Consider the following 68,997-nt stretch of genomic DNA (forward strand, 5'->3'; position numbering starts at 1 on the left):
CCCTTGGCCATTTGGGGGTGGCTCGGCCACCCCCTTGGGCTCCAAGGGGGTGGCCAAAACCACCCCTTGTACCCACTGGGGGTGGCTCGGCCACTCCCATGGAGCCTAGGGGGTGGCTTCGGCCACCCCCAATCACTATTGGGGGTGGTTTCGGTCACCCCCAAGGCTCCATGGGGGTGGTCGAGCCACCCCCTAGAGCCCAAGGGGTGGCCGAGCCACCCCCAAATGGCCAAGGGGGTGGCCGAGCCATCCCCAATTTTTTTATTTTTTTTTAATTTTAAAAAAAAAATTAAATAGGTGTCACGTGTCAACATCTGATTGGTTCACGTGTCAGTTATAATGGTCAACTAATAGATGAACTAATTTGGTCCTTTATCAAAACCACAGGAGGGTCCTGTGATAAAAATGAAACCTCAGGAGGGTAAAAATAAAGTTACCAAACTCCAGGGGGGTATTTGGTATTTAACCCTAAAAATTAAGGTGTGGTTTCAATGGATTAAGCTATTTTTTAAAGACGGGAACCGTAATTCTTAAATGTTGGATTTCCGACATCCTAAACTTTAGTTAAACTGTTATCTTAATACTTTGATTCGTGAAATAAAAATATAATATATAACATTATTCATTTTCATTAGCTAATACTTAAGCATTTATAAATAAGCAGAATTCAGAAATTTGGTCTAGAGGGCAAAACTATAAAAATAATGTTTTTTGGGGAGGGAAAGGGAAAGGGAAATAATTAATTTTTGAGAGTCAACCTTATAAAAAAAAAAATTATAAAATTTAAAGAAATTATTAAAACTATGGGGTTGAACTTTGAAGACTCTAGGGCCCAGCTAATACCTGTCCAGGCTGTCCTCATTTGTGTATAGATGTTATGGTTACTTATTCATATATCCATAATCCCTTCACGCATGCCACCAATTATTAGGATCGTGAAACATATTACATATTTAATATAGAGAGAGTCTTGGGTGCATTTGTTGCACAAAAGGTGTATTTTGTGCCACCAATTAGAAGGTGACACCTAAGCCAATTTTATGAGTCTTATGTTTAGAAAAAAAAAAACCTTATCCTCAAGAGGTAGTTCAATCGGCTGGGACCACACTTAATGAAGTGGAGGTCACTAGTTCGAATTCCCCTCCCCCTCTTGTACGGACATGTCAAAAAAAAAACCTTGCTGCACCAGATTATACCAGGTTTGCACCAGACTTCAAAAATTAATTTTTTTAAAAAACAAATTAGAACAAGTGGGGGGTGAGGGTGGCCACCCCTTGGGTGGGGGATGGCTTGCGCAGCCACCCCCTGAGGTTGGAAAAACCCTAGGTTTTTCCCCCTCCTCCCTCCCCATTTTCGTCCTTTTTGGTTTCTCCAATCCCCTGTTCTTTGGTTTTTTTGGTCTATGGTTTTTCTTGACAAGTTGCTGCTCATCTCCGTCGCCGATCTCTGGGTTCCTCTTCATCGCCACCGTTCAACCTCGCCTCCTGCCGTCCCCCCCAGCCTGTCACCTAGCCCCAGACCGTTTTCCCAAGCCGTCGCACCGTCCTAGCCCGTCACCCAGCCACAACCCGTTCGTCTACCCAGATCCATCATTTGCCGCCACCTGGGCTTTAGATCGAGATTCCTCTTATCTGATCTTCTCCCCCCGTCGTTCCAACAGCCAGTCACGCCTCCCCACCCTCCCCTGGGCTGCGCAAGCCATCTCCCGCCCAAGGGGTAGCTGCGCTCCCACCCCCTGCCCAAAACCCGCTTGAAACTGTCGTGACCCGTCTCAAAACTCGATTCTAATGCGTGAAAATCCGTTTCTAATGCCTCAAAATTTGTTTTTAGATTCAAAACTAAACCTTAAAGGTGGAAAGTGAACCCTTTAGGGATTTTATAACACTAAAAGCAGAAAAAAAAAAATGAGCTCCGACACCAAAGGTCGTGACCCGCCACCTAGCCAACCTCTCTCTCATTAATTAATTGTTATATTTTTTTTTTTTTATCTCAATAATATAATCTGGTGCGGTTGTATTTATCTTCTTATTATGTGTTATGCTTATGTGCCAAATGATGAATGGCGGCACAAAAGAGCATTTTTGTGCCACCTTCTTATTTAAGTTATTCTCTTTAATATATTATCGAATCATTTAATATTTTAAATGCTATAACACTTTATACATTTAAACCAATATCTCGACTATAAAATTTTAAAATAGATTATCTCTATCTCGCCTAACATGAAAATGATCTTATTTCGAATTTTAGATTCTCATGTTTATCCATAATAAATTAGACATATGGGACTTACTGAGATTTCTAAAACTTATTGCCAAGGTCTTATTATCAGACGTGACATTTCATCAATATTTGAATTTTTTAACTTGGGTGGGTTGATTCAATAATTAATTGACACTGAAGACACTGTCTTATCATCATTATTGAGGTAATTATAAATTAAAAATGCTTACTCTAAAAAATAAAATAAAAAACTATTATTGATTTTTTTAGTAATTTTTTTAATAAATTCATTCTCCACACGTAATTCACATGATGAAATATGAGTTGAATGAGCATTTAAAATATATATATATATATATATATATATATATATATATATATATATATATATATTTTCCTTCATTCAACTCATATTTCGTGAAATTAGTATGATAAAATTGATGTGAAGTATAGGAGTAGGACTACTCAACTTAACATATTATATCTTTCGTATAAACTAACATATTTCTTTGCAAACAAAAAAAACTGGAACATATTTCTTTCGTATAAACTACGGACCAAAGAAAGTCAGACAAAGAAACGTTCTTATCGCATGGAATCAATGCAGCAAAATGTCGCTGTCGGGAAGAGAGAGAGTTGGGGTCCCCGGACCCAGACGTGAGCAGTGAGCACTCAGCAATTTCCGATCAGACCAACCAACCCAAAAAAAAAAATGTTGTACGGTATTTTAGTAAGCAGAGGTTTTATGAACACCTGTGCTTATCCCTTTTGACATGTGGTTCGGAGAAGCCACTTCGCTTGTACTGTAATACACTCTACGTTACATGCTCCTCCACCTGCACAAATCGCTACTCTCTACTGATATTTCCAACTTTCCCAAAGTCTTTTGTCTACACCATTACTCCGCCTTTTGCTGATACGGTGAAGACCTGGAAAGAGTAGAGGAAGAACAGAACCCCCCCATTTCCATGAAAATTTCCAGATTTGAAGCTCGGTATCTCTCTCTCTCTTGCTGTGTATCAGTGTGTGTTCTGGGGGGAGGGGGTGTGTTTGTTTTTGTTCTGCTGCAATATATGAAAGTTAGGAGATTGTTTGAGTAAATGTTCTCGGGAACGTGTAATGAACTGTGTGACAATGCGGAATTGTTCAGACAAAGCTGTAAATAAGTTAGCATCTCGTGTTTAGCATTTGTTTAGATTCTTAGAAGATAAAACTTTGAAAAGAAAAATAACTACTTGCCTGTATACAAATTTCTAAGGAAGTTCCTTTTTATTTTATTTTTTCTTTCAAAAAACTATCTTCATTTTTTAAGTTTTGGGTTCTTTTATTCTGTTCGTTAAGTCAATTGATCTTACACCTTAGCATAAGGATTTAATGGAAGCATTCTTCCTTCACTTGGAAATTAAAGATTTATCTTTTTTTCTTTCATTTGGAAAATATATATATATATTTGCTATTAACTAACTCTTAATTTTCTTGTACTAATTGATGGTAGAGTATATTTTTTTAGAGTTGTAAGCTAATTCCCCTAAAATTGAACATTTCCAAAAGTTCACTTAATGAATACACGGCTAAACAGTATTGCTTGATGCTCTGTTTTATTCGTATAATTTTTTTTAACATTCCAGTGCTGTTTATTATCTTAATGCTCTATTAACTCCAATTTTTTTTTTTTTTTTGGGTGCTAGCTATCTTGATTCTTGCCAGAAGCATGAGGTGCTACCCAACTCTGCAGTGCTATCCTTGTTTTCTAAGGTTCTTTTTTAAATAAAACTCGTACTTCCTTTAAATTGCCATTGATCGTGTGAATGTTTCATGGCTTTCTTATCTTAATTTTCTGCTTGTTATACTTTTTGTATATGCATATGTGACTGTGTGATGTACCACTGCTCCATAACAAGATAGATTACCTTGATCGTACACCAGTTCGAATGGGCATCAAATGCGCCTTTTTGAAATCGAGGCAGAATGCCCCGATTGCAACCAGGTTTGAATGGGTTTCAAACTCATCACAATCAAGTTTGAACTGGGTTGCAAACTTGACAATTTGAGCCAAGGCAGAATGCCCCGTTTGCAATGAGGTTTGAACAGGTTGCAAACGTAACAATCTGAATCGAGGTAGAATGCCCCCATCGCAATCAGGTTCGAACTGGGTTGTAGACGCCAGATTCGATATGCAGCAGATGTTTCAAAAGGAAAGGACTACCAATTTCCATCCAAATTTCAAAAGCTTAGACTTGTCATTTCTGTTTAGACTTTCCAACTTTAGACGACATTTGAGATTTAAACTTTGTAATGTTTCCTTCTTAGATGATTTACTTGCTTCGGAAGTTTTAGTTTTCATCTTTAGGTGATCTCGGTTAATGTTATAAGAAGATAATGGATGTATTGAAATGACAACTTGGAGAATGAAATATTGAATAATAGTGAAAGTTTCAGATTCTTTTGAGTTTCTAAGCTATTTGTTAGCTTGTTAAGTTTCTAGAATTGAAGTCGTTGAACTTCTTTTCTTTTTCTATAGCTTCCACTACGTCAGTGTGTGTGTAAAAAATCTGTAAAGCTTCTTTGCAAATACCCAACCCTTTCTTAGCTTGCAGCAGGATAGTGTGCTATAAGGATAACCTCTTGTTTCATTATCATTCAGGGCAATATCCAAAACTCACACCATGAGAAGTGTACCATTGTGGTTTCATTAGAACAACTAAAGGGTGCTGATATCTCCCCACTGATCGATGTATTTATGGCAAGTGACTCCTCTGATATTGATGCAGTTGACATACTTCATGAATCACATTGTGTCTTGAGTAAAGAAAACGTTACAGCTTTGTTGCGTGCGATCAATCTAAAGCTTCGTATCGTTGATCTCCTGGATATGTCATTGAAGAAGGACGTGCTATGGTCTGTATTAGTAACATTCTATGAATTCAGTAGTGTTCTATTTACTCACCCCGACTCTAAGAAAGCTTAATGGTCAAGGCTGTGCAGCTCTCTGTCCATTGAAAAATTGATAAATAAGGTCTTACATATTTAATGAAGCTTTTTACTTATTTATCCATTTGGGTTTTCTCCAGGGACGTTTGCGAGGATGGCTTGGCTTGTGAAGTCTTGAATTTGAGGTCTCTCCACATCCAAAAACTCAACATGGTTGGAATATTTATGCGGCTACACACCCTTAATCTGGATTTTTGTACTTCACTCACCGGGTTACAGAAGGACTGTTTTTCTTGCATGCCAAATTTGATGCGACTCTCAATGTGTGAGACAAGAGTTGCTAATCTCTGGACAACTACTGCTGCCCTATCAAAACTCCCCTCTTTGGTGGAATTACGGTTCCAAAATTGTTTATGTTGCAAGGACACTGGGCCATGTCCTGCGTCATCTGGTGAGAAAACTAATTTTCGTTTTTGTGAGACAACTGGTTCAGCTCAGTTGAATATGAGTTATTACAGAGAGACACCATCTACTGATAGTGGAGATGCTACATGTGTTTTTAGGACAAAAGAAGCAGTCAGGAACTTACTTTCTCTTGATGATTCAGAAACAACCTGTGAGACTCAGAGCGGAATTGATAATTTTTCAGAGAATAGTGAAGTAAATATTTCAAGTTACTTAAAAGAAATGTGTTTGTTGGAGCTATCACCTACTACTCTTCCTGATTTGAATGGACAGGCCAAAATGCAAAATAAGGTAAGAGTCGGATATACTTTTGGATTGACATAATTGACGATTCAAAAAGGGAAAGTTTCCTAATGTAATTTATTCTTGATGAAAATATTAGCCTATCTAACAGGTTTCTTTTGGCAAATTGTAGATTCAAGACAAAGATGAGTTTACTATGAGTTTTCATAAGCAGCTCTTGACAAATGGCACCATATCATTAACCATGTATACTTCTCATCATCCTTCACCCATATGCTTTGAGAAACATTATAGGGACTACATGATTGCTTCATTGCCTCGTTTAGAAGTTTTAGATAATATCCCTATCAGAAAGATGGACAGGGAAATGGCTAAGTCAATCTCTTCAAAATACTATGAATACTTACCTTATGCACGAAAGCTCAAGGAAAGTGTTGTTCATGTTTTGGGTAAGCGTGAATTGGGAACAAGTGGTATTTACTTTCAAAAACCTTTCAAGCCAAAACAGCTATATCCTTATAGAAATGGTCAACATTTTTTCTCAAGATCCCTTAGCGCTGCCAAACTTGGGTCTGCTGCTTGGCCACTCCTACACCCGGTGTCTAACTTTAGCCACACATTTAAAGAAGAAAGCAAGAGGCTTCGTCCAAGACAGTTTGAGTATCATCCGTCAGACTCTAGGCTTATGGCTTTTGGAACTCTGGATGGTGAAGTAGTTGTTATCAACCATGAAAGTGGAAAAAATGTAAGCTATATCCCATCCATAGGAGCAATGAACAGCGTTTTGGGGCTGTCTTGGCTCAAGAAGCATCCATCCAAGGTATGCACTTTCCGTACAGCACTATATGCTCTTAAGTTGACTATGAGTTAGCGGTATTAATGAAAACAGAATCTTGCTTTTTAGATATAATTTGTTTATGTTGATGACATTGTCTAGTGTATAATCGGATACTAACATATGAGAATGCATAATGCTTTCTCTCTATATTTTCCGTAGAGTTTGTCACAAAGACCTTTCTAATTTATGAGCTAATTTGAGATACCGAGATATTACACGGCACCGTGTTGTGTAGTATGTGGGCATGCTTATCCTGGAAGATTGTCAAATGGGACTGATCAGAGATTAGTCCATGGCCAACCAATGTGCTTGGTTGGCATGCTTATATATGTATATAACTGAAATATTAGTAGCCAGTAAGAGTACACAGGGTTCTATACTTTTCAGTTACTTAAAACATCTGCCTTTTCTCTGACTTCTTTTCCATTTGTGATGAACAATCAGCTTCTTGCCGGTTCTGATAATGGCTCCTTGAGGTTGTTTGACATCAATCACATGCCACCAGAAGTTGCAGATTTCTGTTTCTATTCTGCTACCGTAACTTTTGATGATTTTGAGCAATTGACTTCTCTTCATGTCAACTCGACAGATGATCTGTTTCTTGCTAGTGGGTACTCAAAAGATGTTGCTCTATATGACATCAGCAGTGGAAAACGTTTACAACTATTTACTAATATGCACCAAGAGCCGATTAATGTTGTTAAGTTTGCACACCATTCCCCTTTTCTATTTGCTACTTCATCATTTGACAAGGATGTCAAGATGTGGGATTTGAGACAGAACCCAGTTCGGCCTTGCTATACAACTTCAAGCTCCAGAGGAAACGTGATGGTTTGCTTTTCTCCTGATGACCTCTATTTGCTTGTTTCAGCTGTTGACAATGAGGTAAATCTTCCTCGGAGTATACACTTTACTCTGGTATTGCGGAAGACATTTAGTGGATAAATTTTTAAGACTCATGTGCATATGGTCTCTCCACTATCCTGATTAAAAGGGTCTACTCAAATCAAAATAGTCATCCCATTAGTTTAGCAATTCTATTAGGTCAAAATTTGACCTAGATGACCTTAGAGATGAGGATGTTCTCAACATATTGCCATGTGCCATGTCGTAGTTTAGGGTCTTCTACTTTGGCAGTTAGGCTGTCAGCTTGCCTTTTAGAGATTACAAATTTATTTTGTTTCTTTGTGGGTTGAAAATGGAGGCTAACAGTTTAAGGGATGCCAGGTTAAACAACTTCTGGCTGTGGACGGGAGGCTATGCATAAATTTTGAGATAGCTTCAACAGGAAGTCCTCATAATTATACACGTTCCTATTACATGAATGGAAGGGACTATATTATCAGTGGGAGTTGTGATGAACATGTTGTTCGCATCTGCTGTACTCAAACTGGAAGGCGACTTAGGGATGTCTATTTAGAGGTACAATGAGATTTGTTATTTTCACTCATGGAGCATTTCCACATTTTCTTCATAACTTTCTTTATGACCTAGGTATTTGACATGTCTGGCGCTTCCCTTTGCAGGATAAGGAGTCAGGAAATTCTCTGTTTGTGCAGTCCTTAAGGGGCGATCCTTTTAGGGTAAGTCTATTTGAGAAATGGTGCATAATAACTTTTCTACTTAATGTTTCCCATCAGTAGTTGTTCTCTTTAGCATATCCAGAGGACCAAATTCAGTTGGCAGCTGTATATTATAGTTGTGGATCTGATCCTGACAATATCGTCTGGAAGTTCTCCCTCATTCTTCCTCTTCTTGATCTCCATACTAGTATGGCTTATGAGCTCTCACAAAAATGAGAGAAAGTAGTTGTCAGAAAAGTTTGAGTTTCATTAAGTTTATTCACAACGTATATGCTCTAATTAAGCTATACATGTTTACTTGTGTTCTCCACAACAGGAATTTCACATGAGTATCTTAGCAGCCTCTATGCGTCCAAGTTCAAAGTGCGAGATCATCAAGGTAATATCTGTGTGCACTGGTTCTTCATGTTGTTGATGGTGTATGTGAAAACCCTACAAGTGGAGTGGCTAAAACCAGTGAGATCGATTCATGCAGGTCAATATGCTTGCTTCTAGTCGCTATGCCGAAGAATATTCTTATGGCCAACGTTGCGGTCCTTTCTACGGTCTAGGAGGATGATGTATATATATTTTTCATATGCCATTCAAATAAGAATGCATGTATATATGTCTATATACACGAGGAGCTATGGGTTACTGCTTGACAAAAAGTATGACTGAAGTCTGGTTTTCTACAATTGTTGGTGTGGCCATGCTTCCTTATGTGCTTCTTACTCATAGCCTAATTCACATTGTGTAAATCTCATAACTTCTTGGTTAATTACCAAGTTTTCACACTTGTAAATAAACACTGATTGAATTGAATGGTTCCCCTTCAAGCTTTATGCAGACCATACTGGACTCAAAATGAGTCCATATTATTTATTGTAGGGGTGCAAATTCGCCATTTCCTTGGATTTTCTGCACACCCACTTGACCTTATTATGCAGGGAGGCATATACAGGTCCCTCTGTCCCTGCCCCTCTCTCTCTATAACATGTGCATGCACGTGCGGGTGCACAAAGGTGATTAACAAACTCTTTAATATTCTGAAGATTCCCTGTCTCTGTCCCTCTCTACTCTCTAGTATTCATATCTTTTTTTTTCTCTTTAATATTCTGAAGATTCCCTGTCTCTGTCCCTCTCTACTCTCTAGTATTCATATCTTTTTTTTTCTCTTTAATATTCTGAAGATTCCCTGTCTCTGTCCCTCTCTACTCTCTTGTATTCGTATTTTTTTTTTTTTGGTTAAGATAGTATTCATATCTTTGTTTCTTCACGTTTCATATTTTTCCGTTTCTTTTCTTGTCTTTATTTATTTACTTTTGATATTTAAACGAATCTTAGTCTTGTCACTAGATCTTGCCGAGCTGGAAAGGTTAAAATTCGAGTGCTTATGGGTGAGACCGAGGAAGCTAGAGTTTACAAACCTTGTGACACCTCATAACAGTTTAAAAATCCCCCATTAATCTCTTCAAAAAATAATTAAAAAATAAAAACCACCCTTGACCTGCCGGTAAAATCCTCGTCATAAAGAAGCTTCAATTAAGCTTCTGCGCAGCATAAACCTGGCTGGACAGCATAAACTGACAATGAGGCAAGTAGACGGTAGACCGCATGTTCCCCAAACTCATCAAGTCTGTGTTAACGCTGTAAATCATTCTCAATTTTTCTTTCATGGATTCCCCCGTGCTCTGTCTCTCTGAATTTTCATGTAAACCTCCACTTCCAAAAGACTAATATAAATACCCAGTAACCCATGTAAATTTTACGATGCTATAGCCTCCCTAGCCTTTTCGACGCTCCATTTTGATCTCTCTTCCCTACAATACTATCAACAGAAAGTGAAAAAATGAAGCCTGCCCTTCAAACTTTGTTACTCGTTTCAATGCTTCTGAGCTCCTCTTTCCTTCAATTCACCATGGCTGATCCCCCCACCATGGCTGCTCCAATTCCAAGTAAGTTCCTTTTGTATTGTGCGTATAATTGCGCTGATTGGTTTTGTAGGCTGATTGGTCTTTTTGCATATTTGTCTTTCGCAAGGTTTTTGCGACTCCAAATGCGGCGCTAGGTGCGCAAATGCGGGAGTGAAAGACCGGTGCTTAAGATATTGTGGAATCTGCTGTCTACAGTGCAAGTGTGTTCCTTCAGGGACATATGGAAACAAGTCTGAATGCCCTTGCTACAGAGACATGTTGAACTCCAAGGGAAAGGCTAAATGCCCTTGATTTTTGTGTTTACCAGTCAATCTTCTTCATCACTTCTACATTGGTTTTTGTACTACTTGGTAGCTTTGGTTGGCATTTTATGGATCTACTTTTCTTGCTTCTAGGCAATTCACATTTATTAAAATTCAATTGGGTGCCCGTCCTTGCATCTCAACAGGGACATGAAGAAATAGAGGAATTTTGAAATGGAGAGGATCCTTTCTCTCAACAGAACTTGAAAGAATAACTCCCCCAACCAATTTTATTTGAATTATTAGATGGTTTCTCTCAATATCAAATAAAGTCTCAATAGAACTTGAAAGAATAACTCATTCGACCAATTTTATCTGGATTATTAAATGATTTCTCTCAATGTCAAATGAAGTGGGAAGAATAATGACCCAACAAATTTAATCTCGATTATTAAATGGTTCCTCTCCATTTCAAGTAAAATGGGAAGAATTATCATCCATCATTAACTTTCGTGCATCATTATAAGTAATTGCATTGGCGCTCATGCACACTACAAATGCAATTTTTTTACGTGTCAGATGAAAGGCTGATCATTTATCTTAGGACTAATTGTATTAATGCTCTTCTAGACTGCAATTATAAGTGAAATCTTGGCATCGGCTCCAAAGTGAAACAGCACCGTCTCTTTTGAGCAGGTTTAGCAGCCAAGAAACAAGCAAAAGAGTGTTGATTTTTCCATTGAAATGCACCTAAACTGAGCTACTAAATAGGGTAGAAAACAGGCACTAATTTGACAATCAAGCTGTTTTACAAAACAAACGGTTATTCATCTGTAAAGATAACTAATGTGCGAAGAATAACCAAAAGCCTATACAGTAAACAACATTTTCAAATTCTTTGAAACAACACTGAAAAGAAAAATAAAAAATATGCATAAGAGAGAAAGATGCAAATGAGGAAACGAAATTAATTAATAAAACTGATTATTTGTCTCTCACCGTCTTGCCCAGGCTTACTGCAACTTGACTCTCAACCTGTATAAAATTTTCTTCCCACATTCACATGTTTCACATGTAGATGTATTTCACAAGAGGACCCAAATAAAATCCTCTATAAATCATAAAAAATTTTCCTTTTTTTTTTTTTTTTTGTTTTCCTTTTCCCTCTACAATACAAGTAAAATCCAAGCAACACCACCTTCACATGCATTATTTGCACCAAGAAATGTACACACACTATCTTTAAAACTTGACACAAGAACTTGGTATGAAACCGATGGGTGTGCCTCCAAAATCAGCCCCTCCCAGCATTACCATGTCTGTGGTTTCTAAAGTAGCTAAGAAGCGCCTGTGCCTGCAAGTAACAAAAAACTCGTCAATTGGTCTCCTAAATAAAATTAACAGAAACTGCAACATAATTAGCAGGTATATACCTTTTCTTTGGCCCTTGGGGTGCCTGATTGTGACAATGCCACCAGTGGTGGGACAGCTCCTTCTTGGAGCACCATAGTGCAAAATCTACTACTGTTAGTACAAAGATGTAAAAGAGCAGCAGCTGCGTTCTCCCTTCCTCTTGCAGAACCCAACTCAACAACCTCTACCAGAACAGGGATCCCACCCTCCTGACCAATAGCAACTCGTCCCTCGGGAATTGTAGCCAGATTTGCCAAAACAGCTACTGCCTTGTCAACCATTCCAGCAGCTGGGTCCATCAGCTCCACAAGGTGCTTTACGGCACCAGCTTGCACGATACGTGCCTTGTTTTCATGAAATATTGATAAATTAAACAAAGCTGTGGCTGCATCTTTCTTTCCCCTAGGGGTCCCGTTCCCTAATAAATCAACCAGAGGCCCAATTGCACCAGACCTTCCAATCCTGATTTTGTTATCTTCAATCACTGACAGGCTAAAGAGAGTGGCAGCTGAGTTCTCCCTCGCCTCAGGGCTCCCTGTCTCAAGAACATGAATCAGAGGTTCAATTGCATTAGCATTGGCAATTGCAGTTTTGTTGTTATCATTGATTGATAAGTTAAGAAGCGCCGTAACAGCATTTTCCTGAATCCCTGTGTCTTCAGAGAGGAGCAAATTGACCAACACGACAATGGCCCCACAGTTAGCAATTACAATCCGATTATCCATGTTGTGTTTGGCAAGTAACCGTAGGTCAGCTGTTGCCTCTCTTTGAGTATCCAGTGAAGTGCTTTTCAAGTCATCAACCAGCTTCCGCACTTGAGTTTCGAGGCCAGAAAGATCAGCTCTTGTTTCTATAACAGGAGAAGAAGCCAACCTTGGAACAAACCTCTCTGACGGTCGCCGCCATATTGTTTGGCTTCGAGACCTCGTTTCCAACAATCTGGGAGAGAACTCAGGTTCTCTCTGTGGTGAGGTCAAGGCGGCAGCATGTGGCTCTGCTTTCACCTCTCCTGACGCATCACTGCTGTAGCCAGTCATATTGGCTGATATATGTGAAGCCTCATCAGCATCTCCTGGTGTTCCTTGAGAAAAATTTGCACCAGAAAGCACGCTGGAGGCGGAGGCAGTTCTATTATGGCTCTGTGATGACTCTTCAGCCCCAATAGCGCTAGAAAATTCAGTTCCAGATGGTGATGCAGTGGGTTGGCCACCTGAATCCATACTCCTTTCTTCAGAGTTAGCAGACCTGTCTTCAGAACTTGTTAGTGATATTCTTGCAATATCCAAATCTTGCCCATTCTCGGCTACAGCAGACATGGAACCCTCTGAAGAAGAGCGAGGGTGCAATGGAGAAGTTCCCTCTCGACGGATTCCACCAGAAGAATTCAAGTTCGTACCAGGTGAACCCATAGAGCGACTTGACTCAATTGATATTGGTTGGTTGCCCCTGGAATGAGGAAAAGCAGCAGACTCCCTGGTTGCACCAGGCTCTGTGTGCCCAAGAAGGGGCAATGGTTGGTTTAAGCTTGTAGACCTCATGGGATCGGGCAACTTCACATTGTTTGACTCACACCAGTTTGCAATTAGTGCCTTTACAGTGTAATTAGTTATTAGATTGGTGTGAGCCAGTGTCTGCCGCGTCTTAGGACAGACTGTGAGCCCCAGATCAATCCATTTCTTGATGAATGCCCGCTCATAGGTTTGCCCTGAAGACACAATCACCGGATCTGTCATCAGCTCGAGAGAGAGAGGACAGCAGAAATCAGCAGGTATCTGAACTGGGCTACAGCTCTGAGACTGCCTTGTCATTATAAGGCGATCATGCATGCGATTTACAACTGCAATCATTTGATCAATATATTCAGCTTCCCCCGTCTTTTCGGCTTGTTCAGCATTCTCCTTCAACTTTTCAAGGGCTACAGCTTCAATGAGGATCTCCTGGTTTGACTTCAAGCTCAGGCTCTCGGAAATTTTCACCAGGATCTCTGAGCTGGGTCCAACACCCTCCACTTGATCCCTTATAGCTTCTTTAATAACAGATGACATTTGTTCGTATCCCTTGGGCTTAATTTTCTGTACACAGTGCTGCAATTGAACAAGTTGAGTATTAACAATCATAAAAGAATTTAGTTCACACAAGTTCCCAACTCTGGCAACGTAACTTAGTGGGTCAACCACAAAAACTGTGGGCTATGTCTATCTGTAACACAATGAAAAACAGCTAAAAACAGCTGATGACTGTTACCTCAAGAGATGCTGAACTCAATTCATCAGGGAGCTGTTCATGTGAAGCTTTCAACAGCTGGAAAATGTCAAGACCAGAAGTCCTAGTCTTTGATATCAATGATTCAATTTGCAGAACCTAGAGATCATGCAAAAGAAAAAGACGGTTACAGAAGTTGTACCAATCACCAAAACATATATAACAGATTTTATGCCTGAAGCATTCAATGCCACATGAAAAGATCAGAAGTGCACAATTTTATGGAACTTCTATTTTCATTTTTATTCAGTACTAGATCATACGGTAGAATTACAGGTGAAGCTGGACTGCCCATAATTTCAATTATTTTCCTTATGGAGAGACCCTTTAAAACCGAGTTAAATTCCTCTAGAAATTCCAAAATGAAAGTAAAATGCATCAGAGAACCCTGACAAGGCCTTAAGAAACAGAAGATTAAAAGGAAGTTTTATAAACTAGAAGATTGAACATAGGCATGTGCTGACTCTCATTCTTCCCCTCTCTGCGTCACGCATTAACATGCACTAAAAGCAACCCAATCCACCACCACATCTTTCACCACCATCATTATTGCTGTCATCATCAAAAACCCACAAAACTGCCCATCGAATGCATCTGCCCGCACCGTCACCTCCAGAAACATTAATGCCCCACCACTATCAAAGACCACCTTCACCAGCTTTACTATCACAGGCTGCAGCACCTTCTCAGAAGCATCAATTCACTTTCTCCAACCAATCTACTAAACCTTCTCCTGAGATTATTGAGAGAATGGACAACTGGACTGACAAATAGAGATAAAGAAAAAGAGAAAGAGAAGGATTACAGCACAAGAAATTACATACTTCCATGGCCAGAATAGCTGTATACCGTTATAACAACGTTACCCCTAAAAGCATATTGAGGAAATATATCAATTTTAACAGAAACTAAGGGTATAATAAACAAATTTGTGTAGGTCAATGTATACTAATCACGAATAAGACAACTTTTCTGAATTTGTGGATTTATGCTCTTCTTTTAGTTATTAATGAGGACTCTCCTTGTATACATCCTGTGTATTAAGGTTGCGCCCCTCTGCACTTATTCATGATATGAATTGCTTATCAAAAGAACTGATAACGAATAAGACAACTCACACATGGCCAGAATAGTAAGTTTTCTCTTAACTGGTGATCAAGATAGTGTCATCTAAGTCATAAACTACACCTGATTATATTGCTGCAATTGGAACTTACAAAATAAACTTTGCTCGATAATGATTGCCAGTTTTCAAAGAGCTCTCTCAATTCTTCAACAGAATGACTTAGTTCTTCAAATGCCTTGATAAGCACTTCATCAGAAGCTATTTCAGAATCAACAATCACATCAAGTATTGGCTTCAACAACTTCAATATTTCTTCTGCCTTTTGATAATACTTCAGAACTGGTTCCGAGTTTATATTGTCACAAGATGATAAATGGAAAAATGAGGAGATGTTATTAAGAAGGGCTTTTAACAATGATATCTCCATCACACCTGTATCAATAACAGAATTAGAAATGGTCACTCAACAGAGGAAAGGAATAATAACAGTTCTTTAAAAAAAATGGTTGCTTGACGTAATTTTTACAAATTTTACACCCCAATAATGCCATTACTTCATAAGCTATTGAAAATAAAAGTAATTGATTGATACATAACAAAAACAAATGCAGCATATCACCAACCCAACAATTGTTCTCCACTTTACCTTGTCAGCACGACATGCAATAAAAGTTGTACTAGAATAAATTGCGTACACATATTAAGAAGGAAAAATATAATTTTGGTCAACATGTAATAAAAGCCCTTCCTTTCAGTTAATCTGTAGAGACAAAAGGAAAAAAAAGAGTGCCACAATATGAGCATATTTTATTGCCTTAGACATTGAGGCACGTGGTTATGGAATTTAAGTTGAAAGTGTAATCCTTGAGCACTACATCAACGTAATAGGATACGGTGAGTGGGAAGGAGGTAGAACTAATTAATGTCATTTATTTAGAGCAAGCATTCTTCTAAGTCATCAATGTCTACATTTTTCTTTTTTGTGGGGGGGGTGAAATGATCCCGTCACAGGGAAGACAAAATATATTTAACTTAATAACAACAATGGTAAATAATATTTTACTTAGTTATTTATTTTTCTCAATAAGCACATCTAACCATCCATCCATATGGGATTACCTCATGAACCTCACACTTCACCATTTGTTCATGGGGGAAGGTGATGCCATTAGGTCCGAAGACCACAAGCACACAAACAAAGATGAATTTTTTTATAAGTAAAGAAATTATATGTAATTTTTTTTAAAAACAAAAAAAACAAAAACAAAAATCCAAAAGAGGCATAACCCAATTACACAGAAAGTAAACCAAAGGGATCATCCCCATAAAAATTTAAACAACAAATAAAAGATGGCAGTTCAAGATCTGAAGGTGAGAACATCTATAAAATCATAGAAAAGAAACTGAGGAGACAAATGAAGAGTTGACTGAGACCCATCTGAAGAAAACTTTTAAGAGCATTCCACTTAATTTTCCCCCATGGATTTCTCCACACAGTCAAAAGCCATCCTGTTTCTTGCAACCAAATGCCCCACATATGGCATGAAGGGATTGCTCTCCATGCCACTAGGCTGCTCTCAACCCCAACTTCAAGCCCCATGAAGCTAATAATTCAGTGACTGTTTTGGGCATGACTCAATGTACTCCAAACAACAAAAAAGCCACATACTATAGATCATGAGCAACAGTACAATGGAGGATGATTTTTGGTGCAGTGAGAGGGGGGCTGTTATCTGGATTCTCTCTGGAGATAGGGATTGATATTTCTCTAACCCAGAGCCACATACTATAGATCATGAGCAACAGTACAATGGAGGATGATTTTTTGGTGCAGTGAGAGGGGGGCTGTTATCTGGATTCTCTCTGGATAAAGGGATTGATATTTCTCTAACCCAGATCATCTACGTTGTCTGCAGTACTTGTTTTTATGTTTTGAAACTGTCTCGGGCTTGAAGGTTAATTTGGTTAAGTCGGAATTGGTTCTTGTGGGTGATGTTGCTGCCGTAGAAGGGATGACGGGTATTATGGGTTGTGGGGTTTCTTCTTTGCCTTTGAAGTAAGACAAAGGCCTCTGCTTCTCAGCCACATCTAGACCTTGTGGTTCATCAAGAAGAGCCCTTATTCTCTTCTCAACATTACCAAACTCCAATTCATTCCACTTCTTTAAGTCGGCTTTCAAAGCTTTTAACTTCTGAGTTTAAGACAAAATTGGGGCACCCTTGAAAGCAATAAGAGTTCCACCAATGTCTCACCTTCTCAACAAATCAATCAATTTTCAACCACATGTTTTCAAATTTAAAGTAACTTTTACCCCTCTAAAAATCACCACTGTCAAGAAGTATAGAGAAATGATATGAAACAAGTCTAGGTAACTTGCTCTAAACAATGTTCAGAAAGTGAGCCTCCCAATTAGAAGAAATGAGAAACTTGTCAATTTTGGACCACACAAAAAAGGCCACCCTCAATGGAATTGAGTCTGCCAAATACTCTTCCATGAAAAACGGAAACTATCATAACAACCCATGACATTGTAGAAGGATTTAAGACCAAGCAACCCTCTTTTCGAAGGGACCCACCACAACTTGTCCTCCCCTTCCCGTCTCATTTTTGCTTAAGTAAAACATCCTGAAGAACGAGGCAAAGGAATCCACCTCCCAATCATGAGCCGCTCTAGTAAAGTTCATGTTCCATTAAATGACACCACCAAAAAATTCCACATGAGCTACAATAGAAGCGTCCTTTGGGAAAGCAATATCAAATAAAACTAGAAAGGCATATTTAAGGATTATATCCCCACACCAAAGATCAAGCCATAATCTAATCTTAGGGCCATCTCCCACCTCAAATATGGTGTGACTACAAAACTCCCTCCGACCCTTGCTAATATTCTTTAATAAACCCACCCTATATATGCCCCAGTAGGCTCACTAAAACACTACCCTCACCATGAACTTCCATATTTAGAGTCCACCACCATTCTCCACTAAGCCTCTCTCTCAAACACATAGCACCAGAGCCATTTACCTAAGAGAGCATGATTGAACCTTAGCAAGTTTATAATCCCTAACCTTCACTCAAAGATCGGCGTACAAACTTTGGGCCAACCCACCAGGTGATATTTGAATTCTTCACCTAACCCACCCCATAAGAAGTCACGTTAGAACTTCTCAATATGGTTTGCAACACTCGAAGGAAGGGACATGAAGTACGTAGGTAAGTTGGATATGGTGCTCTTAATAAGGGTAATCCTACCACCCTTAGACAAATACAAAAGATAATAGTGGAATTAAATCAACTCGATCAATAAAAGATATGGTTAACAAAGCCTTTGGACCTTCCAATGGCCCTTGGAATCTCCTGCCCCATAAGTAAAGGCTGGAGAGTGAAGTCATAAGACCTATCCTGTGTGGCATGTGTATTTACCTACAGATCAAAAAAAAAAATCTTTAAATACATCCACCAGTTGGAAGAAATACCAACAGACTCAAGCTTAGCATGCCTCTGATCCACCAGTCTGAAGAATTAATAGTAGCCATATATGCCAGGCAAAGACGAGAAAGAAATGTACCTTTATCACAACAAACCTGTAATTTCAAAAACCAAAATAATCTTTCTCACACTGCTGATCCTTACGAAACCATATTAATCCATATAAATGAAGATTGCACTTTCAAGCAGACATGGACAAAACCCATGCACGCACACTGTTAAGAAATCAGATCCATGTTAAGAATCTTGGATCCAAAGTCATCCAGGTAGCAAACCCTGTACAGAACCGAAAAAAAATTGTTCATGAATTCTAACTATTATAGAGTTAAAAATATACAGGGAAAAAAAAAACACACCAAAAAACACACACACACACACACACACACACACACACACAATATTATGTAGATAAAAGTGAACAGAGAAAAGCAAATGGAGGAGAAATCCTACTATCAAAAATTCCTAATCATCCAGCTGCTTCTCCAAGTACCTATACAACATCATTTGATTCTCATAGTTCAGATTGTTGTGTTATACACGCATTTTTGTGGTTAAGTATTCACATTCCTCTTTAGCATATCTCACTTTTTTATGGGAGAATACTATGTTCCTTCTGGTTACTAGTTACCAATGCATTGGTAAGGTCGCCCAATTTAGAGTTAAGAAACTAATCCAAAAACTAAAAAGGTTTCAAAGCTAATTAAGCCTAGCATTGAAAATTTTCTAATGCTACCATAAGTTACTTCAACATTCCAGTCTACACCACAAACAACTTATGTTACAACGTTCAAACTAAAAGAAAAAGAAGAAAACAAAAAGGAAAAAAAATGAGCAATAAGATGGGTTCTTGCTAATTGTTTGTTAAACCATAATCAGCACATTCCTTAAATTTTCAGAAAAAACCATCCAACCTAATATAAGTGTCCGAAAATAAGTTTCAAAGTACTTATAAAAACCCAAAATTGTCATACATTTAATAACTTGGTATGCTAAGAGAAATTAACATAAGAAGCGTAACCCTTTTACCAGAAGGGGCCCTAACAGTCCCCAATCAATTGATTATCAAAATTTTGCAAGCTTCTAACAAGCATAAATCACACTATTGAGTATATAAGTTCTCTACATATTCAAAGCTTATTTGTTGAGATTCTATGCTAAATCAAAGGAAGTATGGAAATGTACAAAGTTTTCTAATCCACAATTGCCGCAAACTCTCTCCTAAAAGCAGGAACCTGCTTTTGTGTTTTGTCGTTCCTAACAACTCCTACTTAGTTTCATATAAGTTTCCACCAATCTTCTCATAGCAGTGAAGCAAGTTGGCAAGATCTTACTCAAATTTCATACTTCCAAGCTCAAATGCATTCCACCATGGCATAGAGCCATAACCCCATAACTATTCAAACACCCTTATAAACTTTCCCCCGTTTCTAAACCAAATTTCCCATACCCACTACCTCCCATAATGGCTTACCCGAATCAGAAACTAAGTTGTCAGCTACCTCAATTTATATAAGCTTGGAGATACAAAGCACTAATACCAAAAACCTATATAATTTCCAATACCATAACCATCCCACATATCAACTCAGGTCGTATATAGCTACCACAGCAAATTCAAAACTCGCAGCCATTAAGGAGATAATATAAACACATGCACACAAACACATATGATACATCAATTAGACGAAAAAAAACAAAAACAAAAACGAGAGGCTTCCCAATCCATGACACAACGTTCAAATTTTGCCCGAGCGGACTTGAAACATGCTTCAATCAGAAAAAAAACAACAAAGACAAAAGGGATTCGATAAAATTCTGAGCCCCAAATGCAGGTACCGAGGGTTTCAGAAGCGGCCAATTAAACAAGGAGAAAATTCAAAACCCTAGGCTAGGTGGATCAAGCCGAAGGGGCTGAAAGAGAAAACTGTACCTGAATGCCAGCGAAGAGGAGAGCTCCGGTTGTTTGTTTGTCTGTTCAATTTCGCTCTCTCTCAAACGCACAGATTTCGCCAATTCTCTGCTGGTTTTTTGATCCGTTTTCTTTCAGAGTCTTACTTTAATTTTTTTACTATATTTTTTATTTTATGTTTTTTATTCAGTTTTTATATGTAGGTGGTAGGGGTAGTAAGGTACAGCGGCCGAGAGGGACATTCTCGTCATTCCGTATTTATGAATTGTCATAAATATTAAATGCCAAAGTCCTCTTTATTTATGTGGATTGACTTGGTATTGTGGGATTCAATAGGTAGCCGCCAAAAGGGCGGTTACGGAAGTTTCTGTGGATAAATATGTTTTACTTTTCTTTTTTCTTTTTTTCTTTTATAGATATAATTACCTTGTTTTGGTTTATTTTGGAAAATGTGAGGTGTAATTTGTATTATAATTTATTTATAAATAAATGTACACGTAGCAAGATATAGATAATAAAAAATTTGTATTAAAAGCTAAAGTACGGTAGCAGTCATAATAATGAGAAACTAATCCTGTGTTATATAATTAAAACAACTGTAGTTTTTATTTTTAATGTTTATGTTTATCATCAAAATTGGTCATATGTTAACCTTTCAAGTTTCAACCCACGTGAATTAAAGAATATATTATAAAGTTCTAGAGTTTTCATAATTTTTTTAATATATGAAATTCCTTCAATCAATCATTAAAGCTGGTCTGCAGACCCTTTTATTAAGCATCAATGTCATTCAAAATTCTCACTGGTAATAATTTTATGATTATTGGAGAAAAGGACGACAGAAATTCTTTTTTACTTTCTTGAATGGCAATTCACAATCAAATACTAGCGTTTTGGACTTGATGCCTTTGAAAATCCAATTTGACCGGAAGCGGAAGATTCTCCTATGCTGACTGAGAAAGTGGAAAGTGGGGAAGTTCTCGGAATCTCTTGCAAGGAGCCATTCAAAACCTTATTCTTTTCTTTGATTTTCTAGTCGATCATCTTAGGTGGTTCATTATATGAGGATTGGGTTCTCAATAGACTTCCCATGAAAGCACCAAGAAAAGGAGTTGTCACTTGGCAAGAAATTGTTGGACATCTTTATTCCTCAAACTTAACCATCAGTTAAAAAATTATTTGATTTACAGCCCTAATAACGACATGCTAACACAAATCTTCAAGTTGTAAAAAAGTTATTAAAGAATTGTATGTGTAGCGTTATTTTCATAGTATGAATTTACCATTTTTTTTGTTTGTTTGTTTGAAATTGTATTAACTTCATGTTATGAGGAAGACTTTAATTAGGTGCTTGAAATTCGCAACTGAAGCCACACTTAGGTAAAAAGGAAAAAATTTGACAAAATACAAAATGGGATCCATAGAGCAGATCCCAGCGTGGCGATCTGCACTTGATTAACTTTTAGTAACAATACAATGACTTGCCAATGGAATCTATCATGCTTGATTTCATTTATGCATTTTGTCTAAGTACTGCCTTCTAGGGTTGATTTGCTTGCATTTCGTGTGATACTCTAGAAAGTTAGTCACACATTGAAAAGAATTGCCCACATAAAATAGGTAAATTATAAAGAAACTTAAGGGTGCTAAGTCTCATATTAGTTCCTTATTAAGTAAGATTGGACTTAGAAAGTGATTATAGAGAGCTCCAATTACAATATAACTAGTCATTTTGGAATGATAGTTCAAATGTAATTAGTGCTTTCTTACATTCAACTCATATAACAAAACATGCACCCCCCCCCCCCCCCCCCCCCCCAAAAAAAAAAAGACAAGAACACAATCTTTGTTAATTGGCATAGGTTGTAATGGTTACAAAAGCCATAGTCTATAATTCCAGTCCTAAAGGTAAACAGCAATAATGAAAGTAGAATGATAAAAGAATTTGATAATTGCTTTATTGAGGAAGCTTTTGGTTCAATGTATATTACAATATCGCATAAAAACTTCAGTGATAATCCAAAAATTTAAAATGTTTACAAACGTGTGTTCCTATTCCTCTCTAGCCAGATTTACTTAACAAGAATCTCGGTCAGCTAAAATGCTATGGTTGCAGACTTTAGTCAGCGTGAGTCAAAAAGTTCAAATAGAAACAGAATCCAACATAAATCACCATGCAAAGACGGCTCCCAGATTGTCTATATTGGCTGCAGTTCTTGCTCGGGAACAGCTGCATTGACAGGCTTGTAAGGATTGAGCTTTTGTTGTCTGTGTCTCCAAATAAACCACATTCCAGAAGCTGATAATCCAATAATTAATGTAACAAAAATTGTTAAAAATACCACCAGATGGTTTTGCTGCCACCATGTCCTGCAATATTCAGAAAACCACAATATAAAAGAAAGAGGCTGTGTATAATGTTAAACTTAGAAAGAATATAGTATACTGAAGGATACCCAGCATAAGCAACTATTATTAACAAACAGAAAGGTTCCCATAAGGGAAAATCTGACGAGAAAGGAAGCCCAGATATAAAAACAAGAAACTATAACAAAGAATAGTTGAAAGAGGACATGGCATACAATAATCTAAAATAAATTCACTAAATATAGTTTTTTTATGGGTAAATACAACTGACACACACGTATAGGATAGAACTCATGAACTGACCCTCCACCCATTTTTATCAGGGTGGATCAAGCTCACCCTCCACCAAGCATGGATCTACACGCAGAGTAGAGGGCTTCCCTCTTTTATTATCTCATCTCATTTTTGCTCATACATTTGCAGTGCCCACATGCTCCCAGCCTCAAAATAACAAAATCATGATTTTGTCCTTTTCATCAAAAGTGTTTTATGAAAATATCTAATTTTATTTAAACGGTTATATTTAGATTTTTGCGACTCTAAGTGGTTATATTTGAGATATTAGTGACTAAGGGAAAAACAACTCAAAGAGACCAACTCAGGCGTTTCAATTCTATTAGCATAATTTATACTTATAAAAATACCATAAAGATTACCATGCATCCTTCATCTCATTGCTAATACCCATATATCAACCTCTATCCGAATACTGAGAGAGGAACCCAAGAAGTAAAAATATAATGTCATGAGGAGCACTTGGACTCTGTAAAGTGAAAAATAATATACCGTTCTGCCAGAGGCTCAATGTTCCATCCAACTAACTGATAACTTCCAAAGGTACCAGGAAGCTGCACACGGTGTTCAGCAAATCGGGCAATTATACTCTGTGGTCAGAAAAAAAAATTATCATACAAATGCTTCTAATTTTTTCCACGAACAATAGTTGCAAACTTACCGCAGCTGTTGCATTAGAAATATAGTGACTGGACCCTGGTGGAAAGATGGCCCATCTAATGAGGGAATCATTTCCAATGGGAGTAAAATTCAATAAATGGACCTGAAATGATATATTCAAGATTATATGCATCCTAATGTGAAATGAACTTTCAATTAGAAAGACCCAATGATAGACAGAAATCCATCAATTGGGAAGCTAGCTTTGAAGCAAATTTTGAACATATGTTGCTCCAATTTTTTTCTGCATTCCAATGTGGTATTGTCTAACCTGTGAAGGATTAATATCTAAGTCGTCAGCTATGAATTTAGCCAGTTCTGTAATGTGAGGCTGAAGATTTGAGTAGCTGATATTCACCAAGAGATTGAATGTTATTTTTCCAATTGGGAGTTCCCCTGTGCATCAGAGTTAAAAGAGAGAATCTAATGAGAGTGTCTCCCACAAGCTAAATAATTATATATATTTATGTCAAAAAGAGGTAAAACAACAAACTTCTGCTAAAACGTAAATAAGATCATAGCTTCAGATTCAAGTAGCCAAATTTCATCTTGACATAAGATAATAGGTGGCAAGATACCAACATCTGAAGGCACCACCAGTGATGGGATAATGTAGCATTAAGAGATACTTGAAGGCATGTAGTTAACGTACTTGGAAGCCCATAACGAGGTGCTTCAGCAGGAGCCAATGTAGGTGGAATTTTTGCAGTTGAATTCTCTCTATTTGGAGTTTCCCCAGATATGTGAAGCCTTTCCCATAGCTCTGAACAATTAGTTTTCCAGAAACCAATTTTTGAATGCTGACGATCATACATCACAAGAGTATTGCGGACAATGATACCTATTCAACAAATTAATCAAGTACTGAACAAATTAAATGAAAGGAAATTGGTAGTTTCCCATGAGATGGAGCAGAAAAGCCATAGCATGGCTTAGAAAAAAAAAATGGAAAGACATATTTATTAAAGCATAACATACCTCCTAAAAGAGTAGTTGGATCATTTCCATTATGAAAAATCCCCAGGCAATATGCACCATTTACCTTTGAATGCTTCATGAAAATTGACATCAAATAAACCAAAAAAATAATGATCAGTTTACCTTTGCATTTAGAATGTGGTGCTCCAATTAGAAAAGACTTCAACAAGCTTAGTTTGTTCTCATAAGGGATATTCATACTCATATATCCATATATACATAAGTCCATTACTTACGCGAAACAAGTAATTTTCAGGTGATAGTGACAGCTTTTGCCCATTGCTAAATACCATGTCAACAGCTGGAAAGGTTTTCGATAGTTCAGAGACATCACTGAAGCAAAAACAATATATAATGTTAATGGCGTCAGAAAGTAATTCATTGATGTGATCAAAGTCTTCGGTTATGCTATAGGCAATACCTTCCAGCACCAGAAAAACATATATCATTATAATTTGGATCAGGACCACGGATCTTCTGGAAGGAATGAAGTTCCTTCATAATCTGTAAGATCCGAAACATTTCAAGTCAAAGAAAGACAAAAAGGAAAAAAGGAAAAGATTTTACAAACCAAAAAGGTTAAAAACATAAAGGATGAGGAACAAATAAAGAAAATAATACTTTTTTCGTTTATAAGTATAATGAAAATGATAATTAATTTTAGCACAAAACCTGTTTTGCCAACAAATTCATGGTTTGACACTTATTTCAATAAGATACAGATTAGCCTTTTCTCCTTTTGTCTAAATGAATCAACCGCAAATTCACCAAACAAGAACTCAAGATAAACTAGTTTGTTTTTTTATCTATTAGTTCTACAAGTACAAGTCCCCCCTCTAATAATATGATTCACAAAGAATTGTGATGTATTTAGGTCACTTAATTTCATTGTTTCACTTATAAGGATGAATCAAGAAAGAATATGTTCATGTCTTCTCTAAAATCCAAGCTGAAATACATTTTAAAAAATAATCTGGAAGAGTGGATGCTGAGACATAAAGAAACAAATCTTACAGCATCTTTAAATGCTACAAATGCCGCTTCAGGCAAGTAAGCATATGTTGTACCACTATCCATGACAGTTCCATGCTTTCCATCAAAGACATTTGGGTTTAACGGCAATGGCTTTCCCGCAACATGTATCTCCTTCAAATCAATATTGTAGTATGGACTGTTGCCATCCCGAAACTAGAGTAAATGTGTGAGATGTATCAAATGTATTTCTTAGAGAAAAAAAAAAAACAAGACAGGATGTCTTATATCAATAAGACAAAATGTACCTTCGAACAGGGTTTGAGTGGGCAAACACCATGTCTGTTGGTGGAGAAATACCACCAAGAACCATAGCACCCCCGCCAACACCCATCCCACCATAGCATAATGAGAATGAATCATTAATGACACCTTTGTCAACAAGTTGGTCCATGATACTGAGATCACCACTGCCTAACCCCATGATTCCGTCGGCACGTTGACTATAAAGGTCACCAGTTTCCATGTTCTCGCAACCAAAAACAGCACGCTGTGGCTCAAGCTCACTCAAATCACCAAAGGATATAAGATCCTCACCAAGAACACCACTGCTGGTACTCATCTCAGCATATTGCCTTTCATACACGCATTGCCCACTCTCACTGTTGCAATTACAATCCAAACTGCATTTCACAGGTTGGTAGGTGCTCGACAAGTCCGGCTGGAACTTCGGATCCTGGTGAAAACAAAGCATTGTTACAAAAACCAATATGCATTTATCCAGTTGGTTAAGTAACTAAAATTGACTGAAGTATCAAATTGTTATAGTTTCATGTATGACAAAAAAATCCCAAATCAAGTAGAAACAACAATCTTAAGAATATAACTAGGCCTAATCACATAGGTTTCCATTATTGTAGTTTCAGGTGTTCCAAAATGCCTAAGCTATCATATTGCTGTATTTTTATGTATCCCAACATGTTATATCAACATCTCCTTAACAAATAGTATAAGGTGGTGGTTCAAATCTACTAGCACACTTCAAAGAAATTTGTTTCTTTTTCTAAGTTGCATCATCAACTCTGAATTAGACACAAAGTTAACCTAAAAAAAAAACACTGAAAGAAAGCAAGAGAATCAACGCATGATTGAGAAATCTTAGACCTGGTGCCTGCCACAATCTTCGCAAGTAGAGCAGGGGACGTACGTGACAGAGCTCCCCGTATCTACAATAAGAGCGAATCTCTGAGGTGGCGTCCCGATCCACAACAACGTCGTGTAGTACCTATACGCATTCCCATGCAATCCAACCAATCAAAATTACAAAACGTAATTTACAAAATTAAATAAAAAAATAAAAATAAAAACGAAAATACCCGTGAAGGAGATCGTCGTAGAGTCTCATGCGAGCGTTGGATCTCTGGAGAAGTCGACGGGAATTGGAGGAGCTTCTGGAAGTAGTATTCGGAGGAGTGTGAAAGAGCGGTAATAGCATGGCGGGGCGGGGCCCCTCGTAGAGGAGGAGTGATGTGGAAGGAGATGATTGGGTGAGAGAGAGGACGGAGGTGATGAAGCCGACGGTGATGACGAGCTCGATTAATGCCCGTGCCATTTCAGTCGCTGGCTCGGGCGGTTTGCGCGAGATGGACCGAGTCGGATTGTCGAACACAGCGAACAGAAGTGATGTAAATCGAGAATGCCAGGAAATGAGTGAACAAAACGGTAGATCGTTGAAAGAGACCGTGGGAAGGAGGGACGAATGAAATGGAAGTCAACGTTCCTGATTTTTTTTTTTTTTTTTTTTGTGAAATTTATTTTAAATAAGAGTAATGTTATGTGCGTGGTGAGGGGAGGGTGTCTTTCTTTCTCGGGTAAATCTCTGTTTTTTTTTTCCTTTAATTACTTGCATTTATTTTTCTGTTTCTGTCTCTTTCTTTCGGAATAGGGTAGGGTGTCGTAATCAAAGTAGGTAATCGACAATGAGATTTTTTCAGCTGCTGGTGATGAAATAGTGAAGTTTTTACGAGTTAAACGGCATCGTTTGCATAATCATTCTGATTTAATTCTGCATCGCAATGTCCACCTCTTTTATAAACAAAAAATAAAAAAGTTATGCTATCATTGTATATTACATTTATACCGTTATAAATGTAACTGCAAACCACATATATCACCCATTATCTTGTAAGATAAAAATAAAGGGTAACAAATTGGTTAATTTTGTCTTCCAATGTCATCTGCCAGAATTGAGGTTCCCACCAGAATTATAAAGAGGGGTGAAAAGACTTGCACCAATTTATAAAATGTAAAGCCTTTTACCATCGACACAACATATTCACGTCTAACCGGCAAATTTAAAGCCATTAAGTCAACCAAAAACAATATAGGTTCAATCTAGCAAAGTACTATTTTCAACGCATTTGGCAAGAGAAACCTTGAGTCCTAATGACAAAGGAAAAACATGCTTGCATTGAACAGAATATCAGATGAGTTAGTCCAGCATCTCTAATATGTCCATTACATATATGGCTGGTGGGAAGATTGCAATCCATTACCAATATAACTGCCGTATGTAGTCGAAGCAGCATTATATGAGGTTGGAGTAACCCTGTCATCTTGGGGATAGTAGTATAATTTTTGATCACTGGTTTGCTGAGCATATGCAGGCTGGCTAGGAACTTGATAATCATAGGTTGCCAGGCCAGCATGAGGGTACCTCTCTGACATTCCCGTGTATGCTGCCCTCTCAACATAAGCAGGAGGAATATGCCTACCAACAGAGGCAGCTGAGGGGGCAGTAACACCGGATGAACGGAATCCACGGAATCCTCCATGGGGTCTGGGCTTCTTTGATTGTTGACGTTTGCCAAAATCTCCACCCCTCTTTTTATCAGTCTTGGACTTGTCCAGTTGAGCAACCCTTTTCTGGAGTGGATCAAGTGGGTAGTCTGCTTCAAGCTTAAACTCTTCAACACACTTGATTACAGCCTTCAGTGCCGCAAGTTCTTGTGCATTTACGTCATTCTGCAAGTCAAAGAGAGTTCGCCGGTAAACAATCTATAAATAGAAAATTCCCAAACCATCAGTTGGTCATTCTATAGGAGGACAGAAATGTACCTGTCCACCAGCAACACCTTCTGAGTTCCCACCTTTTCCTTGCGAGTTTCTCCTCAAGTCCTTCAAGTACGTCTTCAGAAGGGGCACAGGGGGAAAGCTTTGAGTAAGCTCAAACACATGAATAAAACGCACTGCATAAATCTGTTTCCCACTGCTGATCAATAACTCAACAAGATCTGCACAAACAATAGAAGTTTAGAAGTCCGTATCCAATAACAAAATAACTGTTTTTGTAATGGCAGAAAAATCCTCAAAGCAGCATTACATAAGCTGCACATGTTTCTCACAAACTACCGAGACCTAAAGGAAAGAAGCGTAAGGGACATCTCATTGAAACAAGGCAGAACTCTCCAGACCCCATCAGGTCAGTTAGTTGAAAGAACACCAACCTGGCATTTTGTGTGTTAACCCAAGAGTACGGCAGAGCTCAGGTGCCTGCCTGCGGTGAGCAACTGCAAGAACAAACTTGCAGAGTTCTTCATCATCAAACTCTGAAGCAATCCTAAAAGTTGCGAGGAGCTGCAAGAATGCCTCTGCTTCCAATGAATTTCCATTGGCAGCATCTATGCCTTCATTAGCCAACTTAGGCTTCCACTCATCAGCAATTGCCTTGGCTTGCTGCTTGGTCTCGGGGTTCAGTAGGTGATCACCACCTGGGTCAACCCTTGCCAAAAAGGCACTCATGGCTTCCAAGAACATAACACAGGATTTGCGCATGCCCCGAAGGGCAGCACCCCTCTTATCCATTGGTTGGGTAGTTTCATCAGGGGGGTAAAACCCCTCCAGTGAATCCAGCACCAAACGGGCCGGTTCAGTTGCACTTTCTAGTGCAACAGAAAGTTCCTCACGAATGGGATTTAGAAATTTTTTATTCTCCAAAAAAGTCAGAAGCCCTTTTGCATCCATCTGCTGGCAAAATTGCATCAGCTCTGGGCGTGGCTTGACCTCAACAGCCACACCTTCAGCATTGTCACTGGTTTTATGAGAAGAATCCTCCTCTGGGGAATTCATATCACCAAGAGAGCTGCTTACCTTGTCGTCTTTGTTGTCCCCACCATCAACAGGCTCCGCAGGTGTTGGCTGGTGATTTGCTCGTGCCTCCGAAATAGCAGCAACCGCACCATCTTTCAGCTCCTGTACTCGATCCAACAGCTCTTGCTCTTTAGCAGTGACAGCTGCCTCTCTCTCTGCAATCAATGAATGAGTTTGGGCTTCCTTCATCTCAAATTCATTCTCCTTCGCTTCCAGCTCTTCAAAATTTTTCTTCAATAATGTCTCCAGGTTGCGAAAGTGTTCTTCGACTTCCATCCACTGAACCTTATCCTCAGAAGCATCCTTGCGAGCTTCCAGTTCAAGAAATACATTGCCAAGCTGTTCTATCAGAGAGGATGTTGTATCTTTGGCCCCAGCTTGCTCTATACCAGTCATGGTTACAAAAATGCTACACAAAGCTTCAGGAGCAATTCTACAAAAGGCATTGGAAGTAGAAAGAGTAAGCAATACAAGGAAAATCAAGCAATAAATGAGGCTCTAGGTACATTCATTATCATCTTTACAACCCTCATACAAATGATTGATGTAATCATGATATGAGCCCATAATTTACATAGCTTTGCATGATATTAATTTCTCAATAGATATCATGATTAGTAGAAAAAAGTTTTAAGAACAGTTTTCAATTAAGAGTTTAAAGGAAGATTTCAGTAGCACAAAGAGGACCATGTGTTAAACTACTTTTCAGTTTTCAGTGTTATGTTTTTAAAGAGAACATACAATAAGGACAAGTATAGTTTTCAGTAAAGTAAGCTTAAACCTACAACACAAAGCAGTGAGTAGCCGGTACCACATGAAAAGTTAGTATCTACCCACTAGTAGACGCAACCACACGAGAGTGTGGGCTAGCACGTAGGATTCATCCTGTGGTGTGCCACCTTTGGCGTAAGCATAGCCCTTGATGGTGACACCATTGGTGTTAGCATACTCAGGCTCGTGAGCCACCCATGACATCACCACAGTAATGGTGTGTACCACCTATGACATCAGCATAGTCAGGGTTGGGCAAGGATGTGTTCCTAGTTATTTTTGGTACGTCCTGTAGCCACAGGCGTGCTCAGATGCCTAAGAAAGGCGCATCAACCTAAGGTCGTACAGGGGCATATGTACAACAACCCAACGTTGAACAGGGTCATGCGTTCAGCACAAACCAAAGGGAAAAGACTAATAAATTTAATAGAAAAGTTTAGCAAAGAAAAGAGTTAACTCAATTCAGTTTTCAGATTGAGCTATATATTCAAGTTTATAAAGTATGCTTTAATTTTCATATGTTGCTTCCAACATCTATTTTATCAATAAAGATTTTAGTAGCAGCAATTACCTTAATATGTTTTCATCTAGTTTACTAATGAAGATAGAAAAGGTCGCATTTTAGCTAGTACAAGCTTTCAGCTCTAGTATTTCAGTAAGCAGAAAATACTCTCTAATTGTGTTTCAAGGAAAACAAAATTTCACAGTTGATTTTAATAAAATAAAATTACCTTATTGAGCTTTCAAGCAAAAAGAGCACTTAAAAAGATTTTCTACCCTGATTTTAGAAAACGAAGTTTAGCATTATAATGATTTCAGTTCAACAGAAGAGATAGAGGTTTTATCATAACAAAGAGGACTCACATCACACACCAGTTTTGTTGGGTTTTTACTCACTGACTCGTGGACTCACAGTTCTACCTGTAAAATATTTTAATTTTATAGTTATAGCAGCTTCTGACACAGTGTGGGTTGAGGAGGCTAGGCGGCTCGATCCTTAGAGCTTTACTGTTGCTTAGCATTTTGGGACCCAAGCGAAGACATCGTTTTGGAGATCATCAGGTTTCTGCTGCGAATTTTATAAAACAAAAGAAGTAGCAGTAGCACCACGCAGTAATTATGTAAGTAAGCATAATCGTTGTAGGGCGTTACATGCAATGATGCAAACCATCTCAAACTAAAGAGTAAATTGTGCTTTCCCACCTTAAAATATAGGGTCATATCCTGCCTTCTCTAAGCTATAGAATCATTTACAATGTCCCTTCCAAACGATGAATTTGAGCACTCAACCCCCTAAACTAATATTAAGTTGCTATCTTCCCATTGTTAAATTTTTTCGAATTTTCGTCATATTTAACCTTAACAAAAACAAAAGGCACCTGGTCATGTGATAATGCAATAAGTATATAAAATTAATATTAAGTATAAAAGAACTTGGAGAAACTTTAACAGTAAAGAAACACTGGAACAGAGGGATTGATTCCTCAAATTTAAATAAAGGGAGATAATTCAACTGACCTCATAGTTTTTGATAAGTTACGAGGTCAGTTGAAATGTCATTTATAAGAGTACTTAAATGAAGATCTCCAAAGCAACCGATCTCAAGCCTTTGAAATTCGAACTATTCACTCAATGAAAATCCAAAGAATTCACCTTCTTCCTTTAGTTACCATATACGTCTGTGACTGCTAATTTCCATTTCTTAGCAGCCCATTCAGTTCCTTTAAACGTCAGTAGCACAAAATTGATTATTTCTCCCTCTAATGGTAGCCATCACAAAATAAATTTAGCACTTCATTTTACCATTCTTTCAATTCCATACAATTTATTCCATAGTAGCACCAAATACAAAAAGGAGCCTAGGGTTCAAGAAAAAAAAAAAAATTCAAATACCCTAAACCAAATGCGCAAAATATGACAATTTTTTCCATGGTAGCACCAAATAAAAGAAACCTATGGTTAAAAAAAATACAAACACCCTAAACCAAATGCGTAGAACATAAATGGGCAAAAACAGATCGTTAAAATAGAAAAGAGTTGCATATAAATGGGGGATCGAATAGCGTACCTGGTCTGGAGCGAGAAAATGAACGCAAATGCTCAATAGCTTCAGAGGCTTCGCGAAGCAGCAACTTCGAGTTTCAGATTGGGTTATAGACGTAATTTGAGGTGCAGGAGGTTTCGTTTGATGATTGCTGCTGGAGAGAATGTCACAGTGTGAGCCCTAACGCTCTGTTTGGGTAAGAGCCTAAAAGATGGTCGGTTCTGGTATCGTGTCTACGCTTTTTACTTTTTCGTTTTTACTTTTCTCTAAAATCCAATCGTATGGTCTCCGTTGTTTATACGCCTTAACTGCTGTCCATCGTGGCAATTAGCATCAATACACACGGTAGAATTTAAGAGGTGACAATTCGGAGTTTACAGGCCTAGTTCATGTCGTATTTCGTAAAAACCAACCCATAGAAAAATGAAAAATCAGTTCATCTTGTTTTTACCTATTTGGAATTAGCTTTTTGGGTAGAAAAATAGGCTTAAAAACTCTTTACAGTAAGGAAAAAAAAACAATAAATAATTCACTGCACTCAATTTTTATCTAGAATTTTTACGAACATGTTAGCATCAATCATATTATGATGTGTTACCAATTTTTTTTTTTTTTAACCACCCTTTTTGCCAACACTATCCATAGACATTTGAAGATGACCGAACGATCATCTTGATCATGGAGGTAATTTGACCACCCCAAGTATGCTCAAAGAGAGTAGCCAAACCGCATGTATGATCATCTAATATTATATTATTATATAAATTATATTTAATACATATGTCAAAAGATAGTAACTTTATTCCAAATGATAAGCTATCAAGGATTGGTTAGTAATGTGTGTATAGATGGCAAACAAGTGTATGCGTTGATAGATCTGATTGATCTTTATCTCTACTTTTCCAACTATTTTTTAATGGAGCCTTTTGTTATAAAGAAGACTCTAAGTTCAGGTTTGAATCTCAAGATACATTAATTTTGTTATTATTTGCCTCACAATCCAAAGTGGAGACTTATTATCTACTTATAAATATATCTTTTAGCCTTCATAACTTATTTTGTAACTGGTTCCAAACTAAAATCCCTTTAGGTGTCATTTATGACACTCGCAAATTTTTAGTATTGGCTACTACAATCAACATCGTTGGCAGCATTCTCGCATCCTCCTTCCATCTTGAGAATCCTTTATAAGGTTGTGGAATTGATTGATTCGTAATCAATATTATTTTGTTAGTCTTTGATTTAGTTTTTTTAACTTTTTTCAACTACAACCAACACTATTGGCGGCATTCTCGCATCCTCCTTCCATCTTGAGAATCCTCTCTCTCTCTCTATATATATATATATAATGCTGCGGAATGGATTGCTGCAGGGTTAATATTATTTTGTTGGTTTTTGATTTGGTGTTTTTAACTTTTTTCTTCTTTTTGTTTTGTTATGTTGTACTAGTTCTTTTACTCGTCTATTATTATTATTATTTAAAAAAAAAAAAAAAAAATGCATGTGTGTTTACTGTTTAGGACACCGTCCACCGATCTAAATTACAAAAATGGATTTGCCTGAAATGCCAGTAAACTGAGGTTAAAAGAGATTTTGGAGTGTTCATCATTTTAACTCTCCACAGAAGAAATAAAAGGGCAAATGCGCCGTGGGGATTAGACTTCAGCAGTAATGGCTTGCATTTCTCTTCCCTTTAAGAAGAAAAAACAAAAGAAAGAAAGGAAAACAACACAAGAATTTAGGAAAATGAGACTCCCAAATGACAATATGCATTGAAGAAACAGATTTCACTAAAACTTTCCAAAACTAATGTTAAGCATAGTTGAGTACAGGTGGACTCAAAAACAGGCTCATGCAGCCGTGCTTCTTTCAGTCCCCAGTATGGAACACAGGATATTAAATAAGTTGTGTAATACAGAAACAACTACACTGAGTTGCTTAATACAGCACAGATCTATATAAAATAAAATAAAATTTATGCCAATGATTTTCATATTTGTACACAACTGAGATATGCTTAAAGATTGGAGGCCATGTTTAATCAGGAAAGTCTTTCTGTGAACTGCAGTCTGACAGCATTTTGACGATCTGGTCGTTATTAATACTGCATTGTTTCAAACATCTTGCAATTAAAACTGCTGATGGAGATTGATTACTCAATTTCCTGTCTCTGTCACACTCTTGCATCGTCTGCGCCAACTTGGAAAAGTAACGCCCCGGGAAACAAGGTAAACTATAAATGCAACGTATGCAGCTGTAAACACAGACACAACAGTGCTGAACAACACCCCGTTCACTTCAATGGAGAAGAAATCCACCAAAAGATACCCATTAATCACTATTACCAGGGCTGCCACAAGCCATGCCACCATCTACAAATAAAAGATAAAAGGTTTAACTCTTGAATCATTACTAAATTATTTATGATCACTGTGCAAAGAAAAATACAATATGAGCTTGTAAGCAAGTAATGAAAAAATAATGGGTGGAGCTAAATGGTCTTTGTCTATATTTTATAAGAAACTTAAAACTGAGAGAGCGTAATATCAGAAAACGACAGAAAAAATCAAGCCCCATTTTGCCTTTCCAAAGGAAACAAGAACCAATCCTCTAGTAGGACCTTCTAAGAACAAAGAGAACTAAGAAACAAGAAGTCTGAGTTTCTATATAGGAAGAAGATCAAACAACTCATTTACCCGTAGTTTAAAACTTTGTTTTCCAATTGGCTAAGCCAGACAGCTCACTGATATTCCACAAGTTTTGTTTATCCTTAACCCTCCAAAGCGAATAAAGAAAATCTGTAATTTGAGATGATACTACAAAAAGGGTCTCGAGGTTGAGGTTTACGCCTAAGCACATCCTAACCTGAATACTAGCTTTTAGTTCCAACTTCGGGAGGATCTGGCTATTAGGGAATATATTATATAGGTCATTAAGCTGAAGGGGGCAGTGCACCTACTTTTCAAGTCACTAGTTCTTTATGAAGACACACCTGTTAACTAAACTATGGAAAAGAATTTGACAGTAGGAAATTGCATTTAGACTCTTAACTTGTCCTCTGGAATACGCAAAAGCAGTCCTGACTGTATCACTCCCTATTCTCAATTCATCCTCACACTAGCACTTCCAGTCAAAATCATTATACCATCCCATTTAAAGATAAAAGCACTTGCGCAACACATACTGATCAAACTACAAAACTTTCATTTGGCTAGACTACTGGAGAATTTAGCAAAATACAATTGATCAGAGTCACTAGTAGAGACATAATCAATGCCACTGCTATGCAGGTAAAGGACTCCAACACCAAGAGAGGCATGTGTAGATGCATGTATGTGACACATCAAGTCAGTACCATAAAAAGGAAGTCGGAAAAAGGATAAACTGGGCACTAACCGTGCAAGGTATTATTGTAGGAAAATGGGAACAAAAGCAACTACACTAAGAATAATTTTCATATGAACAACGAAATTTATAATTCAACTAGCTCTTTTATACGTTATAGTGTCTTAATATAAACATCATTCCCTTTAATCTTATAATCACAAATAGAACTCAGACAACTTCTCAACAAGCGTAAAATATCACAGAAGACTGCTGTGGACATCTATAACAACATCCTATGACATTACCCTTCCACTCTAATTTATGAAGCCATGCCATTTCAATAATTTTGTAATTACTACCTATGCTGAAGCAGAGAAAAAATATTGAGATTGTGTGGTGAGTTCTACAAGACCCCCCCCAAAGTAATTACTCTAGGTCAATTCAATTTATGATTTAAGTAAAATGTATAAGCATGAATGTTTTACCTGATCAGGCATCAAATATTTCTCCCAACAATTAAAAATGGAATTATCTTTTACGGTGAAGATACATAACAACATACCTTGAGAACAGGGCCAATTTTAAAAGTGCCCATGATCTGCTCCTTTGACACCAAACAAAGCAGGGGAATAAGTGCAAAGGGAATTTGTATCGACTGAAGAACATTAAGCCATTCATTTAGAATATCTAGCGTGCCCTCAGAGGTATCAAAGACAAGAGCAACAATAATAGTTGGGACGATCGCAAAACTTCGGGTGATCAATGCCCTCAACCATTTTTTCAACCTCAAGTTTAGGAAACCTCCCATGATAAATTGCCCAGCATAAGTACCAGTAATAGTGCTACTTTGGCCAGCTGCTAATAACCCAATACCCCAGATATATAGAATTGGGAAAAATCCACCCCCGTACTTCTCTTCAAGATACTGCCCTGCATTTAGAAGGCCAATGCTATTGGCTATATCTGTACCATAAAAGCCTTTGGCAAACACAGTCGTGACAAATAGATTGATAACGAATGACACAGCAAGAGCAACAGTGGACTCAATGGAGTAGTATCTGAGAGCTTCTTGGACTCGCTCTTTCTTGCTATGGTCAACCTCCCTTGATTGCACAAGAGCCGAGTGCAAGAACACATTGTGCGGCATAATAATGCAACCCACGACTCCAACAGCCTGCCGAATTGTTCTGGAGCTCAGTTTTGGAACCAAAATACCTAAAAAGACAAATCCATTTGACTTTGTATTAGTGCAGACAGCATAACAGGTCCAAAATTGAATAAATACAGAGCAAATTACAGGTGGAAAAAGATTCCAAATAAACAGAACGCATTTTCTCACCAAGAAGGAGTTCCACTCCATCGGGCTTCGTTTCACCAAACATCCAAGCAAATGCGACTGCCATTGTCCCAATGAGAACAGCAAAAACTGCTTCCAATTTCCTTACACCGTAGTTCTCAAGAAATAGAAAGACAAAACTGTAAAGGCAATTAAAAAAATAAAAAATTCTTGTTAAACCAATATTATTGTCAAATAAGAGAATATGCATAAATCAGTTGGCTCATAAAATGTAAAAGAAAGAAAAATCATATTTGGAATAACTTTTTTTTTTCACCACGACAAAGCAAAATCTCTTTTTCACACTCAACAGAACCTCACTGAACTATCCAGCATGACACGGAGCTTTTCTTTTTCTTTTTTTGGGTAAACCAAATTCAGTTTTCCTGACAACCAACCAGAATTTAATAATTTTTAGTCCAAAGAATATCAGAAATACGGATTTCAAGCCATCCCAAAAACATTTATTATTAAATGTGAATGATTAAAACCTTCTAAAGCTCAATTCAACGTCATAAACATTCCAATCAAATGAAAACCCACAGAAACGTTTGAAACAAAAAAAAAAAAAAAAAAAAAAATCCTCAAATTTTTGCAAGTAGAATAGATAAATCTCCAGAGCTACACACAGAAAAGCCAACGGAATTATAAACTTGAACTATTTAAAAAGAGAGAGAGAAAAAAAAACACCATAATCCGCAAATTACAGTAAAATCAAAACCCCAAAAAAGGCATCAAATTCAGAAGAGCCGTACCAAAAAATATAATTATGTAACACTCAAAAGCATCAAAACCCCACTACTAAGAATTATCCAGAACAAAAGGAAAAAAGAAAAAGAAAAAGAGAGAGAACGTGTAAGCAAAGTAATTAATTTACCAATCAAAAGCGGTTATGATGACTCCAGACCAGAGAGGCAAAACCCCATTACTCAAAATTTTGATAGCAATAGCACTCCCAATAACCTCCTGAATATCGGCCCCAATGAGAGCCAACTCGGCCATCACCCACAGCACCAGCATCGCCCATTTCGGGTACTCGTCTCTGCAGAGCTCAGCCAAGTGGCGCCCGGTAGCCACGCCGAGCCGCGCCGAAAGAAGCTGCACCAGCAGTCCCATGGCCGTGGCCCACAGCAGCAGCCACAGAAGCGAGTACCCGGCGATCGCACCCGCCTGGAGATCGCCCTCCAGGTTCCCAGGGTCCAGGAAAGCTATGCTCATCAGGAACCCCGGCCCAGTGAAGAGCCACAGCTTTTTCCAAGAGAACGGCGGCAAGCCGCCGCTGGAGCCGGATCCTCCGGCCTCGTCTTCATCGACCCCAATGATCACGACCTTCTCGGCCGAGTCGTAGGCTGTCTCTTCTTCCTCATTGTCCGAGTCCACTAGCAGTGGTCGCTGTTGCTCGGGCTCGTGAGGTTGCATGATACCCGTTTGGGTCTTGGCCTCAGAGACACACAGAGAGAGTTGAAATTGCTATTTGGGTACGGAGGGAAGGAGCGGTGGTGGTGGGTGTTGTTTTTGCTTTTTTGCTTTGCTTCAGCCTTCAGGTTATGGTTTTTATCGTATCCCACAAACAACAATAAGTTATCGTTTAGAGAAAGAGAACTCCAAAGACGCAAACTACCACCGGTCCCCTTTCCTGCCTTTTCTTTTCACTTTTTTCATATCTGGCTTCTTCTTTTTTTTATTTTTCCTCTTTTTAGGACATGCCTGGTATTGCCTACATCGAGTAGAGAATAATGGCGTGGCACGTGGAGATGATTTGGCCCATTTCATTTGACTACATATTCTGCAGCGGTGGTTTTTGTCATTACAACTTGTTATTGCCTCTTTTTATTTGATACCAGAATGACCAAAGAAGAAGCCCCACCAACTTCTCTTTCGTAAAATATGTTCTTTTATACAGTCACAGATCTGAAGAATCTACTAAATGTCATGGTTATAGCACTAAAAGACGGTACGGATAACAACCCGAGTAGTTCTAAATTGTTTACTTAGGTTCTACTAAAAATGATGTGGCTATTAAAATTATTTTTAGATCAAAACTTAAATAATGATCAATTACAAGCCCAATAGTAAATTTAATAACTACATCATTCTTAGTAAGACACAAATATGCTTTCTAGAATTACTTATCATACAATTTAATAAGCAAACTAAAAACTATAATATAACTTAGGAACATAGTCGTTTAAGTTTTAGGTAATAATGTAAAATGTGATTATACCAGTTTGTAATATAACTCTTTAGGATTTAAAAGTGGACTTAAAATTTTATGTGATAAAACATAAATGATAAATAACTTTCCACCTCCAACAATAATAATATAAAACGTGTCTTTCATAATAAAATATATAAATATAGAGAAAAAAAAATTAGAAAGTGATCGGACCGCCCCAAATTAGGCTGAGGAGATAATTGAACCATTTTCAAGGATTTGAGGCGGTTGAGTGATGCTTTCCAATTTTGAACAAAAGTTTGAAAAGAAAAGTTATTTGTCATTTGTGTTTAGTACATCAAATTTTGGGAAATCTTTAAAAAAACTTCCTAAAATTTAATGCGTTTTGAAATTACTTTCAAAGTTAAAAATTCTCAATTAAATATGTCAAATTCAATTACCCTCAAATTTATGTTATTCCTATAATAAAAAAGAGGGATATTTTGGAAATTTTAATAAGATTTAACGAAATTTTTTAATAAAATTGGAGTAATTAAAAAAAATTGAAAGTTTAGTACTCTTAATTGTGAGTTTTTAAATTTTTGAAGGTAGTGTCAAAATGAGTTAAAGTTCATGAAAAATTTGTTAATTTTTCCTAAAATCTAAAATCTTAGAGAACTTATTGCAAATTAATACATCATCATGGATTAATTTCATATTTTCCCTTGATTTTCAAATTGAAATTTATCATATTGGTATACGATCCAAATGAATGGCTACATGGACAAGATAAGGCAAAAAAACAAGAGTTCTCAGCCATGCTTCCCAAAAATTAGCATCGAATTTTGTCCTAATTCGGACAATCATTTCGATACATGGATTTATCCATATCCAAGTGGGGCACCCAATTTTATAAGTTAGCTCATTACGAGGCTGTCCAATCCAACAACCCAGCTCCTCGAAGCGTTTCCCACAAATTCCAACGTTGTTAACACACCAAGATGACTCAGATGAGCATTACCTCTACACGGGTGTGGAACAAATCTACTTTTTTTTTTTTGTCCACCAATGAAGATTTGACACCTTATAAAGCATATCAGGATTTTCTAATTTTTATTTTTATTTTTAAAAAAGAATATACATGAAGAATGATGATAATTGCCCATCTCGGGTGGCCAGCCAGCCACCCCATGGCCACTCTATGGCTTATGGTGGCTTGTCGGCCATCTCAGATGGGTTGGAAATTGCCGCGCAGTCACCTCCACCCATCTAGGGCAATTAGCGGTGGAGATAGTTGAGTGGCCGGCCAACTACTCCTTCAATTTTTGTATTTTTTAAAAATATTTAATTTTTTAATTATTTATTCTTTTGTATATCTGGTATAATTTGATGTAGTAATGTTTTTTTTTTTAAAAAAAAAAAAATTTATTCTAATATGCTGAAGTATCACTTATCAAGCGGTGAACACAAAGGGAGTGGCTTTGTACGACTCCTCCGTATATAAGTCACTCTCAACGTGGCACGACATCGAAGAAGCCCGAAGGTGCCAAGTTTCAAGCGCTTCGAAGGTGCCAAGTGTGTGGGAGCAACGAGAAAGCGGACGTTATTGTTGTGGATGGCTCGTGAATGCACAGGCCTTTTGACGACAAAATTAACTCCAAAATTCTCTACGGAATTTTTTGTTCGGGTCTACCGCTCGGAATTGCTCGACCCACGCGCCAGATTCACACGTGTATTGTTTACACAGTCTACGTCACGTGACATTATGTTGTCATCCTGTCTATAAATACAACAGCGGTGTGCTGACTTTCACTTTTTTTAAAAAAAAAAAGGCTGAGAATGAACACATTCAATAAATATATTACAGAAAATTTGTTGCGAAATATGAATACATATTCTTTGAAAATTCTTCGCATAAGATTTTAATATATATATATTCCTAGTCTAAAAGTTTTTTATGTCTTTAACTTTGAACAAAGAAGAAGATATATATGTCAGTTTTTTAAGGTAGGACTTATTTGGGTGTTTTGATTATTGTATTTTATTTTATGTTCTAAGAACAAAAATATTAACAAACAATTCAAAATACAAAAATAATTTTTATATTTATGTTATATTATAATTTTTTTTTCAAACTAAAAACAAAAATTACCCTCCAAACACACTTAATTATCCACACATAAATACTCAATAAGAATTATGGAAATAGTATTATAATATTCAGTTTTTGTACGATCCAATTCATGACTAGATTCTTTATAATCCAAAATCCTATTGATGTCTTTAAATCCTAGTTATTATTTTTCAAATGAAACAGTAAAGATTTTATCATACCAATATTTTACTATCATTTATTTAAAAAGAAAATTTAATTTAGGGAAGAAGGCATCATTTAGTCTATGGTAATAGCAAATTTACATATTTAAAAAACAGTTGTTTCTATCAATTATTATGAAAGCTTTTGGCTACGTTGATTAACAAACAACTTAAAACATAAAACATTTTTAAAAACACAAAAATAGATTTTACCTTTGTCAATCAAATTTTTTTTTGTTTCAAACTAAAAAAAAAAAATTCCCCTAAAACTCATTAACAATTAATTATTATTATTTTTTTGTTTAGTAAACAAAATTTAAAGCCACTATTTCTAATTTTCTATTGTGTTAGATGAGATATATTTGAATTGAGAAATGTTAAAGACCCAACTATTTGACCCAACTTGGCACAACTTTGCCATTCTTTTTTAATTTTTTTTTAAAAAAAAGTCTAAAGCAATAATATTCTATGTGGTCCTTCTTTTATTTAGTATTTTTAAAAAATATAATATTTTTCTTCATAATAATGACCATTTTTTTAAAAAAAAAATGACAATTTTTGTGAAAAAAATACTTTTTTTTTTAAAAAAAAAATACCAAATAAAAAAAGGATTACATATAATATTATTGCTTTAGACATTTTTTATTTATTTAATTTTTTTTTTAAAAAAAAAATAATAAGAAGATAAGGTTATACCCAAGTTAGACCAATTAGTTGAGTTATATCACACCTCGGTGGTGTTTGGCAAATGGGATGGCCTAAACACTGTAGTTGATGTAGATTGATGTGAAAAAAAGTAAGAATGTTTGGTATAAAAAAAAATGAAAAAGTGAAAAAAATTTTGTTTTGTAGTGATTTTTTTATTTGAATAATAATAAAAAGTGAATGATTTGATATTAAAAGTGAAAAAGTTAAAATGTTTTGATGTTGATTTTTTTGAAAAATGGTGACAAACAGTGTTTGGGCCAATCCCATCCCCATTACCAAACAAAGCCATTTGAATTTTACGTGTCCTCTTGGAATTCTCAATCTGATTGTATGGTGAAGATTCCTTCTGATTGGGGGTTAGGGTTAAATACCTCAAACCCCCTAGGGTTTAACAACTTTATTTTTTTATTCCTGGGGTTTCACTTTTATCACAGGACCCCCCTGGGGTTTTGATAAAGACCAATTTAGTTCATCCGTTAGTTGACCGTTAAGATTACACGTGAACCAATCAGATGTTGACACATGGCACCTATTTAAATTTTTTTTTTAAAAAAAAATACATTTTTTTTGTTAATTTAAAAAAAAAAAAAAATTAAATAGGTGCCACGTGTCAACATCGGATTGGTCCACGTGTCAGTCTTAACGGTCAACTAACGGATTGACTAAATTGGTCCTTTATTAAAACCTCAGGGGGTTCTGTGATAAAAGTGAAATTCCAGAAAAAAAAAAAAATAAAGTTGCTAAACTCTAGAGGAATTTAAGGTATTTAAGCCATTATATTATTCAATTGTTGCAACTTGTTAAAGTGCATAGTGTCAACTCTTGTTTAATAGTTTTGTACAATTTGTTTTTCCTTGGGAGCTGTAATAACATGCTGTCAACTTGACGAGCGGGTCACAACCAAAGGAGTTTTGTACTTTAATGCCTTTGGCTCTTTCCTCCTAAAAGTGGCATGATGGGCATAGAGAGTTCTCGTGGAGATATAATGTAAAATTTGAAATATTTTGTTTGTACCTATTTTTGTCCGCATTGTTTGTATTATTGTTTATTGAATTTAGTTTAAAACAACGGTACGATCATATATATATATATATATAATGCTATACTTATTCCCACAATTATTATTATTTTTTTTTTTAAGATCGAAAAATGCTAGAAAGCCAAACAAATGAATCAAAAAAAAATTTCAAACTAATATATATAGGTGGCTTTTAAAATCGAGAAATGCTAGAAAGCCAAACAAATTAATCTAGAAAAATTTTCAAACTGCTATATATATATATATATATATAGGTGGCTTTTAAAATAGAGAAATGCTAGAAAACCAAACAAATGAATTTAGAAAAATTTTCAAACCGATGTGACAAGAGTTTTTAAATTAAAAAAAAATGCAATTCTCTCTCCCTCGTCTGCCACTCACGGTTTACCACGTCAGTTTCTAAAATTTTATGAGTTAATTTGTTTTGCTCCCTAACACTTTTCTTTAAAACCATAGTTAAATATGAGATAAATCTTTATTAGATTTTGATCAAATTATACTTTTAAAAACCACTTACAAATCTTAGAAATTTTGTGTAAAGAAGTGAGTTACAACGAGTCGTAGTCGTAACAGAGTAGTAGTTTAAGGAAATGAGTTAAAGCGAATCATAGTTTAAGGGTGTAACTTGTAAGTGCAAATGAGATAATAATTTTAGAATATGTTTGAAATTGTGTTTGGAAAAAATATAATTTTTATGTCAAAAATCCTTTTTTTTTTTTTTTTTTTACAAAAGTTTTATTTTTAAATTTTTGTCAAATGTACGTTTTAGTTATTTTTAAGATTTTTGAACCCTTAAAAGTGATTTCAATGTTTTTTTACCAAACGAAATTTTTTTTTTCTTTAATATAGATTTTTCAAGTGTTAAAGACACTTCTAAGCCTCTCAAAACTTTGGAGAAAAATAAAGAAAAAAAAGTTAACAAACATGACTCTTTAGTCTTTACATGTGGTTTTGCCATTTAGAACATGTTAGACGAGGTTCAGTTTTCACCCAAAAAGCAGGTGACACACAGACAGTGGGCATATATATATAATCCTGCCTGAGCCTGGCCACCCATCTTTTGAAAAGTACAGTATTCCACCAAGTAATCCCATCAAAGCAAAGGAAAAAGGAAGAGACGGCTGAAAGAAAAATAAAATAAAGAAATTAAGCTAATATATGTGTCTCGGGAGTAATGATACAAGGAGTCCTCCTAAAGTCATTCATAAAGTGATATGCTATTTAAAATTATCATTAAATTTGTGATAATTATTATTAAATTTTAATTTGTTGGTAATTTTAAATGCCATATTGCATTTTAGATGACTTTAAGATAACTCTAGTCTTTCTTATATCATTGCTCGTGCACCAGGAAATTCTCAATCCCTTTCTAAGCATAAGCATAAGCTTCCTTTGTTAGCTAATTTCTATTCCACCTTTAAAATAAATTTTTTTTTTAAAAAAAATCATTAGTCATTTTCTTTGTTAAGTAGTCGAGTAAGGCTATGAAAAGACAGAAAAAGAGATTCTTGAGTAAGGATTCGGCCACTGCTATGCGGTAACCACCCATGGTGCATGTCCCCCTCGCTATCCCCAAATCCATCACAATCAATATCATGTTATAGTCTCCGTGCCTTCCAGGCTTCCACAAATACCCGCTAATCAGGTACATAATTCTTCTTCAGTGGCACAACTGTGCACGCATCCTTCAACGCAACCCATACGATAATTGCCATACCATGCGGGTCCATTGTTCACTAAGTTTCCTTTTTGGTTAGTATCAACACAAATAATGTTATATATATATATATATATATATATATATATATATATAAGATGAGAGAAATACGTTCTAAATTAATGAAAAGCATCGTCCTAATGTACCACTGTACTACATGTTCCATGCTCTAAAAGCTGTACGTTGAAATTAACAAGAAAGTTAGGTAGTGGGTTTTTTTTTTTAAGAAAGTTAGGTAGTAGGATTAGGTAAATGTCACGAGCTATAAAATAAAGATGATAACTAACCAAATGATGCTACCAAAGCACGCCCTTTTCAAAGTCCGTCGAGAATGCGATGGAACAAGTGAGTAGAAATTCTGCCGACAAAACTATAAAACTGATTGTAACGGCCCATAATGTGCGTCCATGTGGTTGATGGGGCTGTTGGTCTCGATTGGTTTCAATGGGCTGATATTATTAGGCTGGGCCTGAATTAAACCATCTCTATTGGGCCCTTCACATATACACTCACTTTTCCCACTTTGTTAATATGAAAACTAATCCTCTTCCAAAACGTACATGTATTTGTTCAGCCAAAATAAAGGAAAAAAAAAAAAAAAGTTTAATCCTGAGGGGCAATAAGTTTTCTTACTTTGCCAATCAATCTTCGACACACTGGGCACGTCTTGTTTTCTCCATTAAAAATCCTGCAAAACATGTATTTTCTTAAAAAAATTTAATACCCCGACTTGCTCCAATCACATGTAAACACCTGTCAACAAATTGCAAAAAAATCATCTCTATGTAGGATCCATACCTTTGAGCACATACATGGCAGGTAGCGCAGTGGCCACAAGGAACAAAGAAACAATTACGTTGCTCATCGTAGCAAATTACGCATACTTTTTTATCGTACAAATCCTCCGAGGAATTACTATTGCTGCTGCTGCTGCTACTGGCGCCGCCACTGCTTGTACAATTTCCTGATTCCAAATCTCCATCACAAGTTCCATACGTGAATTGATCCGTCTTTCCTGGCCATAACGGGCTTGTTTCGGTTGCTCCCACTTCCCCTGTGGCCCTCTCCTCGCCAAAGTTTTCAATGTACTTCATAACCATAAACATAACAACCGCCAGAAATGCTGCACCCATTGAGCAACATGATCTACTCAAATTCATGTAGCTTGGGCCGCTATTTAATAAATACTTTAATATAATTAGTTTTTTTTTTTTGATATGTTCACACAAGTGACGGGAGGAGGATTAGAACTAGTGATATCTGTTTTATTAGACGTGGTCTCAGCCAATTAAACTACTTCTTAGAGACAATTAAATTTTATTTTAAGATCCGTTAAATCATCAATTTTCTTAAAAGCTTAATTAAGCTGATATGAAGAAATAAATTTAATCATTTAATCATTAGTTTAAGACTCTCCCTCACGTATGACCTCAGATTCCATTTTAATAGGTGAAACTCAATATGTAGAATATTTAATTTAAATGGAGAGTAAATTTACGATCACCAATTACAAAAGCAACATGTTCTGGGATTTGAGTAACATACCTAAAGCTGCAAAATAAGCAAACAAACGACCCACAAAAGCAAGCGTGAAGCACCATTCAGCGAAATCATCCTGTAATCATTAAAGAAAAATATTCATTATCTAACAGTCAAAGCTATAACTAACATGAGGATAGAGATGAGTAGTGATTTTTAGCACACCGGTAATCACGTCAGTATTAAAATATTATTAAAATAATAAAAAATAAAATAAAATAATATTTTAACACCGGCGTGCTTTCTGTTCAAGCATACCAAGTGCTAAAAATCACTACCCGGATAGAGATAGTAGTGTCATACTTCGCTGGGTGTTGTTAAATTAAAGGATGGAGAACTGCTGCCCAAGTGGAGCTTTATTCGGTCCATTACGTGTACTGTGGAACACATGCTCTTGGCCCTCTCTTTCTCCGGCAGCCTTGTTTTGCTTGAAATTCAGATTATTTCTGAAATAAAAAGTATTCTAATGTAACATAAAATAAAAATGTTTTTATGTTTCGACAGTGTTATATATTTTAAATTGTTTGTTTTGAAAACAAAATACAAAAGATAAAAAACAAAACAGAGCTCTTCCAACATGAAGGCTCTTAATTTGTCTAGTTAATAATGTAGATTCACACGATATTGAGCTTCAAGCATCATGTTGCTACCCAGACCCAGTGCAAGTAAAACACAAAAATTGAGATCTAATTCACTGTCCTTTTATTTCCACTTGCCTCTACAATCCAAGCTAAAGATGTAAAACAGGGAAGAGTAGAGAGAAAATGGTTCGTTGGTTACCTCAAAAGCTGTTGGCATTTTGGAAGCTCAGTTCCGGCTCATGGATCCACGAAGAAACAACCATTTCAAGTGAAATGACAATGCTTCAACAATGGCCGACAACAGCTTCACTCTCAGAGCCTCAATGCAAAGAAGAACGGCAATGTGTTAAAAGATTGTGAATAAAGGAAGTGCGTTAATATATGAATATATGCTAGAAGAAAGAAGCAGAAGCCGAGCCGCATGTATCTGCAAAATTTGGTGGCAACCTAACAAGCCCTATTATACGTACCGTTTTGAATTTTGAAAGTAAGAAAGAAGAGAAAAATCTGACGCTGTGTACAGAGAGAGACGCGAGAAGCCATCAGGTGGGGAAAAGAATGGTAGTTGTTCGTTCCTTGTACGGGACTCAACTAACCATCCTTGGAAGTGTCTGTCGGATAGCGAACAGACGCACTTGAAAGGTAGGTAGGCTTTTCTGGTACAAAGCATAGAGCCCAGCCCAATATTGTTTTGAATTCTGATATGGCGATCGAGCTCAGCCCAAAATTTGATTTCGAATATGGTCGTCAATGTGATATGAAAGTTAAAGGAACATGTGATATGCATCGACATACCAAAGTTTAATAATAATTTTTCTTGAAAAAAAAGAAATTGTATTCAAATTTCTTCAAAGAAAATTTTATCCTATCTCATTTGCTGGGTGTTCGAGATTACTTTTAAGTGCTAGTTGTGATAGTAACATATTTGATAAAGAGTAATGCTATATACTATATTTTTATCTTATTTTATTAACATGATATTGACAATCGATCATTGATTTTTTTTTTTTTTTTTTAAACAAATGCTGATCTAAAGCCTTTTATTTTATTTATTTATTTATTTTAGGGAAAATCAATATGATTTTATTAATAGTGGTTAATAGCATAAAAGCTCTAACAATTACAGAACATACAGTTCTGCAAGATTATAGTTGAAGCTAAAAGATTACACGTCAAAAAATAGAAAACATAACAGATCTTACAATAAAAAACCAATATATGACGTCAAACATCTACTATCCCAGTCTGATCTATAGAACAAATCTGCTAACACAAACTCCTTTTGGGAGCACAGGAAGCCATTTCCTGGGTATGAGCAAAATACTCGCACCCAAACAATTTTTCTCTCAACCTGAAAGCCAGAATTATTATTCATGTCCTCAGCCCAACGACTAGGACCATAAAAGAAAAACAACAACAACAACAAAAAACCACCAAGGTGGTAGTCGAGTTGGTAATGAAATTCCTTTTATCCTAGTGATTGCGTGTTCGAATCCGCTTGCGGTAGTAGATGCATGAACCAGATGCTACTTTGAAGGGGCTTTACCGGCTTGCACCTTGGTGGGGTTGTGGTGACGGACTCGCCTTCCCCGGCAATAGCTATGGCTCAAACCGAACATTCCACAGCGGGTGGAGACCCCGATGGTAACGCCCAAGGGGGAAAATTACACTGGTTGCCCATTCCCACCCTTTTAATTAGAAAAAAAAAAAAACAAAAACCCTCACAAGCAGCAGTAGAGAAGCACAACATCGTATACATCCCTTTCGAAGACACGTATTGGCTGAAAAAAATGATTAGATCAAAGGTTAAAGAGACTAGATCTGGATCTATATCTACAAATTAGATCTAAAGCAACCAGCCAAAAAGGAAGACCGGTAGAGCCTACAAAGAAGACGCCGAACATTACTACCATGACAGGGGAGGAGGGAAGATCTAGATCTAGATCTTCCTTCCTCTTGAAGTTCTTCTTAGTGTTCCAACACTTGTAGTTATCTAAAGACTAATTAACAACGACACATCGGCAAAATAAGATAAAAGTGAGATAAAAGTGTGATGTATAATATTTCTCTTTGATAAATGATTGAGCTGAAAGTTGAACAATTAATTTATGAAGAGCAATATTACATACTACATTTTTATCCCACAAATATATCCAGGCCGTACTCATTTACTTACTTCTATTATTTTATTTTTGAAGGCTTAGGTGACTTAATTTAGACGGTTAATTTTTTAAGGCTTATGTGACTTAATTATTTAGACGCTTTGGATGGGCCGCTCAATATACTTATCTCAGTCGCATGACGAGTCCTGTTGAGCTTGGACTAGCCTTGGGGATGAACCACCAAGATGGGCCATTGGGCCCAGTATCAGTGGATAGAAGAACTTAATGGACAGAACGACTATAATTATATCGGTTATAATACTTTCATAAAAAAAAGAAAGAAAAAAAAAAAAAGAAAAGAAAAGAACTTCTTATATTCTTAATGAATATCATGAAAACTTAATGGAGAGATAAAAGCTTCGAATGTGCATGATATATTTCAATTGTTGCTCTCATTTGCAAAGAAGAACAACCGTCAGAAGCATGCCAAATTCCATGGGAATTGAAGCTCGCATTTATCTGCAACTGCACCGTTTCTTTTATCTGTAGGACTCAGCTTTTCAGTGGAGTTAGCAGGGAATTCTGTGATTGATCTTATGTTCTTGTCTTTTTCTTCTGAGCTAATGCTTTTGTTATTTATTCATTTTTATGCATGAGAGTCAGCTTTTCAGTGGAGTCACTGGAGTTAGCAGGGATTCTCTGAGTACTAATGCTTTACATCTTTTGCTAAAGCTAATCTTTCTGCTTTTAACAAAAGAACGGTTGTGAAGGCTCTCTGGATTTTCCTACACTAACAGAACAGCCACAGGATCAAGGCTTTTCATGGGTACTCGATTGCTTCTCCATATAGTATTTCCATACATGAAAGTATTATATGCTCTTGAGTCCTTGCAACCTTTTTTTATTTATATATATATATATATATATGGAAGAAGGGAAAAACTTGATCATCCAAATCGAAGTTGATTTGAGCCTTTCTCATCCTAACAACAATTGTGGTAGGAAATTATAGAGGTAGGGAAATATAATGGTTAAAATATTAATTAAATGATTAAATCAATCATTTTTTATTAACTTAATTTTTTGAAATAAGTGATAATTTAATATACTATCATAATAAAAATTATGAGTTTCTCAATTATTCACCTCATGTTTTAATTATATATTTCATGTTTTGAGCCTTACTTATTAATTAAGGAGGAGTTTAAGCCTACAGATGACGGAGAGTGTTAAAACTTAAAATATTAATTAAATGATTAAATCAATTATTTTTTTATTAATTTAAAATTTTAGAATAAGTAATGATTTAATTATAATTACTGGGTCTTTTGCTAAAGAGCAAAGTGGACAATAACATCCTTGACTGTAATGGTATTTGTTCACATGGTAATTAACATTAATTTCTCACTTAATTACATAAAGAATGTCCAAGATGGAGGGAACATGACAATCATTATGGTGATGCAGCCAAAGCTGGTTATTGTTGCTTAATTAGCAGCCTCGTGAGATATTTGAAACAGTTTTAATTAATTAACTAATCAAGCATCTTTAACCAAATCTTATAATATATAGTTGAATTAAAGCATTTCGGCTGGGGCTGAAAACGGTTTAACCAGATTGTGTTCAAACCTGGGGAAATCGCACACAGTTTCTAATTTATAACTTTCTTTATGACACTGCAGTTTCTTGTGAGGGGGTAATTCTAACAGGCAGTGAGACATTCAAAGCTTTTACTTTCAGAAGATTGAGTCACTTTGAGCGGCAACAGTGACAATCTAAAGCTTTGCTTTGACAGCTTTGAATCACTTTAAAGTCACATTAAGGTGACCGACCACATCTTCTTAGTGGGGGGTGTCGTAATTGAGTCACATACTTCCGGAAGATTTGACTTATTTGCCATCGTTCAGATTTAATTTTAATTTTTTTTATAAAAAATAAAAGAGAGTGAAATTGTTATAAACTTTGGGTAGAATTTACTTTTAAAAATCTGTTTGAAATAGGAGAGTACCCGAAAACTTATATATGCATGCATGGTTAAGAATATTAGACTTAATCTATGTGGGACACAAATATCGTAACATAAGGTCATGTTTCCGCAACCGACATTTACGGCGGCCTACTTTATCTACACTGACCCAATGATAATAATTTCTCTTTTGACGACTCCACTTACTCATCAATATTTTAGTCTAGCTCATAAGTTGCCCCATCCGTGACTCGAACTTGTGGTGTGGTGTTTAGTTCTGGTACCGAATCTTACAAACTTGGATATAACTCACCATTAGAAATTGGCTTGCAAGGAGAGGGTATCCAAGATCTTATATACACATGATTAGATTAGATTTAACTCATGCAATACAAAGATTGTAACAAAAATTAAATATAAGTGATTAAAAAATTATAACTTAGAAGCTGGAAAAGCCTAAGACCCACGTATCAATTGGATAAATATTCCTAGTTATATGCCTATTATGTGGGCAGGGACGGAGCCAGGAAGTTTTATGGGAGGGGGCCAGCCCTTTTTTTTTTTTTTTTTTTTTGGGTTCTCCAGAAATTTTTTTAATAAAAAAAATTATTTTTGTTGTTTTTTATGAGCTAAGGACTACCGTAAGGGCCAAAAAAAAGTGAGTATTTGAAAGTAAGAGCCAAAAAATAGACATTTGAAAGTAAGGACCAAAAATAAAAAAACTTAATGGGTATGGCAAAAAAAAAAAAAAGAATAGGGCCAAAAGTTTTTATTGAATATGGCCAAAAAATCTAAAAATAAGGCCATTTGTTTTTTTTTTTAGAGGGCCAAATTACTAAACTTAAAACTTTACTTTACTATTATTATTTTTGTACTTATAATTTTTTTTCCTTATTTTGGGGGACCATGGCCTACCCCGGTCCCCCCTCCCTCCGTCTATGTGTGGGCTACAAAAAAATAGTTATGGCATCCAAAAGCCCAAAAAATTTTGTATGGAGTCTCTTTCTCAGATTATTATTTGATTTAACTATTGAAGGCTCACCCATTGGCTCCCAAGCCTGCATTACTCTGATTGTCTTTTTCTTGTTTTGTAGGTGTCCGTTGTTCAATCTGATTGTACAAAAATCCGCTTCAACAATAATTTGTTTATTTTTTTCTTTAAAGTAATAGAGGAAAGGGAGATTACAAGCCTCCCCTCCCCCCGACAGTAATTAATAATTAATAATGAGCTTCTTTGCAAAAAAAATTGTTGGTTAACTGTGGTTTATCTACTTGATTATCATCTGCTAAAGGAAAAGAGAAGGCTGTCCAGTATGGCAGTATGCAAAATGTGACAGAATCCTCCCATAACTCATAGTTAAATGACTATATTGTATATTAATTAAGCACATGTCGATTAAGAAGTCTCATGCAAGGATCATCGAATCTGACATTCTTTTTGACTGAAAGGGAGTCTGCCGGAAGGACAAGGAAGCAAAGGCAGAGTACTTTTTTCTCATGGTTGGGATGAAAATTGAGTTGGGATTCGAGGTTCCTTCCTTCCCCGTCAAAACAATTTCCGTCCCATCGCGATGTTTCTCTTTTTTCTCCTTTAAATGGTCGACTAGATACATGCATGGATACAAAGGTAATATGATACCTCCCTCGCCAAAAACTTTGCCGTGTATCATAGCATAAGATCACTTTGGCTCCATTTGTTGAAAAAGTGTTTTTGGTGGGACATTAATATAAAAATAGCTAGTTGCGACTATTTTATAATTTAGGTTATTCATTTGTTAATATTTTTATTTTGAAAAAAAAAAAGAAGGAAAATGATTTATCAAACAAAACCATGCATATATGTTGCAAATGACACATATACAGTATATATATTAGCATATCAAAATTGGAGGACACGAAAGCAACTATTGCTGGCAATTAGTATATATATATATATATCTTACCTTTTTAACAAATTTAAGGCTTAAAATTTTTTTGTTGGACGGTCTGTGTCTCTGCATAAGTTATCTGAGGGCGGTTATATATAATATGATTTTGATTTTGGTAATTTGAGAGAGATTGTTATATTTGATTCTTAGATTTGTGTAAATGCATGTGTGTGCGGTACCCTAGAACTCCCATGCACATAGAAAATCAACAAGTCATATAGTGAGAAGAGAGGCATATTGGGCACTGGCTACTTTTTTGGGCTGGAGAGATAATGTGTGACACCCCAAAGAATCTTATATTGGGAAGATGAATTGCCCATGTGGAGTTGGTGAATTGTAAAGGAGCTTGTAATTGTTAAGTTTCACATTAGTTCCTTATTAGCTAGTTGTGAGCTTATAAGCTTTATAAGTGATTTTAAAAAACTCAAATTATAACTTGATTAGTTCTTTGAGAGTGATAGTGTAAATGTAGATAATTCTTTCTATGGGTTATTACATAATGCACCATAAAATGGTCATGTACCATAGTTGGGGCCTTAATTAATTTATTTATTTTTTAAGGAATGGGCCATAATCATTTTCTCATAAACATGTCATTCTTTTAGATTAACCACACACACACACATATATATATATATATATATATATATATATATATATACACAATATCATGTTGCACGAGCTGATCAAAGCAAAGGTAAGTATACCTCGACCGTGATTCACACAACGCAGGCGTGCTAAGCACACCAGGCAATTTTTTAATATTAAAAAAATAAAAAATAAAAAATTGGCCGCACGCCGGCGTTGTGTTTATCTTCACCCACCCTTGCGTAGATAGAATATGTGCATAGAAAACGCATATACTATACAAAAGAAAGTAAATATATTATGGGGATGACATAGGAGTATATATATGATTTGTATATATTGATTAGCTAGGCAATTACTAGCCTTGTTTCGATCCATGCCTCAACGGGTTAATATATATATATATATATATGACTGCATACAATGAAATTAAAGCTAAGCTAAAGTAAACCGGCCTTAACATAGATATGATATCAGCACAAAATCAGAGCAATCATAGCTGACATGATACTCCATGATATTAGCACACAATTAATCTGAGATCATTGTGTAAGAGATCACCAGACCACCCATGAGCCATGATTTCAACCTTTGAATCTAGGCATCCATCCAGTGAGAGACAGCTGGCGACGTATATATGTTTTCAACCTTTGAATCAGAAGACCTGAAAATAAATTAACCTAGCTAGTTATTTAATTATTATCATTTTTAAAGAAAGTTTTCGAATTGGAATAGCTTGTTATTAGGGATTCGTGTTATATATTTTCAAGTTGCTCCAACATGTTCTTCTGTAATTTTCTCTATGCTGCTTTAGGCAGAGAATTGATCAATTTACGACAAACCCATGGCTCACAGATCACGATGACCCCCACAAAATCAAAACCTGCAGTGGAATATCTTGCACGTGCGCTAAGTTCCATGCAAATAGAGCCCACAGACAGATACTACACAATAACAATCTTTTCCCTCGATTAATTATAAGAAAGCTGAAAGAAATAAAGACAAGCGGAAAAGGATACGATACATCATACATTGACTAATTAACAAACACATCCGTGACAATTACATCATCTCCACATAAGATTATCTGAACTTATTATACAGACAAACACCCAACAATTTCAAAATAACAACTGAAACAAAAGACACTTTTAAAACCTCAAATAAATTCAACAAGCCACGGATTTTTAATTTGGCTTCTATTATATATCCCAACAGATGATCTTATTCCATGCCGTCATTCGGTCAACGACGTCGTTCAGGGGTCCAATGCGGCGCAGCTGGGCTAAAATGCACCGATACCACCCTTGAGTCCAGGAGCTCCATGATGGGGGTGAAATTCACGCACCTGGGTACTTTGTATTGGTTGATCGACGCGCCCCGCGAGATTGCGTAGTCCATGAGCTCCTCAAACGTGCCGTTCTTAACCACTCTGATTTCAAGCGGTCCGATTGAGTTGTCCGCGACTCGGCCTTGTCTGTACACCGTGTTCAGCGACTCCTCCATCGCTAAGCAGCATTGGTTCAGGACATCGTCGGTGGGTGAGTTAGCCGGATCCTTCACAAGCAACTCCCAGTAAATCACGTAGTGTCCAGGGATTGATTTCGTGTCGGCGTAGCTCGTGTACTCCACCACGCTCGTGTTGAATTCCTTTATGAGCGCCGTCGCATTTTCTATCGCCTTTTGCAACTCCGCCTCGTCCGTCTTGTCCGAGTCGATGCTCAACAGCACGTTCTTTCTTCTTATGAACCGAAATTGCGGAGCCGCGTTGTAGAAACCGGTGACCTGGAGGATGTCGCCAACTCGGTACCGGTTCAGACCGGCGTAGGTGGTGATGATGAGCTCGTACTCCTTCCCAACCTCCACGTCGGCAAGGTCCACAAGCCGCGGAGGTGAGTCGCGCGATAGAGCTGGAGCGTTCGGCTCGTGTGGCAAGAACTCGAAGTAAGCCATGTTTGGCATGATGGTGTAGGTAACCTCAGAAGGCGTGGACATTGGCTTGAGATTAAGCCCAAAGTAGCACTCGGAAGAGGCATACATGGTGCAAGAAAGAGGTAGCCCAGCGCTATAATAGTCAAGCGTTGGTATGTACTGAGCCATCGCACCCGTTACAATCACGTCTAGGAATTTCGTGTTGGGCCAAATTCTCGTGATTATACCTTCCCAATTATCTTCCGAGCACTCCTTGGTGATGAACTCGGAGAGTTGTGTGTTGGGTTTGACGAGTTTGGAAATTACTTCCCGGAGAGAAGGTTCCGTGATTTTAGGGTTTAAAGTTCCGGTTGAGATGTCGTGGGCCAACTGCTGCCAGTTAAGTTGTAGGAATCGGATGGCTCTGAGTAGGCCGGAGGCAAATACGGCGCCGACTCGGAGGACCTCTTCGCGCATAATGAGGCCGCACAACATCTGCGTGTACATGCTTTGGAACGAGTCGACGCAGAGAATGGCCTCGTTTGGGCTGGTGTACACATTGTAGGGGTCGTACGGCCTGGTCTTGAAGTGTTCGCTCCTGTAGTAGCTGGTGAGCACCGGACGTGCCAGGAGGCCGCCGGGAGTCTTCGTCTCCGCCTTCACGAACAAAAAGTAGAGTCCCTTGCCTTTGTCTAAACCCGGGACGTATCTGTAAATTAAGAAATATTTTCATCATGATTAAATTTACTGATCTTCTTTTACAAGGTTAAGCTTTTGCGTGATTTAACATGGGATGTACTTACAAGTTCATCACCGGCATGAGAAGGCTGTACAATTTCTGGCGACGGTCCAACTCTTCATGAATCGTCGGCATCAATTTTCTCTCCCCAGCCGAAGTCCCCGAGCTGCAAGTTAGTTCACAAATTTGAGAAATCATCACATATATAACAATTAAACAGCCTTGTGTGAAAGAGAGATTAATATATTAATATTTCGTTCTCACCTGGTGAGGAACTCAGAAATGGGGTGAGAGGACAAGATGGGAGAGCGGTCGCCATTAGCAATACGTTGGATCTCAGGCTGAAGATCCTCGTAGGTAACCACAGGAACATTCGCCTTGAAAGTGTCGCGGTCCGTCGCCCCCTTGAGCCGGAACCGCCTGAGGTACTCGGTTTCCGCGTTCCGACTCAATATCTCAGCCAAAAGCCTCTCCTGGACGGCGTCTGTGTTCCTTGTCATCTCCTCGATGAACTCAAGCGCCTTGGCGTCCTTCTCGCAAGCTGGAGGGCCAAGAGGGGTCGAGACCTGTGATTCAATCGCCATTGTTGAAAGCTTAGCTAGAGAAAGTACACGAGGAAATCAAATTGAGACAGTGCGGTGCATAGATGGCGAAGGACCACGCCATTTTATAGGTGAAATGATTTCGAATTTAGCCAATTTTTTTTTTTTCTCTCTCACACGGCCACGTCATGTTCCACGTCATGGACCTAGCCACGTGGACGGCCGGACCATTAGTTGCTTGGAACGACGCTAACGGAGCTTTTGTTGATCATAGCGACACGCCAAAAGTTAAAAAATATTTGTCCCATAAAATGTAGCTCTCAGAGGGAACAGGTAGGGCCCAGGACACGTATGAATGGCTTTTAATTCCGACATGTGGGGCCGGTCACTTTTCTCGGTCAGTATGAGATTGCAACCTTGTTCGACTGGGACAGCGACAGGCGCCGGCCGCTTATGACCCGGTTTCAGTGACGAGAGTAGTTGGCCAAGACTCATGCAATTCTGGGTTGCGTGTGGGAGAGAAGCCAAGTTTGAATAATGGGAGCTAAGAAAACAATACTAGGGCAGAAGTTTTTGTATGGCTATAGATACCTTTCAATGCTACTACATATGATCATTAGGAATATATAATTAAGATGATCATCACTAAAAAGATGTCTGGGTGCAGCAATCACGTGGACATGAAGTTGATGTTTATTTTGGTTAGAATTTTTTTCTTGTACTTGTTCTTGATGTCTAGGCTTGTCAGTATATTTTTATATCCCGAGGGTAGGTGAACTTTAGCATTAATATTTACGTCATGACAGTTCCATTACATTTATCATTGTTTTCTTCACCATCTTTGGGGAATGATTACAATAAAATTATTTGAAAATCTGGTACGGGTGGGTTCTCATGTTTCAATGGTAATGGAATCCAAAGGAACTTTACCCATTGATTTTGATTTTTTATATATTATAAATAAAGACTGGAAGAAGAAATAGAAATCCTTTCGCTTGAAGAATTTAGAATGAAATAATCCATTAAACGTACATACAGTCTTTTAGATTTTTAGACTTAGATATGACCTGTTTGGGCTAAAGAAGACTGATCTTATGACAGCCAATTAAGCTTCGAGCTAGACACCTACCTATGCCCCATCTGATAGAGCGTTAGCAGTAATTTTTCTTAAATTTTTCTTAGGTTAAGGGAATCAAGTTACTTATTTATTTATTTATTTATTTTTATATTCAAATAAACCCTATGATGACTTTCTTTATTTTTTTTACTTGTATTATTTTAAATATTTTTTCAATTAAATGTTAGGAGAAAGAGAGAGGAAATGAAGCCATTTAAATATTCTTTCAAATGAATGATGAAAAAAAAAAAAAAAAGGAGAGAGAAAACATTTTTTAATAAAATAATAGTTAGGGAAGTTAGGGAAACGTTTGGTTCCCTTGGGGTTTTTTTTTTTTTTTTTTTGGTTTATAGAACACCAAGGGAGTCTTTTGTATAAAGCTTTTTAATTTCCCAACATTTAGGAAAAATAATGAGTTTTAAGAAGTCCGTTACAAGTTCTCTTAGAACATGCGTTTTCCATATTAAGTTTATATTATTTTCCTTATAGATATTTTACCATTTATGTTTGATTGTAATCAAATCATTTTGATTTGTTAATGATTTGATTATAATACTTATATTCTCTTCACCTACTACAGTTTTTTAAAAAGATACTTTTGTACTGTAAGCCAATCATTTAGAAATAAGAGCAAAATATAATTTTATTGGGTTCTTTCTTAGTGGTGGATGTAGGTGATATAATGCGGAATCACTCAAAAATCTTGTGTTATTTTCTCTCATCTTCAAATCATAATTTTATCCCAAAAACTTAAGTCGTCACGTGTGGGTCTAAACTACTTATTAATAACGGAAGCCTAAAACTTGAGATCGATGCTTAATTGAAATGAGAAGTTAATGAATTTTTTATTTTTGCTCTAATATCATATTAAATCATTATGCACTTATCCCAAAAGCTTTGAGATGATAAGAAATGATAAAACTTAACATTTAATTAATATTTAACACATTTGCTTCCATGATTTACATTTGATTCTAAATTAATTTCTTCACCATCCTGATTCCTGGCCTATGGATGAGCCAACGGTACCGGTGAACATGATAACGACAAACTAGGGCCAACTTGATCATATGTTTAAGAATGTTACTAGACTGTCGGTTCCAGTAGTAGAGACCAATATTGATTGGAAATTTGGAAGTAGTAGCTCATGCTGATCTAATCAGCTGAGAGGAAATATCGTTTTCTTCTTAACTAAAGATTGGAAGCTAGGTGAAACTAGTCTTTGAGGCCCCAAATGGGCAGTGAGTGACATATTAAGTAGTGATGCAAAAGTCACCCATATATATGGCATTTGGCATAATTAGCTATCTTATCTGCCACCCTATGAAATATCTAAACAAGCTAGCATATATAAAAATGGCAAAAGAAAAAAATAGAAAGAGGAGAAAAAAGGAAAAGGAAAAGGAAAAGAAGAGAACTTTAAAAGAATATTTAGTTCTGCACTAGTTATATATTAAACATATAATTAAGGAACCAATAAAAGGAATATTGGAAAAACTCCTAAAAGCCTGATCATATGCTTCACCAATATTTCACACTTAATTAGGAGTGTAAACCCTAAGTTTTTGGCAGTCTGCTCCTTACCCATTCCGTGAAATATTTTAATTAAATAAAAGTGAATTGACAGAATCAGAGTTTCAGATTCTTAGTTAACATGATAGGTTGATTAAAAAAAAAAATTACCAGGTAAGTTCTTATATAATTAATTAAGAGAGATATTCTCAATTAGAAAAAAGAAAATAAGGGATATTCGCAAAGACCTAAATGGATGTTAATCGAAAAGGTATATGGATTCCACGGTAAGAAATCATGAGTTCGAGGAAGCACTAGATGAGCCCCTTAATTAATTAGGATTAAAATAAACCCAGAAGTTGGTGGTCCATTATAGTACAAAAAATCGATCAAGCCTTTCACAATCTTCTACAAGTTACTTCCGATCCTTGTACATTAATTTACTTAGCGCCTGCATCCACAAGTTGGATCAAATGGAATCTCATTATTTCCTTTTACTATGTGAAAAGAATTAATTGCTATCCATTCTAGTAGCATCTACTTTCTGAGGTAGGAAGAACAAGCTAGAACTAGCAGATTAGGCTGCTACTAAAAATGCTAATTAATTGTTGGGTTGGACTTTTATGGCCCTCTACAAAGTAGGATATAGCTATATATAGTGTATAGGCCATTAAAAGGAAATGGACATTCATATTTCATTGTTCATGAATCATGTTGCAGACATAGACAACTCATAGTATTAGGGTTTAGGGATGATATATATATATATATATATATATATATATATATATATATATATATATATTCTTCTGATAGAAAGAATAACAGAATCCTTATATAGCCGATTTCTGGTGTTAAAATCCTTTTATTTTTTGATGAAAATAAGAAATGAAATGATCAGGAAGCATGTTTAATTAATTCAATTGTGTAGTTTTTCTAGCTGCATACATCTTACATTAAATTGACAACTTATTGAACAGTAGTTTTCTTCAAATATGCAATACGATATCTATTGCTCCACTTCTTCTCTTTTTCTTCTTTCTTTTTTCTATTTGTGGCCATCCACTTATCCATTTACACAGTATTCTATGCAAATAATTAACTATTATATATTATTAGCAGATCTATTGGCAAGAAATGTCAACCAGCTACAGAATATATATATATATATATATTACATGTTACTTTTTTCCTAATATTTGAACCAGCTGTGTTTACAAAGAATTTGGATTAATTAATCAGAAGACAGACATACTCGGTCTCCGTTTTTTTTTTTTTTTTAAGAATAAAAAAAAAAAAAAACTATTATCACGGGTTATGCCACCAAGGGTACTATACGCTATTTATAGAACCAAATATCATGGAAGGTGACACCCCAACAACCAGCAAAAACTAATAAGGCTAGGTAATACTCAGTGCAAAGCGTGTCTCTGACTAGTGACAGCATAATCTCTAATCGTCAACAAATTAGGTTCCCAACTCGATCTGTAAAAGTTTCGGTAAACATCGACTTGGCCTGCCTCTTGTCCTCAAATACTACAACACAAAACGGACTAAAACCTTTCAAAATTTCCAACCAATTGACATTAATCTTCTCTGCTGTCACCAGAGGAACATGGTCAAAGCGATTGACTGGAATAAATGGATTAATCTATCACTTAGTTTCAAGTTTTATGGCGTCAAGTTAATCAGTTTGAATTTGCAAGTTTAATTATAAATTAGGGGACAACTTCTTTTACAGACACATGCATGACCAAGTCTTTCATTTGAAAGTTCTCCATCCATATATTTATAACCTAGTCCAATATATATGTCTGTCGACTGTCGTGTTCTTAATTTCATATGGGCTGTACAATTTATACCTTCAGCTCTATTTTTTTTTTTTTTTTGGTGACAAATATATATGTATATATTATATATAGCAATTTCATAACCGGCCACGTGATGGAAAATTAATCAACACGCCCGAAAGAACCTTCAAAGCAAATGATCGATCACCATCTTTTGAAAGCGAACCTTCTGGCAAAAGTACATTCGAATCTTAATTATAGAGTTGAAAAAAAAAAAAAAAAAAAGTCAAGAAAATGGCCGTCCTGTCCAAATTAGCTATAATCACACGTAAGTACCAAGAAAAAAGGTGCCCCTAAAACAATGTATCTCTACTCAGAGCTTGAATCTACTCTACATTTGAGTTGTGTGGTCCCTTGCTAACCACGGGCGTATATTGTGGAAACCAGTGCAAGTCCTCGACATAAATGTTGGCCCCAATTTGTCATTTCTCTAGCAGCTCATTCGTGCAAGTACTTGCGTTGTGGGCCATTTTGTACGAAGCGTATGAAGCAGCTGTGAGGTTGAAGAACATGGGGGCGTAGGCCAGTTGGAGTGGAGTCTTGGAGATGATATATCATGCATGACGCTATAATTAAATTTCTTAAAAAAAAAAGAGCTGTCTTTTCTTTAGTGCATGCTCTTCTCGTTGATCAACAAGTAACAGTCTTACGGGAACACCATTATTATATATGGTCATTATTAAGAAGGATAGAGTTAGAATTTCTTTACCCGAAGCTCAATATTGAAGGGCAAAAGCATGAATGGAAGACCAAACTAATTTCGTATATAAATTGGCGGAAAATATTCTATGTATAATAAAAGTACATGAAACAAGGGAACTTCTATATATATGTGTGTGTTGGTTTGGATAAAATCAAGCTATATCCGTATGCAATTAAGCAATTCAATAATAAAATAATAATTATGTTCACTGTAATTGATTTAGATATGATACCTTCCAATAAATTGTTTCGAACTCTTTAGTAGTTTTCGTAATTATTTAAATAAAAACCCACACTACTATATACAAGTAGTTTACATGTAATTTCTCATGCAACGAGAAGGTAGGAGTGAAAAGGTGGTTTATAAAATTCATTAACCGCCTTCGCTAATTGCCTAGGCGGTTAACCGGTTGTTAGCGTTTAGTAACTCTAATGACCATTAACTGCTTTTTTAAAAGAAAGAAAGAAAGAAAAAACGGAAAAAAAAAAAAAAAAAAAAACCAAAACGACGTCGTTTAATTTATTTGGTAATACAATAATATCATATATATGCTACATACGACATTGTTTTATATATATAACGGTTAACGGTTTTTGAAAAAACTTAAAACCTAAAATCGTAACTGCCTAAGCTGTTAACGTGTTTTTTCTAAACGACTTCAAAAGTGATCAGTGGATAGTTAATAATTGTCTGTCTTTTTACCCCTACAAGAAGGTGCAACAAAACAATGAAGAGGGTGAGCTGTCTCGGTTAATAATTGTATGTCACGTATTGGTCCACATTACAAATGTATAGATGCTATAATTTTTTTTAATAGATATATGCTATTAATTTCAATAATCGTAGATATATTGCTAAAAATTTCCAAACACTTAAACGAGTAGATATGGGTACCACCTATATATCGACTGTCTTCCACAAATTGTGCTGTTGCCTGTTGGCCTGGCTGTCCCGGCCAATTGATATTGATCATGTGTGTGTATATATATATATATATATATATATATATATATATATATATATATATTTTTTTTTTTTTTTCTGTCAGAATTAATACTGACGTTGGCTTTCTCCTGAATTTAGGATATTCAGGTTAATTTTTCTATTTTATGCAAGACTTTTCAAATGGACTCCATACCAAATTATCTAAGATTGGAGAAGCACTATATATATATTGTAAATTTTTATTATCATTGTAGTAACTTAAATAAAGATTAATTAACCAAAAGAGAGCTAAAACATGTGATATCAATATTACAAAAAACAAAAATTAATTTTTTTTTAACATTATCAAAATTATGATTGCAAAATTGCTAGCTTATAAGTTAAAAGTTTTCCCTATAAATAAATATTTTCACTTGGATTGACAAGAAATTTAAATATATGTTCTTATAGTAATTCAATATAAAAAGGTATATTTAATCATTTGGATTGTTTTTTTTTTTTTGGCAAACACTAACAATATTGGTTAACTTTACAACAAGACATGCATACACAAGCATAAACGCACACGATCGGCTATATATATATAGCTGAAATCAACGGCAAGCAGCTGAAAGCCTGTTATGGTAAACTTTTACAAAACTCTTTCTCTCTCATACTAAAAACGCACTAGTTGTGATTAGTAACTTTATCAGGGTACTAACTTATATAATTAAGCATGTTCATGGCTAAATTTATATAACATGCATGTTCATCAAATATAACAATAATTAATAATTAATTAATTAATTATTGTTACTGTGCTGTAACATTTTCATGAAGAAATGAACTTTCCAAACTATTTAAGACCACCTTAAGTAATTCATATTTGTCTTCTACGGATCTTTGGGGGCCCGTGGTCCCTGATCACAAAAGTAGACCACACAAATTTAAGCGTGAAGGATGAATAGTAGTACTATTATTTCTAATCGATCACCCGGCCGTCCACCAGCCACCAGTCAATGATCCAACCAAAAAAAAAAATGATCACAAAGTAGACCAAGAAAATTTGAGCGTGATGCATGAATAGTACAATTATAATTACATGTTATTCACTCATGATGAGTCAAGTCAAAGTAAATTATAAGCTCTAGCTGACTAACACCTTCATGCATATATAGCAAACACAGAAATAAATGAGAAGAGTCGTACCTTTGAGGTAATTGTATGCTCAAAGTCAAGGTCGTCCAATACTGCAGTGATATCACTATCCAACACAGCCAAGTAATTAAAGAGATAACATTCGTTCGGTGAAAATCACATATTTGCTAAAGTGTTAATTAACGTGTGTGTATATATATATATATATATATATACAATCAAGTCAATATAAATATAATAAAAATATATTGTAATTGTTGTGCATGCACTTGTGAGGTTTGTGTTTCACATTGAGAAAGTGTAAGAAATAAGAGTGGTTAATATATCCAAGTGAACTGAAGCCCATTAACTTAAGATTTTGGCCTAGAAGTGATGTCCTAATATGTATATTGACTTAAAGCTTGTTTGGGATTGCGTTTGAGGGACCTAAAAATGCTTTTAACACTGGGTCCAAATTAAAAGCCTAAAAATGACTAAAAAATACTTTTGACAAAAACTTACAAATGAAGTTTTTGCCCAAAAGTTCTTTTTGACTTAAAAACTCTATTTCTCAAACGCAATCTTAAACAGACTCTTACTCTTATTTGTCCCCCCTTAGTGATTCAGGCTTAGAAAAATTTATACTTAATTATTTAACAAATTGACGACCTAATTCTTTGACTTTAAAAATAGTTTTCACCTACTACATTGTACTATACTTGTATTGTTATGGTATAACATAATCTTTTTAAATACATTATATTGTAATGCAATTAGAATAAAGTCAACATAATGTCTTTAAGGGGTAGCCCAATCGGCTAGGGACTACGTCTTATGAAGTAGAAGTCACTAATTCGAATCCCCCTCCCCCTCTTATGTAGACATATCAAAAAATAAAAAATAAAAAATAAAAAATAAAGAATAAAGTCAACGTAATAAAAATATCACCCTATTAGGTATTATGAACGGCAAACGTCCATGAGCCTCTAAGGCTTACGTACACCTTAAATCTCTTGGGTCCTTTTCTCACTCTTCCTCATTTAATTTCTCTTTATTTTTATTTATTTATTTTTCCTCTTTCTTTTGGAATATAGTTGAGCACGCATGCACTAGGTATTTCTTTTTTCTTTTTTCTTTTTCCCCTTACTCTTCATTTCTTTAGTTATACGTGGGAGCATAGGCAGGAGGAAAATGTCTTTCACTCGACAATTTTTTATTTATTTTTTAGCTTATTAATTAATTGATTTTCTTATCCTTATGCGCGCACCATGCTTGCACGTTCATGCAAGTCGGTCCATCTAATTAACTAATCACGGATTTCAATTTCAATTTGGTTAGCATGGGTCCATTTGTTCTCCAACCTTAATGCATTTGTGACTAGACCAATTATATGACGAGAGTAAAACGATAACGTTTTGTTGTTTTCCATATATATATATTAAATGATCATAAAGTTAATTTCTTTACTTGACCCCATATGCATGTAGACTTTTTACAAACGGTGAGGCTAAGCAAATCATAATACCAACACGTAGGGAATAAAACTATTTCCGAATATTACTAGGTGTCAGGATATGCCTCACCATGGACCAACACGAACCATAAATCATGTTATTGAGAAGGACCAAATTCACGTAGGGCTGATAGCAATCAACCCGACAAAAAATTTAATACAAAATTAGTGATTTAGATTGATACGATTCAAATCTAATATGTGATTTGACACGACTCACGAACCGAATACAATACAAAATTATCAGATTTTAGCAGAAAAATTTAACCTGTTTAATTAAATGTATCGAATTAAAATTAACCTCTACTTATACTTTAACATGATTCAAACTCAATATATGATCATCCCTACTTCAATGACATGCTTTTGATTCACGGATTGAGGTTTTGCATGCAATATGTGTGTTTTATATGTAGCCTTTGTCTTTTTTTTTGTAAGCATAGTGTTTGTCACTAACGTTAAAACAAGGAGGGTTTGTAGTTTGTACAGCTGTCTGTCTATAGCTATAATTAGTGTGAGGGTGATTGAAAGGAGCAATATGGGAATCAATGATCAAGGCTTTTGAAGTAATGTCAAATGTTACACGGGTGTTGTACAGAGAGCATCATCATCATTCATGAATAGGCTTTATATTTGATCATCCGAATCCTAGCTAGCTAGGTCTATCATACATGCATATCTTTTTTGGTAGATGATCATCCTTGTCAAAAGGCATGCATATGATATGTATTAACACTCTCATCTAACCTCACATGGCTGTTGTAGGTTATCGTCATAGGCTATTAATTTGATTCCTGTTTATGAATTAATAGTAGTACTTGACTATCTAATTACCTTCTAGCCTTGAGCCTAGCCTACAATAGTGCCAGAAATTGGTCCATATGCGCATGCTAGGTTCATATATATATATGTTTCATGCCCTACCCATTGTGTTTTCTGCTTCATATATTTTTGTTCCCCTCATAATGGGTAACCGAGTTTGATTTAATAATGGACCTCTTGTCTATTCCTCTCTAATTTTAATTTACTTATATATATATATTTAAAAAAAAAAAAAAACATTGATGTAAGAGAATATTGGACATATGTATCAATATAGTTTGTAAAAAAATGGGGCTGCCAAGCCTAACCTTTGTAGCAAATTGCTATTATATATATAGATGAAGGCTTAAATTACCATTTATCTCTCTTAAAATAAGTGTTGATTTAACTTGAGATAAATAGTGATTTAACTTAATTAATATTATAGCATAAGTAAATCCACTCATTCTTATGATTTTAAGCTTATAGTGATCGAGGGCCGCTTCTGTTATATAATAATCACTCATTTTGGTATAAGAAGGAAAAAAAGAATAAGCTACGTAAAAGTACCCATATTTTGCTCTCTCTCTCTCTCAATAAATCAAAAGCTATATATGATGACCTACAAAAGCGATGAATCCTGGCTTTTTCCTTACAAAGAGGAGCAGAGTCCTTATTTTATTAATGAATTGTCAGTATTATGATAATCATGATGAACTGTCAATCTTAGATGGTGATTTTACATAATTTATCAGCAGGCAGATGGACTGAAATAATTCCACGAGCTTGAAAACCAAGGTCTCGTTTTAACATGAAAATAACATTGTAGCAAAAATATGAATAATTAAGGAAGAAAAGGGGAAAAAATAATAATTAAAAGAACCCCTTAGGAAAGTGGGGGCAGACAGAGTGACCCTCAAACGTCGGGTCTGTGAAGAGCTCGTAAGTTCATGTGCCCCAACTCTTTTTTCTTCTTTTCTTCACGGATCATGGGGGCCCAACTCTGTTGTTGGTCGTTGGGTTGACTTGGGATAATGGTGATTGGACCAGAGCCCATTGAAATATACTTGGCCCAAATATATTCTTTTATTTTTTTTCGCAAAAAAGGAAAAAAGAAAAGAAAAAAGAAGAAGATAAAACTTACACTTAATTACTTCCTAAAACTTACAATCAATTATTATGTCTTCTAAACTTTGAGTTGAAGTCTTTTCACTTAAACCCCTGCCATTAGAATTTTCTATTAATTTGGCCGACAAACGCATCATGTGACTCACGTGTGAAGTAAGCCTCTATCATAAATGAAAATGCAATTATTCTTAAATTTAAGGTCTTCCCTGGTCATGGACAGTACCCATGGCAATGCAGTGGGTCACCTCCCATGGTGTGTGTGTGTGTTTTTTTTAATGGTTGATTAGATGCAGTAGGATTTAAAAAAACCCTAACAAATCGGGTAATGTGAAGGGATTAAATAGTTTGGGGAACATTGCAACTTCTCAAATTTTGGGAGGAACATTCAGGAATCAAAATTTTAGATGAGGGGGGCAAAATATTAGAAAAAAAAAAAAGAAAAAAGAAAAAGAAGGAAGGATTTCTTATTGGGGGGTTCCAATCCATAAAATAATAATAATAATAATAATAAAAGCATTTTGAAAAGCTTTTAGGCTTTTTAAAAATTTCAAGAGGGACTAGGGTAGTTCTAACCCTAGGGGCTACTTACAAATCTAACCGCAGGAAGTCATGACTCATGAGAGTGCGTATTGCACTAGCATCTCTCATCTCAGGTTCAATGTCATTTGGATGTGGCTTATGTCCGATAGAGAGCATACTGTAATTTTTTCAACGGTTCAGATTTAATTACAAGAATTTCATAAGAAAGAGAAAGAAATTAAATTTAGACCGTCGAAAAAAATACAGCACATATACCGTAAATATTTTTTTACAGCACCTAAGCCAAATCAGTGTCATTTATTAATGAATTGTCAATCTCATTATGATGATTAATTCTACATATAATTATATGAATTGGTGACATATAATTCTACATACCCAAAAGAAAAAAGAAAAAAAAAAAAAAAAAAAAAAAAAAAAAAAGTGTGATACCTTTTCACTTGCAGCAACTCCCAATATTTAG

At 36.2% G+C, this 68,997-nt stretch overlaps 8 protein-coding genes across 14 annotated transcripts; 2 read left to right on the forward strand and 6 right to left on the reverse strand.

Annotated features, from left to right (window-relative positions):
* The first annotated feature begins 2,941 nt into the window (after positions 1 to 2,941).
* Positions 2,942 to 9,147, forward strand: LOC132187693 (protein DWD HYPERSENSITIVE TO UV-B 1). The gene is made up of 10 exons (XM_059602086.2): positions 2,942 to 3,217; positions 3,912 to 3,978; positions 4,868 to 5,121; positions 5,295 to 5,910; positions 6,035 to 6,682; positions 7,145 to 7,585; positions 7,928 to 8,122; positions 8,227 to 8,283; positions 8,600 to 8,662; positions 8,759 to 9,147. Exons 1-10 carry the CDS (start codon positions 3,192 to 3,194, stop codon positions 8,840 to 8,842), a joined length of 2,451 nt encoding a protein of 816 aa, XP_059458069.2. The 5' UTR covers positions 2,942 to 3,191; the 3' UTR covers positions 8,843 to 9,147.
* A 669-nt stretch (positions 9,148 to 9,816) lies between these two features.
* On the forward strand, positions 9,817 to 10,661 carry LOC148584773 (peamaclein-like). The gene is made up of 2 exons (XM_088517804.1): positions 9,817 to 10,220; positions 10,306 to 10,661. Exons 1-2 carry the CDS (start codon positions 10,115 to 10,117, stop codon positions 10,488 to 10,490), a joined length of 291 nt encoding a protein of 96 aa, XP_088373930.1. The 5' UTR covers positions 9,817 to 10,114; the 3' UTR covers positions 10,491 to 10,661.
* Positions 10,662 to 11,392: 731 nt separating this feature from the next.
* On the reverse strand, positions 11,393 to 20,726 carry PUB4 (RING/U-box superfamily protein with ARM repeat domain-containing protein). Of its 3 annotated transcripts, none has more exons than XM_059600156.2 (6): positions 20,602 to 20,726; positions 18,767 to 18,947; positions 15,334 to 15,614; positions 14,099 to 14,215; positions 11,875 to 13,938; positions 11,393 to 11,795 (listed from the first exon to the last, which is right to left on the reverse strand). In XM_059600156.2, exons 3-6 carry the CDS (start codon positions 15,607 to 15,609, stop codon positions 11,736 to 11,738), a joined length of 2,517 nt encoding a protein of 838 aa, XP_059456139.2. In that variant the 5' UTR covers positions 15,610 to 15,614; positions 18,767 to 18,947; positions 20,602 to 20,726; the 3' UTR covers positions 11,393 to 11,735. The 3 variants fall into 3 exon arrangements, with proteins under 3 accessions (XP_059456139.2, XP_059456138.2, XP_059456137.2); XM_059600155.2 differs by having other exon boundaries at positions 18,751 to 18,947; XM_059600154.2 differs by lacking the exons at positions 18,767 to 18,947; positions 20,602 to 20,726 and adding an exon at positions 18,517 to 18,605.
* A 1,787-nt stretch (positions 20,727 to 22,513) lies between these two features.
* On the reverse strand, positions 22,514 to 27,572 carry LOC132187069 (aspartic proteinase 36). 2 transcript variants are annotated; one of them, XM_059601225.2, is made up of 12 exons: positions 27,228 to 27,572; positions 27,016 to 27,136; positions 26,160 to 26,587; positions 25,894 to 26,050; positions 25,301 to 25,383; positions 25,116 to 25,212; positions 24,880 to 24,952; positions 24,554 to 24,742; positions 24,173 to 24,297; positions 23,903 to 24,004; positions 23,734 to 23,831; positions 22,514 to 22,879 (listed from the first exon to the last, which is right to left on the reverse strand). In XM_059601225.2, exons 1-12 carry the CDS (start codon positions 27,461 to 27,463, stop codon positions 22,750 to 22,752), a joined length of 1,839 nt encoding a protein of 612 aa, XP_059457208.2. In that variant the 5' UTR covers positions 27,464 to 27,572; the 3' UTR covers positions 22,514 to 22,749. The 2 variants fall into 2 exon arrangements, with proteins under 2 accessions (XP_059457208.2, XP_059457207.2); XM_059601224.2 differs by having other exon boundaries at positions 22,514 to 22,950.
* A 725-nt stretch (positions 27,573 to 28,297) lies between these two features.
* On the reverse strand, positions 28,298 to 33,066 carry LOC132188403 (FRIGIDA-like protein 3). 4 transcript variants are annotated; one of them, XM_059602842.2, is made up of 5 exons: positions 32,840 to 33,066; positions 31,693 to 31,837; positions 29,358 to 30,433; positions 28,969 to 29,144; positions 28,298 to 28,875 (listed from the first exon to the last, which is right to left on the reverse strand). In XM_059602842.2, exons 2-5 carry the CDS (start codon positions 31,791 to 31,793, stop codon positions 28,369 to 28,371), a joined length of 1,860 nt encoding a protein of 619 aa, XP_059458825.1. In that variant the 5' UTR covers positions 31,794 to 31,837; positions 32,840 to 33,066; the 3' UTR covers positions 28,298 to 28,368. The 4 variants fall into 4 exon arrangements, with proteins under 4 accessions (XP_059458825.1, XP_059458824.1, XP_059458826.1 ...); XM_059602841.2 differs by having other exon boundaries at positions 31,693 to 31,840; XM_059602843.2 differs by lacking the exon at positions 31,693 to 31,837.
* Positions 33,067 to 34,587: 1,521 nt separating this feature from the next.
* On the reverse strand, positions 34,588 to 39,145 carry NRAMP3 (natural resistance-associated macrophage protein 3). Its single transcript, XM_059602846.2, has 4 exons — positions 38,356 to 39,145; positions 37,482 to 37,618; positions 36,705 to 37,357; positions 34,588 to 35,187 (listed from the first exon to the last, which is right to left on the reverse strand). The coding sequence occupies exons 1-4, from the start codon at positions 38,895 to 38,897 to the stop codon at positions 34,972 to 34,974; spliced, it is 1,548 nt and encodes a 515-aa protein (XP_059458829.2). The 5' UTR covers positions 38,898 to 39,145; the 3' UTR covers positions 34,588 to 34,971.
* A 6,354-nt stretch (positions 39,146 to 45,499) lies between these two features.
* LOC132188214 (E3 ubiquitin-protein ligase APD2) lies at positions 45,500 to 47,993 on the reverse strand. The gene is made up of 5 exons (XM_059602622.2): positions 47,733 to 47,993; positions 47,256 to 47,398; positions 46,959 to 47,028; positions 46,212 to 46,536; positions 45,500 to 46,101 (listed from the first exon to the last, which is right to left on the reverse strand). The coding sequence occupies exons 2-5, from the start codon at positions 47,340 to 47,342 to the stop codon at positions 46,017 to 46,019; spliced, it is 567 nt and encodes a 188-aa protein (XP_059458605.2). The 5' UTR covers positions 47,343 to 47,398; positions 47,733 to 47,993; the 3' UTR covers positions 45,500 to 46,016.
* A 7,089-nt stretch (positions 47,994 to 55,082) lies between these two features.
* On the reverse strand, positions 55,083 to 57,400 carry LOC132187097 (putative indole-3-acetic acid-amido synthetase GH3.1). The gene is made up of 3 exons (XM_059601271.1): positions 57,032 to 57,400; positions 56,832 to 56,933; positions 55,083 to 56,737 (listed from the first exon to the last, which is right to left on the reverse strand). Exons 1-3 carry the CDS (start codon positions 57,349 to 57,351, stop codon positions 55,363 to 55,365), a joined length of 1,797 nt encoding a protein of 598 aa, XP_059457254.1. The 5' UTR covers positions 57,352 to 57,400; the 3' UTR covers positions 55,083 to 55,362.
* Between the last annotated feature and the right edge of the window lie 11,597 nt (positions 57,401 to 68,997).

The sequence above is a fragment of the Corylus avellana genome, chromosome 6 (assembly GCF_965113065.1).
Source record: "Corylus avellana chromosome 6, dhCorAvel1.hap1.2, whole genome shotgun sequence".
In the NCBI taxonomy this organism is placed as follows: domain Eukaryota; kingdom Viridiplantae; phylum Streptophyta; class Magnoliopsida; order Fagales; family Betulaceae; genus Corylus; species Corylus avellana.

Excerpts from the sequence above, each read along its gene's own strand:
- LOC132187069 (XM_059601224.2), bottom strand. The coding sequence starts at position 27,463 with ATGGCACGGGCATTAATCGAGCTCGTCATCACCGTCGGCTTCATCACC. Across the intron at positions 25,384-25,893 it reads TTGTAGCATTTAAAGATGCT|ATTATGAAGGAACTTCATTC; the intron begins GTAAGATTTGTT and ends CGGATCTTACAG. Across the intron at positions 23,832-23,902 it reads TTTCTAATGCAACAGCTGCG|AGTATAATTGCCCGATTTGC; the intron begins GTAAGTTTGCAA and ends TTCTGACCACAG.
- PUB4 (XM_059600154.2), bottom strand. The coding sequence starts at position 18,595 with ATGCCACACAGGATAGGTCTTATGACTTCACTCTCCAGCCTTTACTTA. Across the intron at positions 15,615-18,516 it reads ATTCCAAGGGCCATTGGAAG|GTGTGATGGAGATATCATTG; the intron begins GTCCAAAGGCTT and ends TTATTGATACAG. Across the intron at positions 14,216-15,333 it reads TATCGAGCAAAGTTTATTTT|GTTCTGCAAATTGAATCATT; the intron begins GTAAGTTCCAAT and ends CATGATCTCTAG.
- LOC132187693 (XM_059602086.2), top strand. The coding sequence starts at position 3,192 with ATGAAAATTTCCAGATTTGAAGCTCG. Across the intron at positions 3,218-3,911 it reads ATTTCCAGATTTGAAGCTCG|CTATCTTGATTCTTGCCAGA; the intron begins GTATCTCTCTCT and ends TTTGGGTGCTAG. Across the intron at positions 8,284-8,599 it reads TAAGGGGCGATCCTTTTAGG|GAATTTCACATGAGTATCTT; the intron begins GTAAGTCTATTT and ends TCTCCACAACAG.
- LOC132187097 (XM_059601271.1), bottom strand. The coding sequence starts at position 57,351 with ATGGCGATTGAATCACAGGTCTCGACCCCTCTTGGCCCTCCAGCTTGC. Across the intron at positions 56,934-57,031 it reads ATTTCTGAGTTCCTCACCAG|CTCGGGGACTTCGGCTGGGG; the intron begins GTGAGAACGAAA and ends ACTAACTTGCAG. Across the intron at positions 56,738-56,831 it reads CTCATGCCGGTGATGAACTT|ATACGTCCCGGGTTTAGACA; the intron begins GTAAGTACATCC and ends CTTAATTTACAG.
- LOC132188403 (XM_059602842.2), bottom strand. The coding sequence starts at position 31,793 with ATGCTAAGCAACAGTAAAGCTCTAAGGATCGAGCCGCCTAGCCTCCTC. Across the intron at positions 30,434-31,692 it reads AAAATTAAAATATTTTACAG|AATTGCTCCTGAAGCTTTGT; the intron begins GTAGAACTGTGA and ends TGCCTTTTGTAG. Across the intron at positions 29,145-29,357 it reads GTTAACACACAAAATGCCAG|ATCTTGTTGAGTTATTGATC; the intron begins GTTGGTGTTCTT and ends TTGTTTGTGCAG.
- LOC148584773 (XM_088517804.1), top strand. The coding sequence starts at position 10,115 with ATGAAGCCTGCCCTTCAAACTTTGTTACTCGTTTCAATGCTTCTGAGC. Across the intron at positions 10,221-10,305 it reads CATGGCTGCTCCAATTCCAA|GTTTTTGCGACTCCAAATGC; the intron begins GTAAGTTCCTTT and ends GTCTTTCGCAAG.
- LOC132188214 (XM_059602622.2), bottom strand. The coding sequence starts at position 47,342 with ATGTGTTCCACAGTACACGTAATGGACCGAATAAAGCTCCACTTGGGC. Across the intron at positions 47,029-47,255 it reads ATTTAACAACACCCAGCGAA|GATGATTTCGCTGAATGGTG; the intron begins GTATGACACTAC and ends TAATGATTACAG. Across the intron at positions 46,102-46,211 it reads TGCCATGTATGTGCTCAAAG|GATTTTTAATGGAGAAAACA; the intron begins GTATGGATCCTA and ends CATGTTTTGCAG.
- NRAMP3 (XM_059602846.2), bottom strand. The coding sequence starts at position 38,897 with ATGCAACCTCACGAGCCCGAGCAACAGCGACCACTGCTAGTGGACTCG. Across the intron at positions 37,358-37,481 it reads TGGAGTGGAACTCCTTCTTG|GTATTTTGGTTCCAAAACTG; the intron begins GTGAGAAAATGC and ends TTGTCTTTTTAG. Across the intron at positions 35,188-36,704 it reads AAATTGGCCCTGTTCTCAAG|ATGGTGGCATGGCTTGTGGC; the intron begins GTATGTTGTTAT and ends TTTTATTTGTAG.